This window comes from Suricata suricatta, chromosome 7 (assembly GCF_006229205.1).
Source record: "Suricata suricatta isolate VVHF042 chromosome 7, meerkat_22Aug2017_6uvM2_HiC, whole genome shotgun sequence".
NCBI classification, from domain to species: domain Eukaryota; kingdom Metazoa; phylum Chordata; class Mammalia; order Carnivora; family Herpestidae; genus Suricata; species Suricata suricatta.
Genome location: NC_043706.1, coordinates 131685679 through 131757767, shown reverse-complemented (window position 1 = coordinate 131757767; position 72089 = coordinate 131685679). Strand labels below are relative to the sequence as shown.

At 37.1% G+C, this 72089-nt stretch overlaps 1 protein-coding gene across 1 annotated transcript; it reads right to left on the bottom strand.

Moving 5' to 3' along the window:
• Window positions 1-22757: 22757 nt before the first annotated feature.
• MYCT1 (MYC target 1) lies at window positions 22758-41782 on the bottom strand. Its single transcript, XM_029944651.1, is given in 3 exon segments — window positions 22758-24892; window positions 41586-41673; window positions 41675-41782. Coding segments are annotated over 3 exon segments (711 nt in total). The 3' UTR covers window positions 22758-24377.
• Window positions 41783-72089: the final 30307 nt, after the last annotated feature.

The following is a 72089-nucleotide window of genomic DNA, read 5'->3' as shown; positions in this document are numbered from 1 at the left end:
CGACCAAACAATCAGTGTGAGAAAGACTGGAGTTTAAGTTTTTAAAAAGAGTATTAAAGCAGAAGTCTTTCTCAGAATGAACAGATCTTTCATAGATATTTCTTCATTTCACAGAATATGAGAAAAATGTAAGTAAACTTAATACTGCCTCACAGTACATAGTAGAAATAAAGGTGTAGACATTTTGGTTGCAAAGAGAATTAAGTTCCAAGCTGTGTAGTTTTGGTAGTAAAGTGATAGTAATTGTGCAGTGTTGAGTGGGTGGGCATACTGTTCGTACCCATTGCTCCTCAGAAAACTGGGACTCTTGTCTGGTATACAGGACATTTTTAGGTGCACAACAGAATCTGCATAGGCCTAGTGTGCCTTTTTAAAGGCCCAGCTGGATACAGTTCTTACTCTTTTCTCAGGCAGAAGGACACACAGCAGCTGGGGAGTTAACTGATTTAAAGATGATTGGACATTAAGTGGTTACGCTGGCGAGATACTCAATGTCTAGAGTATCCTGTCCAAGAACAGCCACCACTTCTCTGAAGGCACCTATCTAACATGTCAGTGCATGCTTATAATTCATAGCCACATCACTGCTGCCTAAATATGAATGGTCCTACTTCAGTCAAACTACAGTAGCAGCCTTCATAGCTAATGGTTGTATGCTTTGAATATTCAGTTATCATATAAAACAATGAAAGAACACTTCAAGACAGTGGTTTTGGATGCTAATGAGTATGTGTAGACAAAAGTTGCTTGAAAGGGCATAGGCCCCCAGATGGGTTTTTCCCAGCAACTACTTAAGAGGTGGTACAAGTGAAAATACAGTAGTGGTTTGGCTTAAACTGGTAGCAGTGGATGGGTTGCTTAGTGACTCTGGGAATGGGGAATGTGAGAAGAAAGACTGAGAAGTTTCTTAGATTTCTAGCTTGAACTTTGTAGGTCAACAAGGCTTGATAGAATAAGAAATAGGGGAGAAGACACAACTAGTTACTAGTACACTTAGGTGAAGAGAATGACTATAAAGTAAGGCCCAGATGTTCAATTTAAGGAGCTACACATCCCCTAATGAGGTGACGGAGGGACATATAACTTAGGAGTTCAAAGAAGTGTGGAAGTAAGAAATATATCAGATTCATCAAGTTGACTAAGGTAAAAGAAACCAAAGAGCTAGGTTGGATTGCCTAAGGACAAAGTGTAGAGAGAGACAAGAAAGATCAGAACGTGGTTTTCCAATGGCATAGAAGGACAAGTGACAAGAAGGCTATTGGTGGTGCTGGAAAAGCCAAAGAATAGGTTTGTGAATGGAAGAGATGGCTTCAACGTGATCAGTAGTAGTGAATCTTCTGGAGGGTTCAAATAAGAGGCTAATTGAAGTTTTACATAAAATTGTTTGCCATTGGGTCCTCAACAAAAGTGAACTTGGTGAGATGGGAAGAGACAAATCCCGATTCAAACATGTTGGGATGACAGAAGAGACTAAAGGAAGCCAGAAACTCTATTGAAAAGGGAGCAGCTTCCATATATTTAATGATTATGGAATGGAATCAGTGGAAAGTGAGATATTGACTGACTTTCTGCAGAAGTCATTGAGGCCTGTTTAGCCCATGGAACCTACAGAAAAGGAGAAAAGGTTTGATATAGATGTGAGAAGTTATTGGTAGGAAGTTGAGCAAATTACATTTGGTGGCTTCTATAGAAAATAGAAGGTTAGATCTTAAGCTGATGACTGGCAGAAGTATACTATTTTTATGATGAAAGACTGTTTTGTGAGACAGAAGGGTTGAAAATATTCATTAAAAAATTAAGGCATTTAGAAATACACAGTGGAATATATAGGAGGTGTTTAGAATCTCAATGATTAGGATTTTAATCATTTTTCCTTTGGTGGAAAATGAAAAATCCAGTTAGGGGAACAGATATCAAAGGGATGACGATTCATTCTGTGTTGGAGAGGTTACATTTGAGGCATATATGATCCATTTCAACGCAGATATTTAGAAGCAGTAGCTATGAGGGCCTACAGTCTAGAATAATAATCTGTATTGGAGATATGGATTTGAGAATCACCAGCATCAATATCATAGCTGAAATCAGATGAGTCACTGAACTTTCCCAGGAAGAGAGCGTGCCAAGTCAGAACAGGTCTAGAACAGACTTTTGAAGGGACTAACAATGTTTAAGGCATAGATAGAAGAAAAGTACTTAAATAGGATTGAGAAGGAACAGCAAAAAAGTAGGAGAACAGCATAATGGTCCTAAGGCAGCAAAGGGGAGAGATTAAGGATGGGGAGAATGACCAGATCTCTGGGACATTGGAAAGATAGTGGCTGGAGAGCTCCCTGGACTTGACAACATGAAGTGTTTGCCAAGAGTCATTTCAGTGGAGCCATGGGGGCAGAAGTCTGACTACAATAGCTTCTGATGATGAGGACGTGGAGCAATTGAAAAAAGAAGGTTTTTTGAGAAGTTTGATTTTGTCATGAAGGAGAGATATATGACATTACTTCAAGAGACATGAAAACAAAGACATTTTTTGTGTGTTTCTTTTTGAAATAGGAGAAAACACCTAAGCATTTTTAGCAGCTATTTTAGATGTAAATTCCCAGACTCAGATGGAAAGGAAATGTCATTTTATTTCTATAAAATTTCAGTTACCTCTAGGAGTTCTTACTTCTGCTGATAGCAGAGTCCAAACCATTGCAAGTTCACAGACACTTCTAAGATAGACATTTAAGATCAGTATTCACCCTCAGGGTTCAGACCCTTCCACTGCCTGTTTCTCCCCTTTTTTTCTGGAGGTGGAATAAGCTGCTTGGGGTCACCAGAAAGGTGGGGAGTAGTGTGTCAGCTGACCTCTGTCCACTCAAGGCAGCTAGCACATCCCACGTGGCAAGCCTGGAGGCTTGCTAGGCCAAGGAGGGATATTGACCTAATATGGTTAATGCACAGAGTCAGGTCCAAAGAAGAAATGTTTCTCTAGCGATCTAGTAAGATCTAGTAAGGTCACCATATGAATTCAGGAATAGGGTTCCTAGGAATTAAATTAAAAAACCAACTTGGGAGCACCTGGGTAGCTCAGTGGGCTAAGTATCCAACTCACGATTTCGGCTCAGGTCATTATCTCACAGTTCATGACATTAAGCCCCACAATGGGTTCTGCATGGTGCAGAGCCTGCTTGGGATTTTCTCTCTCCCTCTCTCTTCGCCCTTCCCCCACTCATACTCTCTTCTGTCTCAAATTTAATAAATAAACACTAAAAAAATCCCCCCAAAACTTGAAGAGAACCTATGACAAGTTTGCCATAAAGAATTATAATTAGCTAATGAAAATGAAAGTATAGCTTGTTCTTATATGACAGTAATTCTGCTAAAAATGATAAGGAATAAACTGCTTTCTATCACTTACTCCTACTCAACATGAGTTAGTAAAAAATATCAAACAATAAACAGTCTACATTTACATTAGTCTACATTTTGGATATGATATTAATGGATCACTATTTAACAGTTTTTAATGGTATAAACCACTGAGAAGTACTATTTAAAGAATTTTGATTTGGGGGCACCTGGGTGGTTCAGTTGGTTAAGCATCCAACTTCGCCTCAGATCATGATCTCACGGCTGGTGGATTCGAACCCCACATCAGGCTCTGTGCTGACAGCTCAGAGCCTGGAGGCTCCTTCAAATTCTGTCTCCTTCTACCTCTGCCCCTCCCCTTCTCATTCTCTCTCTCTGTCTCTGCGTCTCTCGCTCTCAAAGATAAACATAGAAAACTAACAAAAATAAATCATGAATTTTGATTTCTAGTGTAGCTGCTCATTAATAAGAAATGTTAATTAATTTGGGGAAGATTGGGGAAGAACAGGAGAAAACTGTACAACAAAGACAGAAAACAGCAACAAAAAAAAGGAAACCAAATTAAAATAAAGCAAAAACAGAAGAAAATTATCAAAAACAGAAAATTGAATGAAACTAATAGTAAATGAGACTCTGGAACGTGTAGAAGTGTATGTGAAGCTAGCACATATTTCAGATATCTCTTTGCCTTTCCTGACAACTGGATCTTAACCAGCTTTACTGTCTGAGGATTTACAGACTCCAGAATCTACCAAAACTGGGATCAAGAGGTTCCCTTACAGCAATGGAGTTGCAACAATGGCATATAATTATGAGACCCACTTCCACAATTACATGTTGCTCCTCCAAGCAGCTGCTGGCCAATAGATATAATACTTGAGCTCAGAAACTCAGGAATACAAGTAAGAATAATCCTCATCACCATCATCCATCATTCTCAGGGACCCACTTAATGAATTCGTGGTTCCCATTTCTGCAAATTTGGGCTTATGAGTTTATACTGGTATACATAGAGAGAACAGGTTTCCACCTAGGAGCACAGCAAGAGTCCCATTCACTTTTAAGTTGTGCGTTTAGTGCTCTTTTTTCATTATGTATATGGACAAATACAGCAGTCACATCCTGAGGAAAGAATGGTGCCCAGAGACTCAGACATCTCACAGGTAAGAATCTGTTTCATCCCACTCCATAAGTGTACTGTTGAGTTAATCGAGTGTGCTAGCTGGAGAGTGAGGGGAATCTAGAATGAGTAGTACATAGTCTTCCATTACACATGGTTTTGCCTTCCATGGTTTCAGTTACCCGCAATCAAGAGCAGTCTGGAAGCAGATGATCCTTTTTCCAGCATAGCGTCAGAAGGTCAATAGTAACCTAACACTATGTCACATTGCCTGTGTCATCCATCTCACTTCATTTCATCATGACAGCATTGTAGCATCTCCCACCATCACAGAAAGAAGGGTGAGTGCAGTACAATAAGATAAATTGAGAGACAGAGACCACATTCACATAACTTTTATTACAGTATGTTATTATAATTGTTCTATTTTATTATTAGTTACTGTTGTTAATTTCTTACTGTGCCTAATTTATAAATTAAACTTTATCATTAGTATGTATGTATAGGAATAAACACAGTACGTATAAGGTTTGGAACTACACACAGTTTCAGACATCCACTGGGGGTCTTGGAATGTATACACATGGATAAGGGGGGACTCCTGTAGTGGTGAATATGAATTTCAGTCTCTATTGTGAGTTACAGGCCAGGTGCAATAGCAGGAGCTATATTTTGTTCCATTATCCTTTTACAATTTTCCTGAGAAGAAAAGATGATCAGTAACATGCTCCCACACACAGATAATTATGATGATGATATTGATATATACCTTTGAAGAGACTCTCCCAGAATGTGTTATATTAAAAGCTCTTACAAAGTATACTTCAATATCACAATGATAATTATCTGTGTGTGGGAGTATGTTACTGATAATCCTTTTTTCTCATCCACTTTTCTAAATTTTAATGTACCTGCATTTAATATGTACTATTTTTAGGGAGTAGGTGAAATTGTAAAGAAGTACCCAAAAATAATTGAGTGGTACAAATACATTTCAGGAATAAATCTTTTGAGTGATATTTCTATTCTTGCTTAAAACCAAAGGAGGAAAGAACAATTCTTGGGATCTAGTAAGGAGAGATGCTCTTTAAATATTTTTAATAGATGAAAAGTTAGAAATTGGAGGGTCTAATCAATTGTAGCTTCTTCCAAGAAAGAACAGATTGCAAATGTATTAGGATTACTTGTGTCTTTACAAAAACCCCCCAAAAGTCGATTTACCCATAAAGTATTATTTAAAATGTAGAGAATCAAGATAATTCCAGAATTTAAAATCTTCCAAACTCGGGTTTATTTAAGCTGAGTTTTCATTAGGATAAGCAAACATATTAGAGGTCAAAGTATTTTTGGTTAATTTACACCATTCTGTGAAGGTTAAAACAATTCTATTCCTTTTTACTTATTTTTCAAGTTTAGGCATCTGTTTATATATTATGTCCACTTTTGAGTATTTTAGACTTTTGTCTGATTGTCTAGATTCTGTCTGACTCAACAGTAAGAAACAAATTTCTAAGTACTTATCAAAAAATATGTACATTCTGAAATTTTCTTCCAGTTATTCAAATGAAGGTTATAATTTTTATAAGGGAAATAATAATTATAGCATTTCAGAATGAGTCTTTATTTCTTAAATTTTCTTTTTCTTTCTCTAAGGAAGCCATGAATTCTAAAAGGAAAAGAACTGGAAAGATGTAACATTTGAAGTGAAATAAAAATTGCGAAGGAAGTCATAGGCTCATTTGAATACATATGCATTTAAAACTTTTATCTGTGGGGGCACCTGGGTGAATCAGTTGGTTTAGCATACTACTCTTGATTTTGCCTCAGGTCATGATCTCACAGTTGTGAGATTGAGCCCTATTTGGGGCTCTGTGTTGAGTGTGGAGTCTGCTTAAGACTCTTTCTCTTCCTCTCTCACTGCCCTTCCCCTGCCCATGTGCTCTCTCTCCACATCTCTCTCCCCTACAAAAAATCAAATTTAAAATGGAAGGACGCTGGAAAAATACTTGAAAATATGGCAAAAAGTTAATAGTTTCCTAAACCAAATCATTCATACAAAATGGTAATGAAATACAAAGTGCTTAAAAGAAAAGTAAGTAAACCCTATAAATAGACAATTCACACATAGAAAAACTAAGATGGTTAATAAATACAGCAAAGTATTCTACCCTATATTTATGAAAGATGAGAGATTTAAATTTAAATAAGAGAAATTCATCTCTCAAAGAGTTTAGGTTTTTTTTGTTTTTGTTTTTGGTCTTATTGTTTATTTCCCATTCATTCTTTGCCAGCAATGTGGTACATTAATCTATGTCAACATTATTAAAAAATATTCGTGACTTACATCAATATTCTACCTCTAGAAAACCATTCTAAAAAAGTAATGAAAGCATCCTAAAAGCAAAAAGGATTATTGCACAATCACTTTTTATTTATGTTTTTATCTATTTATTTTATTTTTTATTTTATGTTTTATTTTTAATAGTGAAAAACAAGTACACCATTATAAACTCTTTCAATAAATTATACAATTCAATTAATGCAATAGTATGTAGCCATTAGTCTTCTGCTTAAGGAAGTTATCTAGCAACAAAGAAAACCATTTCTAATGTTAGGTGGGAATTGCAAAGATAATTTTATTACCTTGGGAGAAATACCTTATGTGTAGGAAACAGCAATGCTGAAAGTGACTTCCTCCCCTTACAAATGTTAAAAGGAGCTGTATTTTTGGAGAAAGCCATTGATAATCCTTTCTCTTTTTCTTGTTTTTCTCAATTTTCCAAATTTTCATTAGTGAATTTAAGTTGCTTTTAATTGAAGTATCTTTTTTCCTAAAACATTAGAAAAAAACCAAAATTGTGTCTGACATTTGATATCCTATGATATTTGTTTTCTATGAAGACAGGTCTAAAAACCAACTAAATTTTGTTCTGACACCTGAATTTCTCCTTTTCTTCTCTCACCATTAAAATGGTAGTATTCCACATATTAGTCTGACATTCTCAATGCTTAAAATAGTAGCTGACTTTGTCTACGAACTTGGGTTTGTTTTTTTTAAGCACGGATTATGCAGTAGGAGACACAGTCTTAAGGATTGATTTGCATAATCTCATTTGGTCCAAACAGTCCTTTATGGTGTCATTTTCTCCATCTTTAGAAGCAGAAAAAAGCAGCATAGAGAAGTTAATTAATTGGCACAATATTATCCCATTAATGAGGGGAGGAGCCAGTAGGAAGCTTATTAATAACTAGTAAAACTTTAAAGACTCTCATGAAAACCTAGAAACCTGTCTAGGAATTTTCAAATGTTAATCAGAAAGAAAAAAAATCACAATATTAAGGAAAGAATAACAAAAAAATGTATGACTCCATATTTTCCCATTTCCTTTTACCCATTTATAATGTTTATTATGGGGCACCTGGGTGGCTCAGTCCATTGGGCATCCAACTTTGGTTCAGGTCATGATCTCCCAGTCCAGGAGTTCAAGCCCCCTGTCGGGCTCTGTGCAGACAGCTCAGAGCATGGAGCCTGCTTTGAATTCTGTTTCCCTCTCTCCCTCTCTCTCTGCCCCTCCCCAATTCATGTTTTGTCTCTCTTTCTCTCAAAAATAAATAAACATTAAAATATGATTTTTACTGTAAAAGTTATAATAGATGCTAAATGTATATTTATAAATTAGCATTTGCTATCTTTCTAGATACTTAGCCAAGCATTCCTCATGATTTTACTGAATCCTTATCCTTCCTTATAATATTTTTAATCGTATTGAGATAGCTTTCTTTATCCCCCTTAGTACGAGACCTCTGGGGTTTCCTGGCACACTGATGTTTTCTTAAATTTGATTATAAATAAAGAGAGACTGAATTTCTCCATGAATATAGCTTTTGGCTTTCCCTAAGTAATTTTATTGGGTTAAATTCTTTGTAGTACAATTGCTGTGTTAACTTGTATAAGCAGTCATGAAGTTGGCTGGAGAAATTTGGCAGGAGGATAAACCGTTTAAGTGACTCTCTTAATATTGTACAAACGAAACCATACTTCCTATGCCTAGACAGTAGCTGACTAAGAGAAGACGTCCAGCGGTTACATTAGCTAGCTGTCAGCACAGAGCCCCATGCGGGGCTCAAACCCACAAATCGCGAGATCATGACCTGAGCCGAAGTCGGACTTTTAACCGACTAAGCCACCAGGCACCCCTATATTTTTCTTAATATATAGTATATAGATAGGAGATCTTAATTCATATGTAAATATAATAACACACAAATACATACACAAGATGAATAATACATTTTTATACTACCTTTTATACTATCTACCTAAGACCTTAAGAAACTTTTGATCTGTCTCCTTATTGCGAGAAAGAAAACTTTCCACTCATTTATAGCCAACAACCATATTCAGCAAGGTATCTTATTCGGTTACGAAGGAATACATTCTGCAAGCAATCTGTATTAGTATGTTGTTCCAGGAAATTGCTTTGCTCAGGGCCAGACAGCCTGTGGGTGATTTATTCAACTTTTCTTTGATAATGTTCGAGATAAGCCTTTGGTTACACCTGCTTTTAAAATACTCATGTTAAACTTATTAGCACACTATATGACGTTATATTTTAAATTGTATTTGAAATACACCCCAAATTATTGTCTGTAAAAATCTTTATCTTACATAAAGAATATACTCTGGGCTTATCTCTAAGCAGATATGAAGTTGATTTCTCTATCAATTAGCCCTAAATCAGTACCTTAACTTTCATGACAGAAAGTCAAGTCTGCCCTGGAGAGCTGACTCAGAGCATACATTTTCTTTTCTTTTTTTTTTTTTTAAATTTTTAAAATGTTTTTATTTATTTTTGAGAAAGAGAGAGAGACAGTGTGAGCAGGGAAGGGTCAGAGAGAGAAGGAGTCACAGGATCTGAAGCAGGCTCCAGGCTCTGAGCTAGCTGTCAGCACAGAACCCGACGCAGGGCTCGAACCCACAAACCGTGAGATCATGACCTGAGCCGAAGTTGGACGCTTAACCGACTGAGCTACCTAGGCGCCCCTACATTTTCTTTATTTACTGGACACACAGAATATTTTTCATTCTGAGATGTGGGTGGAGAGCACAATTTTAAAACTCATTATCATATCTATTTTCAAAAAGCTCATTAAGAAAAAGATACTCATAATGGATGAGCAGTCTCTTTGTTTCTGTGAATCAGTGGATCTCCATGTTTTCTGAAGCAAATATCCTTCTGAAAAAAGATACAAACCCTGGCGCTCCAGGCTGTCTCAGTCAGTTGAACGTCCAACTCTGGCTCGGGTCATGATCTCGCAGTTCTGGGTTCGAGCCTGCATCAGGCTCTGTGTTGACAGCTCAAAGCCTGGAGCCTGCTTCAGATTTTGTGTCTCCCTCTATTTCTGCCCTTCCCCTACTCAAGTTCTGTCTCTCTCAAAAAGAAATAAATATTAAAATCTTTTTCAATAAAAACTTTAAAAAAATACAAACCAGTCAGAAAAGTGCATCCATGTTCATAAATGCCCATTAATATATACAAGTTACAGGATCTCTAGAACTCTTCCTTCAAAGTTTATGTGTCAACTCCCTTCGGGTTTTGGAGACTGGCTAACAAGGTTTGTTGAAGATATTTCAAAATTCTCTTTCCAGTACCACTAAAGCGCTGTTCACCTTGAAGATACTGAGGCATTTACCCCAATACTTCATTTTTCACAGATTTTTTTTGTCAGAGTGACAAATATCTAAATTAAACACATCCCTACAAAACTCCTTACTTTAGCTATCCTAAAACTGTTGTTTAGGGTTTTGCTCATTATCTGATACAGGGTCCTCCGTAGGATAAACTTCAAATGAATGATCATTAGGACTTAAAATTAGAAATTACTTTGCTTCACTTGGATGAATGCTTTGTCTTTACTTTAGAAGCACTCTGAATAAAAGAATGTGTTCTTTTTTTAATGTTTTTATTTATTTTTGAGAGAGAGTACAAGCAGGTAAGGAGCAGAGAGAGAGGGAAACACACAGAATTGGAAGCGGCTCTAGGCTCCAACATGGGGCTAGAACTCACAAACCACGAGATTATGACCTGAGTTGAAGCTGGACACTTAACTGACTGAGCCACCCAGTCTCCCCTATAATTTAATAGGTGCCCCTATAATTTAAAGTTTTATAAGAAACTTTAGAAAATTTAGAAGAGGGGTGCCTTGTTGGCTTAGTGGGTTAGGTGTCTGTCGCCTGCTTGGGTCATTGAGCTCACGGTTTGTGAGTTTGAGCCCCATGTCAGGCTCTGTGCTGACAGCTCAGAGCCTGGAGCCTGCTTCAGATTCTGTGTCTCCTTTGCTCTCTGCCCTTCCCCCACTAGTGCTCTCTCTCTTTCTCTCTCTCTCAAAAATAAACATTAAAAAAAGAAAATTTAGAATAAAATAGAAGCAAGTAATCATTCTTTTGACAATCCATGTGTTCCATGGCTGTTTGCTAAATCTCAATGGCCAAAATTTTATTTTCTTTTTTAAACTCCAAGACATTTTAAACATCTTTATTATTAAAACTTCCAAACATACAAAGAGTTAAGAAAATGGTGTCATGAATATTCACATTCTTATTACCCAGATTTCAAAATTGTTAATATTGTGCTATATTTGCTTCTTTTACTTTCTTTCTGTGAAAGTATTTTAGAGTAAATAACAATTACAATATCTCACCTCTGTAGATTTTAATATGTGTCTCTGAAGAGTGAGGACCTGTTTCTACATAATCACATTGTTTCACACCTAACAAATATCCTCATAATCTCCCAATAGTGCTTGATACCTAGTCTGCATTCAAATTTCACAGTTATCTTCCTCCCAAAAATACCTCTTGCAAATTCCTTAACCTCAGAATGTGTGAAGTAAGCATATTCAACGTTCCTCTTCCTCGTGTTTAGCCATTTCCTTTCCTTCTATACACCAGTGTGCATGGGTCCTGCTAAATGGCTCATGTGATTCCATTCAGCAGCAAGAGTTAACTCTAGACTATTTCTGTCATTAATAAATATTATTCTCTAGGAAAATTTTATCTTTCAATATTATTGTAAATAAGATATCATTTAAAATGAAATATTCAGATTCTATTAATTAAAATCAATATACATTGATTTCTAATGTAGTCAATGTCTCAAAAAGGTTATTTATTTATAATATATATATCTTTGAAATATAAAAGCTTTTCCTCCAGTTCTTTCAATAATACTAAATCACCCTTTTAACATTTGATTATGTTCTCTTTCTCCCTTAAATAAAGAAAACTGGATTCAGGGACGCCTGGGTGGCTCAGTCAGTTGAGCGTCCGACTTTGGCTCAGATCATGATCGCACCGTTTGTGGGTTCAAGCCCCGCATCATGTCTGTGCTGACGGCTCAGAGGTGGGAGCCTGCTTTGGAGTCTGTGTCTCCTCTTTCTGCCCCTGCCCCACTCGTGCTATGTTTCTGTCTCAATAATAAATAAACATTAAAAAAAATTTTTTTAACTGGGTTCACTACTAATAATTTATACCATCCTTTGTATATTCCACCTTGAACATAGTCTAGTTCTTTTATGTGCTTTAGAAATATTAGCATAAATAGGGCGCCTGGGTGGCTCAGTTGGTTAAGCGTCCGACTTCCGCTCAGGTCATGATCTTGCTGTCCGTGGGTTCGAGCCCCGCATCAGGCTCTGTGCTGCCTGCTGACTCAGAGCCTGGAGCCTGCTTCAGATTCTGTGTCTCCCTCTCTCCCTGGCCCCTCTCCCCCGCTCACTCTCTATCTCTTTCTCTCAAAATAAAATAAAGATTAAAAAAAAAAAGAAATATTGGCATAAATTTCCTTTTGAAATTTTTCTTTCGGTGGCATCACCTCACGATAAACATTACCTAATTTTATAAAGCAGCTGTAGATCTGGGATCTGGCATATGTTGTTTTATTTTTAAAAACAAACTTCCAGTAAATGCAGTTTTCAGTTTACACTTATGAAGTCAAAATGTCAAGATGACTCAAAAACAATACATTAAATTACAAGTGAACTTTACAGATTCGATTTGGTAAAGATAGCCCAAGATTCAATGAGACCCTGTGTCTAAGATGTGCCTGAGTGAGCAGTCAGAGATCATTCAGGAAGATAACGTCAAAGGCCAGGCCCACATCACTTATGCAAATACCTTAGGGCGGAATTAATCTAATAGAATGAAACATGCTCCTCAAAAAAAAAATGTCAAAGCGTATGAGAAATGTTACTGAAGTGTCTTCTGTAATGAAAATTTCAGTGAGGAGTAAACTGGGAAAACGCATACGTTTTTGGGAATGGCGGAAGACAAATCAGTCACTATGCAAGGCCCCCTTATTTATTCCTACTCAGAGAAAATATCCCTGATGACTGGATTTCTCTCTGGCCAGGTGAATGGAAGTGTCTAAACACAAAGATTAAAACTACTTCAAGCAATATATTCTATCTTGATGTTTATCACACATGAGCATCTCTTCATTCCAAGACCTTTCAGGAAGAGATATGAACAATAAATTCCACACCGTCAGAAGACGTAGATTTAATAAAGTTGGAGATTTATTCTGGAGCATTGGAGGACTGAAAGCCTTGCCTGATATGGTGCAGACTTTGACATTGGGGTACGATATGGCGGTCTTTCGGTCATCAGTAGACATCCTACATTTTGTTCCTGTCCACATGGTTGAGGAAAGATATGCCATTAAAATCTATCAACTCCTTAGAGAGGGTGATCTTTGCTCCCACTTACTATTTCATATCATAAGAAAAGTGACCCCAGGAGAAATCACTACAGTGTTCTGGTGAAGGAGTGGTGGAATCTAGTTCTCATTTTTAGGACCCATGCACTTTATATCAGTAGACTTTCATGGCAAGATTGTCTAAATACCAAGATGCCACTAAGCAGAAGCATTTCTGGAGGGATAAGTGCCTCTGAAAATTTTCCCCTTTGTAAAAATAATGAGAATTCAGGCAAGAAATAAAACTGTTTCAGTCCTCTGGATGTTAACTAAAGATTTACAGCAACCCAAGGAGCAGTTGTTCAAGGAAACAACGGAATCTCTGTAAAAATGGTGGGCTAGGTGGCATTTTAACTTGATTCTTCTCAGCTTGTTCTTTCCAGCTCCGTGGTAGTCTTGTCGGCAGTCTTGCAAGCACAGTATCTGTGAAAAACAACCTACCAGTCAGTGGAGAAGTCAAACATGTCTTTCAAAGAAGCTGGACAGCAGAGTGGTAAATCCGTGTGCTGGGAAACAGCATGTGAATCTCCAATCCAAATACGAGGCCTGTCCTACACATAATTCAAATACTCTTTTACACCCCCCGCTATGTTTACAGTTTGTTTTTACAAAGACATTTCTGGTCCCTTGTTACTTGCTACCAAAGACTCAAAATGACTTATGTCCTTATTGGTATTACGTTCTTTAATATTGTCAAGTAATAGTCTTTATTCTTGTTTCATCTTGAGTTTGACTTTTTTTCATCTTGATAATAACTCATTTGCCTACCCTTTCACTCTCCACTTTCCTGAATCACTTCATTTTGGGCAAGATTTACAATAATTGATGGTTGGAGTTTTTGATCCAACAAAGGCCTGTTACTTTGTGGGCTTTTATCTCATTTGTATTTATTTTTGTAGAAAATGTAATTGATTTTATATTAAATCTGACATCTTTTCTTAATGCTTTCACTTTTTACTTTTATTTATTATTTCCTGTTTTCTACCATTTTCTACATAATCTATTCTTTGTCTATATGCTTATCTCCCTAAGTATTCCACATTTAATTTTACTAACAGTTGCTGATATAATTTTTCATTTTATGCTTATGCACATATTTCTCAGCTTATGCTTCAAAAATAAAGCAGTATATATTATATACCTATTTAGTCAGAAATATTTTTGGCAAAATATTATAAGCTAAATCAATCTGTTTTATATAAAAATGGGAATTTGCTAAAAAGCTTTTGTGGTATCTGGTGAAATTCTAGAATGATTTAATGACTCATGCCGTAGGAAGGAGAGGGACCTATGCAGCCATCAGGAACTACCAGAACTGAGAATTTCAAAGTGACTACTCACGTTTATTTTATTCTGCTTCTATGAATCAGAATAAAATGAATTTCTTCCTTACCATATGATGGAAGAGAGCTTTTATTTTAAAGTTTTTATTTATATTTATTTATTTTAAAGTTTATGTATTTATTTTGAGAAAACACAAGCATATATGTGCCCGAAGGGGAGGAGAAGGGACAGAGAGAGAATCCCAAGCAGGTTCCTCACTGTCAGCACAGAGCCAGATGCAGGGCTTGATCCCACGAACCATGAGATCATGACCTGAGCCGAAATCAAGAGTCAGATGGTTAATCAACTTAGCCACCCAGGTGCCCCGACAGAAAAGAGCTTTTAAATTTTACTTCTTACAGTTTTAGCCATCTGAGCCATCTGAGAGATATCGGTCCGTCTCTCTCAGGATCCTCCCACAAAATTCTTTGGAAAGGACCACTGGATTTGCTTGATCAAACACGTTCTCCTAGACAACCAGTGAGGTGATATTTGATACAGTGATTTTTTCCCCTCCATAATCATGTGAATAGATTAGCCAGGAAAGAAAATGCGATTTTCATAAATACTCTATAGTCCAGCCATCCAGGCATGGACTATGCCTATTTTTTATTTTATTTTATTTTTTATTTTGAGAGAGACAGAGAAGAGCACACGTGCATGAGCAGGGGAGGAGCAGAGAGGGTGGGGGGGAGAAAGAGAATCCCAAGCAGGTTCAGATCTCTGTCAGCATCGAGCCTGATGTGGGGTTCAATCTCACAAATGAGGAGATCATTACCTGTGCAGAAATCAAGAGTCAGATGCTTAACCAACTGAGCTACCCAGATACCCAGAGAATGTCATTTTCAGAACAGCTAGGGTTTGACAGACAAAATATTGTGTCCTATACCTTCATGTTATGCAAAGTAAGGAAACTATCCCTCTTTTGCTCCCGTCCCCCAGTAGCTAATTAATTTTAGAAATTTCTGGCTTTACTTTTCCCCCTACTGTGTGATTGACATTCTTTTTTACATTACAGAAAGAAAAAGCTGCATAACCTATAGAGAAAAACAAATATAAGAGAAGGAGGAAGAGACATCCTGGAAAACGGTATGGAGTTTCCTCAAAAAATTAAAAATAGAACTACCCTATGACCCAGCAGTTGCACTACTAAGTATTTATTCAAAGGATACAGGAGTACTAATTTGAAGGGGCACATGCACCCCAATGTTTATAGTAGCACTATCGACAATAGCCAAAGTATGGAAAAAGCTCAAATATCCATTGACTGATGAATAGATAAAAAAGATGTGGTATATTTGATGGAGTATTACTCAGCAATCAAAAAGAATGAAATCTTGCCATTTGTAACAATGTAGATGGAACTAGAGTGTATTATGCTAAGTGAAACAAATCAGTCAGAGAAAGGCAAATATCATATGATTTCACTCATATGTGGAATTTAAGATACAAAACAGATGAACACAAGGGAAGGGAAGAATATAAAAACAGAGAGGGTGACATAAGAGACTCTTAAATACAGAAAACAAACTGAGGGTTGCTGATGGGGTGTTGGGTAGGAGGATAGGCTGAATGGGGGACGGGCACTAAAAAGGGCACTTGGGATGATCACTGGGTGTTACAGGTGTGTGATGAATAACTAAATTCTATCCGTGAAACCACTGTATGTTAACTAACTTGGATTTAAATTAAAAAATAATTAATTAAGAGAGAGAGAGAAACTTGGCATTTGAATCCATGATTGCAGTTTGTTTCATTTGCCCCTAAAGCCCAGCTTCTTCCTTATTGGGATTTTGCTGAGATACTACTATAATCAACTCCTACAATCATATTTGAAAGCTGGCTCAAATGAATTACGGTTGAGAGCTAATATAAGGAACACTCTATCCAAATATGCTATGTGCCCAATTATAGTGTTCCTTACTTCCTTACTTGGGGCCCTTTGATCTTTTGCTGAGTACCCAAGATGGAGAACAGGTTTGAATATTCAACATGCCACATGGAAAATGCAGTGGGAAGTCTGCAGTCTGAGGTTTGACTCTGCAATTTCTCTCTTATTTGTGAAACTTCCCTCAGCTGTGGTCACTTCTATCACATTGGGAGGGTCTCCACCATTGTGTGGTAAATATACCTTGGACTAAACTTAATTCACTGCCTAATGTTTAGCCACATACTTTGGTAATAAGACATTCATGTTAGAGGAAGATCCTTTACCGTCTTGAAACTTTCATATGCACATATGTGTGTATGTGTTATATTTTTGCTCTAAGACTATATTATGCATTCCTGAAAAATCCCAGATTCTACAAAATCAAGCACTACAAATAACTTTGCTTATAGATAAGATAAGATTAGGGGCATGCCACTCCAAAACCCAAAAGGCCTGTGGAACTTTGTAACTAGAGTACTAGCAAAAGCGGTAACAATCCTAATAATATTACCATGGCAGTTGAATGTCTAAATAGTATTTGTACCTAGCATCAGAGTAAGTCTACCTATTATAACTTTAAGCCTAAAGTTGATGCCTCTTCATTCAAGATATAGTTTTGGAGAACATTTAATTCTCTATTAAGAGATTATTTTCAAATACATTAAAAATCTGATCCAGGAGATAGCTGTCTTCATAAACCATTGTTTTAGTGTCGGAGAAATATACTTGCCACTTCTTCACCTATAATCACAGCCTTACTGCACAGCTCGACATATGGAAAATCCAGTGCTTTGTGATGTCAATAAGTCTACTTGCACTAAAATTAGGCACTTCTGTAGATTTTCAGTTTTTCTTGTGATTTTTAGATGTTGCCAGAGCTATTTTTTTTTATTTGAAAAGTTTCTTCCTGATTGCTTCAAAACCTGAATATGCTGGGGAAAATCCCAGATGACCTCATAAGACTTTCTACTGATATTCCACTTACCGATCCTGTATGAAGTTAATTACATCAAAGTGGCAGAACAAACTTTACATGTATATCTCTCTGAGGGCACAAGGAGTTTATCCTGAGACTTCAACTCTCTGATGGAAAACCTGCTTAAGGGGGGAAAAACAACAAAATAAAACAAAACAAAACACCCTGTTGGGCAAAGTAATTATCTTGAGATTTGTCAAATCAGTTGATTGGTCACTGTTTGGAGCAAGGAGTGGTTCATTTTTCCAACCACACGTTTATGGTCTCCAGCCTTTATTTCTTCAAATTGCCTGTTAGAGCCTCTCCCATGTAGCTGATTCTCTAAAATATCGTATTGTATCCCTGAGCGGGAAAGTGCATGTCTTCTTGGTGTCCCCGTCGATCTCATCAGAAGTTTATTGTTTGTTGCTATTCCTTGTGGATTGTTTGTTTTTTATTTTATTTTTTTATGTTTATTTGTTTTGAGAGAGAGCATGGGCCTACGAATGGGAAAGGGGCGGAGAGACAGAATCCCAAGCAGGCTTCATGCTGTCAGTGCAGAGCCCAACATGGGGCTCGAACTCATGAAATGTGAGATCATGACCTGAGCTGAAACCAAGAGTCAGTCACTGAACTGATTGAGCCACTCAGGTGCCCCAGTTCTCTGTGGGTTCTTAAAAGAGGTTTTTATTTTTCCTTACTTTCAGTGTAGATGGAGTTTTGTTTTCTATTCAGGATTTTTAATTTTCATTTTCACCTGTGAATTTCCTGATTTCCCATTGATTATATGAGTGTTCCATGTAATCATTAACTCACTGGCATCCATTGTGTCAATACCGTCTCTCAATTTCCTCTTTGTTTTTGAAAAAAAAAACATACCCTGAACACCTTTACTCTGGGATTCCCTTTACTATTGTACTGTTTGGCTTCCGTTACTACTAGCCCTAGTTCCTCCTACCCCAATTGTAGCCACTAACACAATATAAGTTTCAGTATTCCCACTGCCTACCTTTTGCTCAGCTAAAGCTTATCTACAAGCCTGGCTTTTTATCAGTAAAGACTCTCTCTCTTTTTTTTTAAATATAACTCATTGTCAAATTGGCTTCCATACAACACCCAGTGCTCATCCCAAGAGCCCTCCTCAATGCTCATCACCCATTTTTCCTCTCCTGCTCCCCACCATCCACCCTCAGTTTGTTCTCTGTGTTTAAGAGTCTCTTGTGGTTTGCCTCCCTCTCTGTTTTTAACTACTTTTTCCTCTCCCTTCCCCATGGTCTTCTGTTAAGTTTCTCAAGTTCCACATATGTGTGGAAACATATGATATCTGTCCTTCTCTGACTGACTTATTTCTCTCAGCATAACACCTTCCAGTTCCATCCACATTGCTGAAAATGGCATGATTCCATTCTTTCTCATTGCCAAGTAGTATTCCATTATATATACAAACCACATTTTCTTGATCCACTCATCAGTTGATGTACATTTAGGCTCTTTCCATGATCTGACTATTGTTGAAAGTACTGTTATGAACATTGGGGTACATGTGCCCCTATGCATCAGCATTCCTGTATCCCTTGGGTAAATTCCTAGTACTGCTATTGCTGGGTTGTAGGGTAGTTTTATTTTTAACTTTTTTAGGAAAAAATTTTTTTTCCAGAGTGGCTGCAGCAGTTTACATTCCCATCAACAGTGCAAGAGGGTTCCTGTTTCTCCACATCCTCGCCAGCATCTGTATTCCCCTGATTTGTTCATTTTAGCCACTCTGACTGGTGTGTGGTGGTATCTCAGTGTGGTTTTGATTTGTGTTTCCCTGATGATGAGTGATGTTGAACACCTTTTCATGTGTCTGTTGGCCATGTGGTTGTCTTCTGTGGAAAAGGTCTATTCATGTCTTCTGTCCATTTCTTCACTGGATTATTTGTTTTTTGAGGATTGAGTTTGGTCATTTCTTTATAGATTTTGGAGACTAACCCTTTATCTGATATGAGTAAAGAACCTCTTTTATTGTGGAGTGTCTGCCTTTCTGGAAATCCCACAATTCATAAACATACGCATTTCTGCAGCAGGTTTTCAGTAGTCCTACAGTGAAGGGTACGGCAGCGAGGACTTCTGACTGCCGTGGTGCACCCTAGCCCTGGGGTTCTGTCTCCTCCCGGTCAGCTTCTTCGGCACTAGGATCTAGTTTTTCCACAACATACCTTGCAAAAGCCATGTATGATACATGTACTTAAATGGCTGCGCTTGAATTTACCTTGACCATAAGAGATCAATGACCTGTTCTTCCTGCATGGCTTCACCCTTTGGAATTACTCTAAAGCTATAGGACTCAAAGCTCTTCAGTAACTGTAAGGCCTGAACTGCCAGAGTCAGAAATGGTAACTATTTATCACCTCAAAGCTTGAGCTATTTATTTTCCAAATCAGGTTAGGCAAATGTCTTGTGTCTGCTTACATTATATCAGCACACCTAGAGTATATGAGACTCCAGTTAATATATGTTGTAGGGTTCTATTCTATTTTTTAAAAATTGACTTAATATGTTTTATTGGAGCTCTACTGTTCCCCTCTGCTTGCCCCATTCATGAATCACTTAATAAAGCCAATTAGACAAATATGGCAAATAAAATGTTTTACAAAATTCATGGGCACATGCAGGTATAGTGATCTTTCCATTAATATTTAATGTGTTCAGAAATAACACAGTGTTATAAAATTAAATAGTGTATAAAAATTCAGTGGACATAAAAATTCTTCATTCTGAGTGAGTTAATGCAAATTAGCATGTTGGCGCCATTTTGGTTGTGTATTGAACTTATGATTCTACAACAGAAGCAGGCCCCATTCAGCAGACGTGGTGGGTTACTAAATTGACTCATTGAACTGAGACCCAACCACAATGAGGCAGAAAAACCCAAAGTTAAAAGCTGTAGAACTTCTGGGACATCTAGTCAACCCCACACATAGTATAAACAATCAAAGAGCACCTCAAAAAGAAGAAAGAGGGATCAAGACCCACATGGATTTTGATCCAGGCTTAAGACACCTTATTTATGTAGCATTGCCAGTAGTGGCCAGTACTACACACTGACTCAGAAAATTTCAAGAAAGTAATCCAAAGTGTGGAGTCTTGTAAGATATACAGCCCAGAGCAGTGATCTGCCTGGATCAGAGCAGAATTATCCCACTAAAGGCATGCTAAGAGTCTATTTCTCATTGCCTACTCTTTGAACTGGTTTAGGGGTTAATTTCTTTCAAGTGTTGGAATGATAAATACAGATATGTAACCTTAAGTAATGGGCTTTATTAAAAGGATGCTGCTTTTGCCCCAGGCCTTTGCTATTCATGTGTCTCCCTTTCCTCAAAGGTGTTGCTGCAAGGAATTCTCCGTTTCTCCCAACCTTATCAGCCCAAGGCAAGAAAGATCTAATTTTCAGTTACTCACCATCTGCTGTGACATATTCGGGTTCAGTCATGCATGGCCAGTATAACAAGACTGGCCTCCCTAAATGCCCCCTGCCATCATTCTCAAAGGAAACTGTGTACCTAACAGACACTATGACACTTCATGATCTGTCTGGTGCCAGACTCTTGATACATTTTACCAGACTGTCTTTTAAAAGTCCCAATTTACCTTTGCCCCAGAAATGTGTGAGAGCTCTACTCTCATAGCCTATTTGTCAACAGTGAGGAGACTCCATTCTTTCATAAACGATCACCTAAGGTGGTAGACAAAAATGCTAGAATATTGAAAACATACAAATGAAATTTCTTAGGAGTCATATTAGTTATTTCACCACATATTTGTTAATTAACTAAATTTTCTCTGATAAATAATCTCTTTTGGTCCTTTACTCCTTTGTCAACTCAGAATGGAATGTTTTCCATGCCTATTTGTCTGAGCAAAGCATAACCTAAAGATACTGGCCATCTGTTTGCTATGTTTAGGGTGGGTCTCTACTCCTTTCTTTTGCTTTTAAATTTTGGGTAAGTTTATCTTTTGACGAACATAATTTCAGAATTTTTCAAATAATCAAAGCTATGAATATTTTCCTTTGTAATTTATTCCACCCCTTGGGCTCTTAAAAAGTGTTCCTTTTCTGTTCACAGGTTTGCTAAACATTTTAAATACCACTCATTTTAATATTAAGTTTACTTAAAATGTGTATTTAAACTCATGCATACAGAGGATGCATTGGTGGTTGCCAGAAGTGGAGGTGGGGAAATGGGTGGTGGTCAAAAGGTACAAACTTCCAGTCATAAAATAAATAATTTCCAGGGATGTAATGTACAGCATGGTGACTGTAGTCCATAATGTTTTTATATTTAAAAATTACAAGAGAGTAGATGTTAAAAGTTTTCACCGTAAGAAAAAAGAATTTGTAACTATGTGTGGTAATGGATGCTAACTACTCCTGTGGTGATCATTTTGCAATATATACTTATATTGAATCATTGATTGATAATACATTATCAGTGTATTTATGTTGTACACCTAAATGAATATGATGTTGGATATCATATATATCTCAGAAAAAAATCTTATTCTCTAAGAAAGTTAATTAAGTAATTCTGGAACTATTTGTTTAGTTAAGTAAGAATCTAAACTAAAATTTTAACAAAAATGTATTCATTTTCCATCTGCATTATTAATTAAAACACCTTGTTCCATTTTTAAATGATATAACTGTTTTTTGTTACCAATTTGTATATAAAATAAGATTTGTGTCTCAAAAATAAGTGGTCTAGATTGAATTAAGATATCAAAGTAAATATGAGATAGTCACAGATCACTCAATAAATAAACTGTGAATCAAAATTGACATCACTTTAATTTTATTGTGTCATCAACTAAACATTCCAAATTAAACAGATACAACTTAAAAAGTCTCTAGCTTTTGCTTTAATTTCACATTTCATAAATTGCACAATATTTATAAGATACTCATTTTGATTGTTTCATAACTTGAGGAAAGGGGAGGCAACAATTCTGCCAGATGGTTAAATTCACCACAGGATTTCTGCTCCCATTTTCCTAATTTGAGAACAATAAAGCGAATTTTATCCCAGTATAAATTCTAGATAAAAGCCATACACTTGGCTTACTTCTCATATGAAACATTAAGGTTGACATGGAAACAAAGATAGCTTTGTTATCAAGTTAGTGCTCTCCTGAATCTCACGTGGCGACATAACAATTGCTAAGTTTGTTAAAAACCAACTTACAACAAATTGGTGATACCGTGAGATTTTTTTTCTTAATACCTTTCTTCCTCCTCTCTTCCCTTCTTCCTAAGTGCTTTTTTTCCTCCCTCCCTTCCTCACCTTTTTTCTTTCTTCCTTTCTCTCTTTCTTTCTTTCTTTCTTTCTTTCTTTCTTTCTTTCTTTCTTTCTTTCTTGTAAGTATATTACATTAGAGAGCATCTATCGATAGACATCCTGAAGAATAATTGTCCTTGAGGAACAATGGAAAATATTTGCTAAATAAAAATAATAAGGAGAATGCTATGCAGAATCTCTTACTATGTAAAAATTATTACCTTCTTGAACCATATTCAGACACCATTAGCTATGAGCACTGCGCTGCAGAAGCTAAAATGATAGTACATTTTTCTTCACTGAAAATCTCAATGTTCAGAGAAACAAACAAACAGCAACATAAGCTAAATAATCACTATATCAAAAATGAACTATAGTCCTTTGAATAATACTCCAGTGAACTTGTTGTGTCCTTACATGAAAAAAGACATCTGTAGGCATCTGGCCACTAAAGCTCTCTGGTACCCATATTTGGGAATGTACCTTGCTTTAAGAGGGTGGCCCTCTGTGGAAATGGACTCCTTGAATAAGTGTCTGCACCAAAGACCATATGACATGGTTTAATCATTGTAGAAAGACTCTTCATAGAATCTGAGGTTGAAATCAGTAGAAAAGCAAACAAGGGATGATTTTTGATGAGTCGATCCAGGAAGGAACATTCTTCATGGTTGTAACATGAATTTCATGATAGACTTCCTCCTTACCGACCCTTATTGGTCTGTGAAGTCACAAGAGATAGTCCCTAGATAAAATGCTTCCCCCAATGACTATATTTATATCTAAGAAATAAAATTTATCCCTAAGGAAAAATGTAAGCTCGGTGTTACTCAAGTTTGTTTTTAGGTCAAAGAATTGGTTTTGCTGGTATTGCTTTTGTAACAACATAACTTCAACAGTGAAGAAAAGTTAAATGATCTTAGTAAACCCAAGGATTTTGCCTCAATGATGTAGATAACTGTTTTTGGGGAAGGCACGAAAAGAGGCTGGGGTGGGGGGTGGGGGGAATAAGTGTCAAAATTGAAGTGTCCTATAATGCCCCCAGAGTTTCTCTTCCTTTGCTTGGTCCCCACACTTGTCACAGATGAGTGGCATCAAGGAACTTGAAAATCTCTGTTCTGTCATTTTTGTGCTCATATAATCCATTAAAACTCCAAGACTGTAAAATGATTCACGTCACTGAAGAAAGTAAAATTAAAATTCTCTAGGATAGATTTTTTCTTTAAAGTGACCTAATGATTTTTTTCCCTTTATAGTCACATTGGACAGTGAATGAGGATTGTAAACCACAAATATCTAAAGTTTTAATTTTAGTCTAAAATATTTATATACTGGATCACAACTGAGTCTTAGATAAGAATCATTGTCCTAAAAACCTTCAGGTTGAGTACAAAAAACATAAATATATAACTTTTTGGAAAATATTACTATTTTGTGAGACAAAAGGAAAACGTGTATTCAAAGAAAATGTGTTTTACATTTTCTGCATTGAATTATGGCACACGGGGCAGGATTCAGTTCGGGAACTCATTAGCTGTTTGGGCCATGCAGTCAAAATTCCATTTAGCTGGTTCCTAATCTTCTTTCAGGAAAAGCCAAGAAAAAGGAAGAAACAAAAACAAAAGCACCCTCCTCATGAATCTGGGAATGCTTTTATAATTGAGTCATAGGCAGGTGGGGGCGGTGTGGAAAAGCCCACTCGAAGACTGTTGTTGGACCAGTGGAAATCCGGCCGGCTCAGACTGTGCGAAGGGCTGACGGTCTGAACCGTCCGACTGGAGGAAGGGAGCGTCACCAGCTGACTGTCAGTTTCCACCGGAAGTGGCGGACTTTGCAGAAAAGGGTGGAACGTTGAAGCCCTGAAGCTTGATTTTCTTGGAAAGGAATTTGCCTGCTCTAGCGAAGCTTGTCGCTGGAAAGTGAGACTGGCCAGGCTGAGGTTGCTCCGCCGTTCACAGCCACTGTGGCGATAAAACCCAGTCCTGTTGAGGCCATGGTTATAGGAAGACCTTGGCCGCCGGCTTGAACTCCACTGCGAGATGGGAGCACTGGCTCTTCTTCGAGACAAACAGACGCACAGAGCCCAAATAAATCCTCCAATTACGAGCACAATTGCAATGGACACTGTGAAGGACGTTATAACATCCTCTGAAACAAACAAAAACAAACAAAACTGAATAGGTAGGTAATTTAATTTGTGAATAGGTGTTCCACTAAAACCACAGAGCAGAGTACCAATTGAAACTATGGAATACATGATTAATTGAAACAGATGTTGAGTTAGGGAAATAAAAGACCGTGTTGGGTACATATATGAGTATCAGCTGATATGCTTCCATTTATTAAAGCAAAAGGATCCAAAGCAACATTTTTAGCTGTACCATTCCACATTGCTTATGCTATTTTATCACCTTTGAGAAATAAGTAGTAAGCAAACTTGGTTTTTTTTTTAAAGGCAATCCTTTAGTTCATACACTTTTATAAGGTTGCAAAGATAGTCTGAAGATGATTTCCTCTTGAGTTATGGCAGTAATAATGTGCCAGAAATTGATAAAGGATTTTGTAGTCAAACTGACTTTGCCTTTTCCTGTGTCTGGTTTCATCAACCCCAGCGATGTCTCCCACCTGCAGGCTTCATGACTTCTCACTTCCTGTGGTCATTTTGAAACAGGAAGTGCTGAGCTAGAGCCATCTGGTGGGCTGACTGATTTATGTTCTATTTCCTGAACTCCTGGACTGTAACCTGTATCACTGACTCATTGATGACATGACCCGTGCAGAGCACTGTGCTCTTTCTTGGACCATCATTTCCAGTCTATGCTGCTATCATACCCTCATTGTGATCATGAAATTTTTGTCCCCTGAATCCATAGAATTTCTGCTATACACTGGTGTCCTTCAATTCACAGAACTTGCGTTTGTTCCGATTTCCTGTTCAGGGGCCAGAGGAGTTGTTTTCCCAAAAGGGAAATTCTACCTTACTGCTGCTGCTTGTGAACTAAAAACCCATTTTTTGAATAAAACTGGGTGGCAGAGCACACGTTTTGAAGGTAAAGACATTCTGCATATCAGAAGACCCCTCTCATGTCTTATCACCAGCCTTGGAAGATTGCACCACATTTCCCTATGATATAACCCACAAGTCATGCTGATTTTCTCACTGTCCCAAAGCCTGTCTTTTTCTCTCAAGCTCTGTGCTTTCCCACATCTTTTTCCTTATATCTGAACACATCTTTCAAATTTCTGTCTGAGAAACCTAATCTTCAAGAGCCATTTCAAGCATCACTCTTTGGTTTCATCAACAAAAAGTAGTTACAGTTTCATCAACAAAAATTAGTTGCTGTTAAGTGACGAGGTAAGCTATCTTATCTAGGGACTCTGTACTGAGAAGGGCATGGACTGGAAATGAGCTCAGTAGGGTTTTAGGCTGTGGAACAAACAAACAAAAAAACAACAGAAGGGCCGCAAATGCTTTGAAGTTCCTCCCTTTGAGAGGTAGAGTCTATTTCTCCCCCAAGCCCAGCTTCACGACTTGCTTTGACCAGTAAGACGCAATGAAGATTAAACTGCAAAATGAAGCCTAAACTTCAAGAGGCCTTTCAGCTTCTACCCCAGCTGCTCTCAGAAGCCCTATAATTGTCAGCAGCCGACAAACCTGGGCTAGCCTACCAGATGATGAGAGACACATTGGACCAGTTACCCCATTGGTCTGGCCAAGAGACTGCTACTTCCAACCACATGAATGGGGTCTTCCTAGATCATTCAGATGTTAGTTACCCAACAACTGAGTGTGACACATGAGAGAAGACCAGCAGAAAATATATCTGGCCGACTGATCCCAGTCCAAACTAATAACCCACAGAATTATGAGCTGAATTTTTTATTTTTAAGCTACTAGTATAGTGGGATTCTTGAACAGAGCCGTGACATTGAGGCTGTTTAATTTCCAGGAAACAACTTTATTCTTGCTGGTGCTGCTCAGTTGGGTCTGTACCTGAAGAACTGAGCACCGAGTATCACGTGGCAGAGTTCTTTTTTAAATACATTTTCTATTTCTTTGTCTCTCATATATGGGAACACACACAAGCATGTAGTCTGATTGAGTGGTCTCAGTTTACAAGGTCATGAGGGATGTTGTCACATAAGCACATAGCCAGGTTATCTTGAAGTTTTGGGGGGCTTGGGGGGTTTTTCCCTCCTTTTCTCTCTCTCTCTCTCTTTTTCTTCTTAGGGAGGGGATCCTACCATACTGTGTTTAGGGTTAGATTGTTATACAGCAAGAGCTGATTCAGGGTTCCTGACCCAGCTTTATCCCTGACATATTATACATTTTTAGGAAATGTATTTGGATTTATTTTATTATGTTTTAAATGAAAAAGTTAGATTTTATGATTACCAAGGTTCTGTTCGGGTTATTGTTGTAATCTACAATAATATATAAGAAATATATATTGCAGAAATAGCAAAACAAACCATTGCTAATAAATGCATAATACTCATTTTCCCTTAATTTTAAGATATAGGAGCCAATGGTTTTCTCCCATCTTTTATGGTCCCATTTATCTTGTGTCAAGACTATGTATGTTTTGTTTTACTTTCATGATTACCCTCACAAATGCTTGGGTCAAAATCCTCCAAAACAATTGCTTAAATCAAATCTAAACAATGAATTCTTTGTAATAGGAAGAGGACTCTAAATTATAAGATGATTTAGAACAGCTCTGCTACCAAGTATTGTTCTTCCAAAATGTGTCTTATGAAAATAATATTGAGTCATAACCTTAAAATTCTTAACTTGTCACTATCAGTGCCCCCAAATATTGGGAATCTAAAAAAAAGTTATAGGAATTTTGGGCTGCCAAGGCAATGGCAGCCATGTAAATCAGAATTTCCCAGCGTTTCTTCCAAAAGAACAATAGAGATCAATAAAACAATATGAAAACAATAAAACAAGTGAAACTATACAAAACCTAGGCCTTCCGCATAATTAGAAGACAAAGAACATTCAAACTTCAAGTTACCAAGAAAGTAAACTGATAAAACATACCAGAACATTCTCTCCCATCCTTCTACCTTAAGTCTTCATGGAGAGGAAGGACAGTTCCAAGAAAAGTGTGAAAACAATGAAAAGGTATTCTGTTCCCTAAGCATACCTAACTATAGCAAAGGGATTTACAAATGCAGGCAAGAATGTGAAGTGCCTTGGAAAGTAATCCTTTCCCAAGGAAGAAGAGGATAAAGAGTGTAGTCAAAAGATCCTATCTTGTAGGATTCCATTTACAGGAAATGTCCAGAAGAGAGGGAGGGAGGGAAACTATGGAGAGAGCAAGCCGATTAGTGATTCCTTAGGGCTGGTGGGTGGGGTGGGAGGGAACAATGCTAATGGCCATAGGTTTATTTTTGAAGGACAGAGCGTTCTCATATAAGAATGTGGCAATGTCACACAACTCTGTGACTCTAACAAAACATTTATTGTACCCTTTAATGAATGAATCATATGATATGTGAATTATCTCAATAAAGGTGTTAAAAACAGAAATGAAAGAGAAAGAAAGGTGCTTTTTGAAAACCACACGATGAAAAAGAAAAAAAGGAAGAGGGAGAGGAAAATTTAGGGTCCTTCAAGACAAAAAAAAAAAAAAAAGTAAAAACAAAGGACACATACATAATTCCTCCCCTCCCCACCTCTGTCCTCTAAAACTAAAAGTCAACCAGTTAAAATGCCATACGTTGCTACACTGAGGAAAGGAGGAATCTAAAATGACTCCCGGATTCTGGCGTGGGCAGACAAGGATGGACACTGGCATCATTCACCCAAACCAAGAAGAAATGTCAGATTATGGGAGGTGCTGAACTTGAGTGGCCCTGAGATACTCATTTGGAATCAGGGTTAAGTAAATACGGAGCTTAAAGAGGAGCAGAAGTAGGAATCTTCATACTACAAGAGACTGGCAGCCATCATGGAAAGCACTGATGCTAAAAACAAGAGTGTGTTTAGAAGAAGTGAGTTGAGAATAAATTTCCAGGAAAATCACAGTTTAACAGGTGGCAGAAGTAAACAAGGAAACAAAGAAAGACTAATTTGGGAGATCTGAGGAGACAAAAAATATACCAGCACTGAATCTAAGTAACTGTAGAATTTGAGGTGGAAGTGATTAAAAGCTACTCACCCCAGAGACATTTATCTATTCATTTGTTTAATGTATAAAACACCTACTAGATACCAAGTAGTGCTAAATTTAGGGGAATTTAAGACATAGGGGAATTGGGGCTATAAACTGAGGTTTAAAGGTTCCGGCTCCTAAGACCTCAATTATGATGTTATTTTCTAGGAGTGACTTAATAATCAGATCAAATCATAATGTTTTAGAAAAGTTTTGAGTATCTACTCACTTTATGAGATTTATATGCCCTTACTATTTTATGTAAGTTTGTGAGAGAGTAGATTTGCTCAATTTTTATTGTTTCATAATCATTAACACTAAATTTTCTTTATGTTTTGGCTGCATAAATTCTGTGCTTCACTGAAAAATGGGTTTTGTTGTTGTTGTTGTTTTTGGCTTTGTTTGTTTGTTTAATGTGAGAGAGACAGAGAGAGAGAGAGAAAGAGAGCGAGCGTGGGTAGGGGAGAAGTGCAGAGGGAGGGAAATTGTGCTGTGCAGAGCCTGACACAGGGCTCAATGTCATGACCCCAGGATCATGACCTGAGCAGAAATCAGAGTCTCACACTCAGCTGACTGAGCCACCCAGGCTCCCCTCCCTGAAGAATTGCTCTAGAAAGTAAATAAAAATCATGAACGACTCAAATACTTCATAGAACGAATTCTTCTTCTTTCTTCTCAGATAAGTCTATGAGTCCAGGCAGTTTACTAAGCTTGGTACTTTGGTTTAAGAAAACTAATTTTACCTATTTCAGTGAGTTTTTGGCAATCTTTTTTGTGTGAGATATATTATATATAATTTGAAAAATTCATTATTAAATGCTATTAAGTGATCAGTCACCCCTGAAAGAGTTTCTTTATAGAATAGTTTGTGCCCAGAGAATCCATGAGTGAATTACGACGAGAGACACTTTAATCACAGAATCTGGACAAAAGCACTCAGAAATGCTCTCTTCCTATTTAGAACAATGAATGAAAGATACGAAGGTTTGTCTAGATGTTGTACTTTTGAATAGAAAAATAATGCATTAGGTAGAGATCTAGTAGGTAAACTATAAGCTCCTTCTAAATGTGAAGTTCTAGTATTCCACCCCAGAAAGTTTTCATTAAAATGTTAGGTAATTTGGGGGCACCTGGCTGGCTCAGTCAATTGAGCGTCTGACTCCTGATTTCAGTTCAGGTCGTGATCCCACAGTTGTGAGATCGAGGCTGGCATATTAGAACAATATTTCTAGGAGCGCAATTTGACAATAAATCTATTTTAAATGATTCTTCTTCATGGCTTTATATTATTTCTGTATTATAATATTTATGATGTTATACTATTAAATATCATATTTAACATTGTAGATGTACTCTCTGTGCCTGAAATCTGGGGCAATGTCAAGGAGAATAGGCAATAATGACTCAAAATATCATATTATAATTATAAAGAGAAGACTATATAGGGTTATAGAGATACATAAAAATTATTAAATGATAAATTTTAAATATACATGAGAATCATGAGGATAATATATATACATCAATAATAAACCAGTTACATTTTGAATGAATATAAAGTAATATAAAATGGAGCTTGCAGAAGTTACAAAGATGACAGAAAAAATCATCCTGCTTTAATATGAATTTGCTTAATTTTTGTTGTTTAGTTGAGTGCACATACATGAAAATGGCTTCCTATCCCATAAAGCTAGTCAAATATCCATGTTAGAAACTATCTTACTAATTTTATGCTGCTACCATATGTGCAGAATTTTTTTCTAGTTATGAATGATAATAATGACATAAGAATCTCTAAAACCTGCTGAAATATATGATAAAAAGCTTATCTATCTTCTTTAAAACACTTTTTAAATATTTATTTATTTTTGAGAGAGATCAGGGGAGGGGCAGAAGGAGAGAGAGAGAGGGAGATAAAGAATCTGACAAAGCAGGCTTCAGGCTCTGAGCTGTCAGTACAGAGCCTGACTCAGGGCCCAAACCCGTAAACCAGGAGATCATGACCTGAGCCAAAGTTAAACGCTTAATCAACTGAGCCACCCAAGCGCCCCTTGTATGTCTTTGAAAGCTCCTTTAAATTCAAACTTTATTTATTTATTTTTTAATGTTTTATTTATTTTTGATACAGAGAGAGACAGAGCATGAGAGGGGGAGGGGCAGAGAGAGAGGGAGACACAGAACCAGAAGCAGGCTCCAGGCTCTGAGCTAGCTGTCAGCACAGAGTTGATGTGGGGTTCAAACCCACAAACGTGAGATCTGACCTGAGCTGAAGTCGGACGCTTAACCGACTGAGCCACCCAGGCGCCCCTAAATTCAAACTTTAAAAACAGGTGTAAAACTTCAGAAAAGGAATAAGGAATAAAGGTAAAGTCACATTTTAAAAAATTTTTGTTCAAGTTTAATTAACATACAATGTTATATTAGTTTCAGGCATACAAAATAATAATTCAACAATTCTATATTCATCAAGATCAACATCCTCTTCATCCCCTTTATCTATTCAAGCCATAATTTTAGTATAGCCTGTTCTGGAACGGTCTTCCATAGGGATTTTTAAAAATGATTTAACTGTAGTTAATGGTTTTTCTGAGCCAAACTAGAATTCAGAAAATGAAAACAGCATCTATCTATTGCCTGGATAGCTTTAAATTTTCATATATGTAATTCTATTCTGGCAGATTTTTTATAATAAATTTTGAAAGCCTTTTTTTAAAACATACTATTAAAAATATACCCAAAAAAACACATTGGCACAGATACTTCTTTTTCTTTATGTTTTTTATTTATTTTTGAGAGACAGAGAGAGCAGGGGAAAATCAGAGAGAGGGAGGTACAGAACCGGAAGCAGGCTCCAGGCTCTGAGCTAGCTGTCAGCACAGAGCTTGACATGGGGCTCGAACCCACAAACCATGAGATCATGACCTGAGCCGAAGTCGGATGCTCAACCGACTGAGCCACCCAGGCGCCCCCTTTTTTTAAGGGGTAACTTGCCTTCTTATTTATCAATAGTTTTAAAGGAGAAAGAATGAGCCATGATTTACTTCAAGTAATTACAATATAAAGCAACTTGTGAGACCAAATTATTATGTTTAAAAATGCAGATCTCCCTTTGAAAGCAAAAGGTACAAATTCTAACATCAGTAAGGTAAAAAGTGTAAATTGGATATCCTTATCCTGATTTGTAATTCATGTCTATACAATTAGCAAAGGGCTAGTACATAAGTCCTCAGTGAATAATAACTATTTCTACTAATGGTTGTATAATTTATCCAAGTCGTTTGGCCCTTGCTGACCTGTAAGTAATGGCCACAATAGTATCTTCCAATTCTAAGATTCTAATATTAATCTGGTTTTCAGTACATCTAATCAATGCTTCAAATTCTGTCCATTAGTATTAAAATTTAGTAGAGGTCACCATCTAGTGGCTTTGAGTTGAATTGTTCCACTATCTGAAAAGTGATTTTATCACTGCCAACAGAATGGAACATTGATCAGTTCACAGTACCCTTTAAATTTTAAGACTCAGAAGCTCAGCTGATGCCAAAGAAAGCTATTCTGTTCTTGGTATCCTAGGGTATAGAGGAGGATGGCTTATGCAGTAAGAAGAATTTGACAAATATTTTTAGAGAAAATAATATTTAGGGCACAGAAAACTTGATTAATTATAATAGAGTAAACAAAAAATAAGTATTTTCTATGTGTAGCTTATCTACCAGAAAATCCTATTTGGTTTTTCCCCACACGGGATGCAGAATCCAACTTCTATCTACTCGGCTACCTCCCTGGTCCAAGTGACCACCACCTCTGACCTGATCACTCCCCCCATCCCAACAACCCTCTACCATTCTCAATACAGTAGCCACACTGAACTTTGGAAAATAGAAGTCAAGCCATACTAGTCTATTTTAAACCCTCCACTTCCCCCCAGAGCAAAAGCAAACTCTTAAAAATGTTCTGAATGGGGGTACCTGCGTGGCTCTGTCGGTTGAGTGTCCGACTTCAGCTCAGGTCACGATCTCATAGTTCATGGGTTCGAGCCCCGCGTCGGGCTCTGTGCTGACAGCTAGCTCAGAGCCTGGAGCCTGTCTTCAGATTCTGTGTCTTACTCTCTCTCTGACCCTCCCCTGCTTGCACTGTCTCTCTCTGTCTCTCAAAAATAAATAAAAATCATTAAAAAAAATGTTCTTAATGTTCCAGCTTGACCTGTTCCCAATGATCTGTGCTCATTTTTACTCTTCCGCTATCTTAGCTCCATCCACAATACCCTCTTTGCTACTCTTTAAACATGCTGGATATGCTCCTGACTTAGAGCCTTGCACTGGTTGTAACCTATTTCTGAAATTCTTTCCCCGGCTATCTCCATGGCAAACTTCAGGTTTTCACTCATAGGTCACCTTCTTATATAGGTCTACCCTGATTACTTCATTTAAAATTTTATCTGAATAAAATAAAATAGAATAAAATAAAATAAAACAAAAATAGATCTGACCCCAACTAATTCCAGAAGAAATATTAATCCTTTCTAGAAAAAGATAAACTTACTTAGAGTCTAAAATTGTTTCTACAATGCTTCAGCCAATACTAAGCATAAGTAACAAATTACAAAGCATTCCAAAAGACAAGACCAAATGAACAAAGATGAAGAGAATAACTATATCATAAAACAATAACCATGAATTATCAAGAGATTATAGTTATCAATGTAACTATGAAAATAACCATGAGTTAATATGTTAAGCAAAATACACAGGTTGAAAAATTTCAACAAAGAATGGAAACCTATAAAAATATTCAAATAAAAATAGATGATGATAATTAGAAGATATTTTAACTGAGTTATATTAAAAATATGAAATATTAAAACACATGAAATGCACGTAAAGCTGTGTTTAGAGGAGAATGTGTAGCCTTAGAGGCATAAATTTAAAAAGAAGAAAGGCTGGGGTGCTTGTGTGATTCGGTTAGTTAAGTGTCCAAATCTTGATTGCTACTCAGGTCATGAAATCACGGTTTTGTGAGTTTGAGCTCCACATCAGTGCAAAGGCTGCTTGGTATTCTCTCTCTCCTTCTGTCTCTGCCCCTTCCCCACTGGAGCTGTCTCTGTCCCTCTCAAAATAAATAATTAACCTTAAAAAATTAAAAAAATACAAAGAAGGAAGGCTGAAAAATCAATTATATAATCTTCCATCTCAAAAAGCTAGCCAAAAGAAAGTAAATCAAACTCAAGTAAAATGGAATAATACAATAAATAATTAAGAGAAAGCAGAATATAAGGACATAGGGGAAAAAAAAAAGGAAAGAAACAAGCCTAATGTGGTTTCTATGAAAAAAAATCTAATAAAAAAATTGATTGACACTGATAAAAATGACCAAATGGGAAGGAGGGAAGGAAGAAGAAGAATAGAGAGAGAATTACTAATATCAGAAATTAAAAGGATGGCATTAGAAGAGGTTATATAGACGGGGCCCCTAGGTGGTTCATTTGGTTAAACCTCCAACTTCAGCTCAGGTCATGATCTCACAATTCATGAGTTCAAGCCCCACATTGGGCTCTGTGCTGACAGCTCATAGCCTGGAGCCTGCTTGAAATTCTGTGTCTCCCTCCCTTCTTGCCCCTCCCTCACTCACACTCTGTCTCTCTCTCTCTCTCAAAAATAAATAGACATTTAAAATTTTTTAAAAAGAAAAAAAAAATCTTTGCCAAAGGGAATCTTAGATTGTAGGGGTATGATATCAGACAAAAGGCTTAGAGCTTCAGGAAGAAATAAAGAACATCAGAAATAATATCAGTGTAAATATAAAAAATTTCCTTTAATTCCTTTAAGATAAACACACACACAGTAGATAGGTGATATCTAGATAGATTATACTTAAAAAAATTTAAATCTGCCCAGCAAAAGATACTTTAAAAAATAAATAAGTAGGCCACAGACAGGTAGAAAATATTTATAGGGCTGCCTGGGTGGCACAGTTTGTTAAGCTTTGGATTCTTGATATCAGCCTGATCTTTCAACCCCCACACAGGGCTCTGTCTGCTTGGGATTTTCTCTTTCTCTCTTTATCTGTCCCTCCTCCACTCTTCTCTCTCTCTCTCTCTCTCTCTCTCTCTCTCTCTCTCTCTCTCTCTCTCTCTCTCACACACACACACACACACACACACACACACACAAATAAATAAATAAACTTAAAAAAAATTTTAGAAATATATATCTGAAAACTGACTGATAACCAGAATATGTAAAGGACTTTTTCAATAAATAATAAAAAGGTCAAAGAAGAAGAAGAAGAAGAAGAAGAAGAAGAAGAAGAAGAAGAACAAGAACAAGAACAAGAAGAACAAGAAGAAGACCAAGAAGAAGATGAAGAAGAAGAAGAAGAAGAAGAAGAAGAAGAAGAAGAAGAAGAAGAAGAACAAGAAGAACAAGAAGAACAAGAAGAACAAGAAGAACAAGAAGAACAAGAACAAGAAGAAGAACAAGAAGAAGAAGACCAAGAAGAAGACGAAGACGAAGACGAAGAAGAAGAAGAAGAAGAAGAAGAAGAAGAGGAAGAAAGATAAAATAAAAATGGGCCAAAGAAATGAACAGATGCTTCTTCAGAATATATATTCAAAGGCCACTAAACATGAGAGAAGATGTTCAGTGTCAGGAATCAGCAAACTATTTTTCTTTAAAGGCCCAGGGAACAAATATTTTAGGCTTTTCAGGTCACATGTTATTGAAACTACTCAACTTTATTATTGTAGCACAAAACAACGTAAACACACAAATATCTCAATAAAACTTTATCTATAAAAACAAGCCATACATGATATTTAGCCTGTAAGCCATCCTTTGCCAACCTCTGCCCATCATCATCAGGCATCAGGAAGATACAAACTAAAACCACAATAAGATAAAAGTAAATAGTGACAGGAAAGGCTAAAACATAAAGGATTGAGACTAACAAAGAGCTATTGGAAAATATTTGAAGCAACTGGACCCCTCATACACTGTTGGAAAGAGCACATTACATAACCACTTTGGAAAAAGGCTGGACAAATTTTTATAAAATCAAGCCTCCACCAAAGCTATGACCAGCTCTTTCACTTCTAGGAAGTCACCAAGAATAATGAAAACATATATCACCAACAGACTCTTACAAGAATATATGTTACAGCTCTATACTTAATAGCCAAAAGAATAAATATGTATGATTTCATTTACGTGAAGTTCAAGGCAAACTAATCTGTTCTAAGAAAAAAATATCAGAATAATGTTTTTTTCTGGGGATGGTGTAGAGAGGAGATGACTGGGAGGTGGAATTCAGGAACTTTCCAAGTTGGATAATATTTAATATCCAAGATTGGGGATAGAGTAATTCAGGGTGTACATTCCAGTGTGTAAAAATTCAGCAAATGTTCAGTTACTATGTGCACTTCATTATTACTTATTTTATACATTTCATTGTAGGTAAATTTGACTTTAAAAGGAAAAAATATTGAATTCTGATTAGTGATATACATGCTGAAATAATGGATGAAGTATACTGACATCTTCAATCTACTTTGAAATGTAAGCAAATAGATTGGTGAATAAAATAAGTATTGTAAAAATGTAAATGTTAGAACCTAAGGGGTATGTATATGCATATTCACCGTAAAAATCCTTTGATGTTTCTCTATAGCTGAATTTTTTACAATAAAATGTTGGAAACACATATGAGAGAATACCCTGAACAACTTTAAGGCAATATATTTGGAAATTTAAGTGGGAAAAATTTTAGGAAACACAAACTTCCATAACTCATAGAAGATTCAGTAGCAGAAAACACTTCCTAATTTGTTTTAATGAGACCAACCTAACACTAGTAAAAAAATCTGAAAAGGCTATCTCAAGAAAAGACTACTGTAGGTGAATTTCCTTCTTGAATGTAGATGCAGGAGTTTTAAGGTCAGGTAAAACGGTGTAGCCTTCTAGACTCATATTTATTGAATCATAATCTCTGATCATTGAGCCCAGTGAGAGATACATTTTCAAATTTCTTTACATAATTCAGACGCAGCAGTTTGAAAGACAACAATTTGTAAACCTTTGTTATTCAAGCTCTCTGGGTAACTGAGATAAGGGAAAAAATCGGCAGGCTGTTCACGTGCAATGATGTACACGTGTCCGAAAGTTCTAAAAATACAAATTAAAGACGCATTTGAAATATAATAGCATTTGTTTGCTATTTAGGAGGAGGGAATGTAGAGGACATCATTGGGGTTTGTGTTTATTCAATAAACTCACTCTGTCCTCAGTTTCTCTGGGAACATCCTGCTCCTATGTGCAGCGAGTAGACCCTTTAGAGCCACATTTTTCTACAGGCTGAAGAATAGAATTTTCAGCTATTAACCAAGGTTTTCTCCCCTTGACATCTGACTACCCAATAAATCAGTTCACAACCCTTCATCTCTTTGACTACCTTGGAGAGGATTAGTACAGTTAGCAAGCATGCATAGAAAAAGTTGATCCTTGAAATTTCTCACTGGATTATTAAGTAGGTAGATTAGATGAAAACAAAATGGGTAAAAACCTTGAAAAACAGTAGTTTTAGTGTAATTACTAGATATTTCGAAAGAGATAAGAGTGTTTTGTTTGTTGGAATTTCAAAATGCTGAGTCTAAAGCGTTCAAAAATGTATCTTTTTAGTCTACGAACAGTATTGGGAAAAATGAACCATAGTCTGTGAGGCATGTCCTTGTCGATGTGGGTTGCCACACAAAATACTACAACCTGTATGGCTGAAACAACAGGCATTTGTTTCTTATCGTTCTTATGGCTGGGAAGTCCAAGATCAAGGTGCCAGCATGATCAGAGTCAGGCGAAAGCTACGTAGCTTGCAGGTGACCTACTTCTCTCTGTGACCTCACTTGGCCTTTCCTTGGTGCACGCTCACAGAGTGGGAGAGAGCGCAATCTCTCTTCCTTTTCTTACCAGGCCATTAAACCTACCATGTAGCCCCCACCCTCATGACCTTGTATGTGACTAGTAAGGGTTTTGGAGAAAGGATTATCACTCCATCTCTGCCCATGGTGAGTTGTAGATTGATTTCGGGAATCCCAGAGAAACTGGTATCCATTCTCAGCTTCCTGGGGTCCAAATGGGGAAGATGAATGAGACAGATGGAAAAGTACCTGAATAAAAGGTAGTAGTGGCCAAGGGGACCTAAAGAAAGGAGAAACCATGCCATTAACCAAAGTTGCATAGACCACATGAGCCTGAGCAACTCTGGTGCCTGACAGGCAGAGTAGAAGTGGGGATGGTAGACATTGGTACATCTGGGTCTAGGACACCTGATAAACAGCCTAACCTCGAGAGACTTTCACAACCCTAGGATTATAGGAGAGCATTCAATATTGTTCCACACCACTGAGACAGATGGAAAAGTACCTGAATAAAAGGTAGTAGTGGCCAAGGGGACCTAAAGAAAGGAGAAACCATGCCATTAACCAAAGTTGCATAGACCACATGAGCCTGATTGTATGGTAAGAGCCTTCAGCCGTAGAAGCAAGGGAAGAAAGGGCAACTCTAAAAACAGATGAGAAATATGCATCCATAGATATCAGCAAAGACCAGAGCCTGAGATCAAGAATCAAAGGCCTTCTCCTTCCAATACCCTTAAAAGTATATAAGCCCCATCCCCCAATCCACGACCCTTTTCAACCTTAGAGAAAAGTCCTAAGGAAGAGGAAAACAGGGAGATCTAAAGTCACAAAACAGAGCATTAGTATGTTAAATCAGGTCAAACTTTTGCACTGAAAGTATACAAAACCTTAAACAAATCTGCCTCAAGCCATTCACTCCACAGATGTGTTTTCTGTGCGTTTGCCTCTGCGTACATGCTGGTCACATTTCTCCGGAACTCCCTGAAATTGTCTAACTACGTATATCATAGTAACACCTAACACATGGACTACTGTATCATGGGCGGCCAATCGATGCTTCTGAGCAAACTAATAAACTGGATAGACAGGTGAATGAATGAGTTAATAAGTTAATGTAGGGAGAATGATGACTAATGTGTCCTTCCTGGGATTATCTCCTCTGTGAACCTTCTCTGATTCATAAGAACAGACAAAACATCACTTTTTTTTCTCTAACAAAGTTTTGGGGACCACTTTTACCGTTAAAAAATTGTTTAAGTTTACTTATTTTGAGATAGAGAGAGCAGGGGGGGAGGGGCAGAGAGAGAGGGAGAGAGAGAGAATCCCAAGTTTAAGGATAGGTGTCCACTGTTTCACAAAGGCAGGACACTGCAAATTTTACAGTTTCTGATTCCTGCTGCGTTGGTGGGGAATGTTCCCAGAGAAGAGAAATGCATTAAAGAAAGCAAAAGCGAGAAATACAAGGTGGCCTTCAGCTGTGTGCTCAGTCTCAAACCAGTTTCTTTGCTTCCTCTTGCAGCAATGACTGTAATGCTTGTGCAACATTAAATAAGTCCTAGTGCATGACTACTATGAAAATGTAAGCGATTTTTATTGGTAATAACCTGATATCATTATCTTATTTTTCAGCATTCATTAAAGTAAACCCCCCTAAAAAATGATATTTGGAAAACAACTTTTCATGCATTTAAGTGTGTTAAATTCAAGAAATTTATATGGTTCAATGCACAAGTCTTTCATTCTCAACAATTACATCTTTATTCTCTAAATTCGAAATCCAACAACTGATATATTTGTGGAGTCAGTGATAGAAATAGATATCAATTTAGATATAAAAAAGAAATAAAACTTAAAAGGTCTACATTTATATTTTAGGAAATTTTTATGTTTAATTTATTTATATTTAGATTTTACATTTTACACTAAATATTTTTTAACCCAGAAGAAATAACGTGATCTTTCATGTATTTTCCCCAAATCATCAAACAGTATACCTGCTCAACATATTTGCATTGGTTTTGTTAATGCTTATCAATGTAACACTCCCCTTCCTGGTTTTCATAATTTCCATCTATTTTCCATTGTATTCACATCCTAAGGCAAAGAAACACTAGGAACTGTCTTTGAAACAATAAGTTTGAATTTCTTCTCAAGCACAAATATCTGTATTATAAAAAAAAAGTCAATGTTTTTAGGATTGGTAAATAGACTTCACTTAAGCATTATCTTATTAATTCAGGCTTATTTTATGATTATAACTCATGTTTTAGTCAGGGGCTGATGACTTCTTTCACTTAAGTAAACCTGAAATTTAACTTCAAATGGTCTGGGAAAAAAAACCATCTGGCTTTCACATTAATTTTTGCAGTAAGAGCTAATTTACTTTTGAATAATTTGTACAGTTATTTTTGTAATGATGAACTTCGTGTAAACAAATTCTAGCTATTTTTCAGTGTATGTTTAACGCATCCACTTTTCCTATCAATGAAGACAGCAAGCAGTATTGTAACAAATATATATAATTAAGACTCCCACAATCCTAAGGTTTATTGGCTGTTGATGTTTCCCTAGAATTACTTATTACCAAAGCTGTTCTTAACTACGCAAACATAATTTACTTTCTTCTTATTTTTTAATAATAATGTTAGGGAATTCACTAACGTCCCTCTTTTCCAGGCCAGAAGCAAACATGAAGGGTTGACGGTAAAAAAAAAATTTTTTTTTAATTAAAAAAATTCAGAATTCTTTCCCTTCATGCCCATTTGTAGGATGGCAGACAGCTAGGTGGTCAGGGACAGTCAACATTGCTGCCTCCTGTCATGGATAGTTCCCGAAGCATCCCCACAAATCACAAAAAAAGTATGAAATAGTTCTCTGAGAGAATTAAAAACTGTTCAGGAAAAAAATAAGGCTCTCTCCATAGACTCCATTGTTTCCTTTAGTTTTTCTTCTGAAATTTAACTGAAATTGCCCCCCTTTATTTTTTAAAATACCCCTGAATCCAAGAATACTTGTCGATTTACATCTTAGCCCCTGTATCTTAGCATTTCCCTTTTTTTAGCCTTGAAGAACTGGTGATTTTGACCTCAGCTCTACTCTGTTACTGACATTTAACTAGTAGCTGTGTGTGAACTCAGACAAAAAGTACTTTTGTATTATTTCTCTTTCCCTCTGGGATAGGCTTCCTTTTAATGTTACATGTAATGTTATTTCAAGTGAACTTTTTCTATTAGAGTTTTTTCCTCCTCTAATTTCATAATAAGGTTCCTTATTTTAATTACATCATCACACTCCTTAAGTATAGATTTTGTTATTTTGATTTTGTTTGGAAAATAAAGAGGATGACATCGACCATGTAAATTAAAAGAGCCTTTTCAGCAATTCTTGATTTCATTAAATAAAATATATACATTATAACCTTAAGACAAATAAAACTTAATTTTCCAACAAAATGCACATTATCATATTTTAAACAATAATTACTTCCATCTCTTTATTTTTGTATTTTTATTCTCATTATTTTGTAATTATATTTTGTAACACCAACCAAAATCTAAACTTGTTGCCCAGATTCTTCTTGAGTGTTTCAAAAACCCACTTTAAAGACATTATGTGAATATATTTATTATAATAAACTTATGAACACTTAAACAATCAGTTTATGGTAAACAAACTATCTCAGAGATTTTCACTATTTCAATGAATTATGCAGTACATTTTCTGCATCTTAATTTTAAATTAGAAAAAGATATTAAAGAAAATATCTTACCCCAAAAGTTTTCAGGCCATGGACTCCCTAAACTTGTTGAGTTATTAGCCATAATATCCACAAGAAATAGAAGAGACAGAAGAAAAAAAAGAAAGAAAAGCCAGTATGTTCAAGAGAAGCTCTTTGATTCTATGTCTTTGTGGTTCAGCAAGAGAAAAATAATTTACACACAACCCCTCACATACTTGTGTTTGCATAAAAGGAAACAAGTGTATCATGTTTCCTGCTTTTATACTCAAATTAGCAACTATTTTTCTTATCTTGGAATTCCACATGGTTCCTGAGACACCAAACAATTTCCTTCTCGTCATTTCCTCAGCTAAATTACCAAGTTTCTTCCTCTTGGTCACCTCCAAACTGTTTTTGGGCTAAGAGGCTCCTTTTCTCATTCTTTCTCCAATTCCTATGGACATATATAGGAAGATTCCAAAATCTAGCTCACCAATCATGAGATCATGACATGAGCTGAAGTCCTATGATTAACAACTGAGCTACCCAGGCTCTCTTAGCTTTATTAGGTTAGACCAGATCCTCCAGCATTGGGAAACCTTTGGAAGTCAAAGTCAAAGTGCCAGAATGCACTGAACTGCACTAAACTGCGTTCAGACCTGGTTTCTTCAATCTTTGATTAGATCAGGCCTTAACTCTTGAGTTCACCCTAATTGTCACTACACTGTAATTCTTAAGGAGCAGTAGTCATCTTTCCAAAGTCTGTCATAGATTTCTGAGTAGTTCTAGGAACATCTGGGGGAAAAAATAACATTAAGTTTACCCCATATCAGTTTTTGTTGCTTCGGCTCACTTTCTTAATTTTTATAGATTTACATTAACTGGAAGTTTACTGGAAGTTAAAATGTAGACACCCTAGAGGAGACTAAGAGAATGTTATAGAAAATTTAAAGATTTCACTGAGCAAATGTGAAGACTCATCCCTAGAATATACTTGCTAAGGTTTATTGCCATATAACTGAGTAAATAAAATATCCATTTTTGCTTAAGAAAAAAGAAAGGGCTCACATTTTCATATTACCTTTACTTTTTGATATTTTTTGACCAAATTTATAAAAATAGAAAATTAAAAGACCATCTGACATTAGAAAATATATAATCCAGATGAAAGTATACTGAAATACTGCTAAATTCTTATAAAAACACAGTGGGATTCTTCCATTATTATACGTATTTTAAGTACACTTTTTGTGTTAATATAGGCTGTCTGACTCAATAAATATTAATTTCAAGAATGGGTACATTTTTATAACGAGTTACATGGAGCACATTGGCCCTAAAACAACAAACCCAGTGAGTGGAACAGATGAGTCGGGTTTGTGAACTGCATTCCAGTGCACGGAGGGGAGCTCACCCCCTTCCAGGCCCGGGATGCAGGCAGAGACTTCCTTTCATTGTTTCACATTTCATCACCTAGATTTATTCCTCCTAAGTTTTCACTTTTGCAGATGGTCAGAACCCAGTCAAAACCCTGAAGAAAATTTGATTTCTAGCAGTTTATGACCTAAGTGTATATCTATATATATATAGAGAGAGAGATTTTTTGTTGTTGTTGTTAACAGTTTGTTGGTGGCATGACTTCTTATCTGTGCATGTAACTTGCTTGGTACAGATTTGTACTTTTCCTTGGCAGAGATCCATATAATTGAGTGTTTATGTCTATGGGATTCTTGAGTCCTGTGACTTATGAGGCCAAAACAGGCAGTTGATTTTTGTCTTTCCAAAAATGTTAGGTCTGTTTTTCTACGGTACGTTATTTCACAAGTTGGATCTTTGGATCTGCATCTCCAGGAGTCATAAAATACATGGGAAGTGTGTTCTTAGGTAAGATAGGCATGGGACTTGCTTCCTCCCTTCAGGTATCTGCCCAGGTCACCTTGTGACCGGGCATTCATTGGCCACCTTGCTTCAAACATCCCCACTCTAACCATGTCCCCTGCACCCCTGCATTATCACTTCCTTTGGAACACTTATCCCTTCCTGATACTATGCTATCCATTCTTTTGCCTTTTTTTTTTTTTGTCTCTTCCAGCAGAAGTTGAGTCCCATGGGAACAGGAACTTTATTGCTTTGCTCATATCTGTTTCTTCTGTGGCTAATAGAGTGTTTTTAATAACAGTTATTAATGTTACTAAATAACCCAACAGGCTCTTAATAATAGCCTTTTAATAAATATTTATTCAACAAAGGAAAGACTTTCACGGAATCTGATGATGAAAGTATTTTAGACATTCCAAGTCAGAGTAATAAAGAAACTGACTTTTTTTTATTACTCTGACTTGGAATATCTAAAACCTAAATAGAGCTAAATATATTTCTAAACATATTTAAAAGCAAAAGTTAAATTCTCTATTAATAGGCACTTCAATATTTTAAAAATTTGGCATACAACTTGATAGTCAAATGACATAAAAAGACATTGTCACTGTTATAGGTTAACTTATGGAATATAACTCAATAACGAACATTGTGACCTAAAGTTTAAGTAGTTTTTCAAGATTCTGTTAAGCAACACCACCTCTTTACTAAGACCTGGCTGAGGCAAAGTCCAAGGTGAGGCTAACGTTACCTTGTCACTGCCCCGTAGTATCTTAGGTGTCTAACAATGATTGGTCATCTTAAAATGACAAAGAACTTTAAAATGATAGGTTCCCACCAAAACTAGCATCTGTGTATTACAATGTAATTGGCTATCAAGGAATGCTGTGGATTGTAATTGGTTAACTAAATAATGACATATTCTGTCCATATAATCCCACTGCTGCCTTTGTTCGGGGCCATTCTCTGCACTTTTCTCTTTAAGATCAGAGGATCAGGTTTGGCCCGTCGTAAATAAAATCATGCCTCGCTTCTATTCGGCATTTGGCGGTCTTTTCGACTTCACTCTGCAACAGTCACACTTAAGAGAAGATACATATTTGACATTAAACTTTCATTTTTAGCTTCATCTTTTACAATTTTCCTATTTTGTCTTCTCTGTATTAAAGTGATCCAAACAGCTTTGTTAAATGGAGAGAAGTATCAGAACATATAAGAACTACTCACAAAAAATGAAAATTGAAATCTAGTTGAAAAAAATATCAAGTTTTTAAAAAGTCAGTTGGAGGATAAGTTAAAATGTAAACATACTATTTTAACATAACTGTGCCTTTTCCACTTCTTGTTTACGTGGAATGAAAGTTGGTCTTCTTTTTCCTTTCTCCTTAAACCCATTCCCTTTGGGAGGGCGGTGACAAAAACAGAAAGACAAAAACAGGTGAGGTTAGGTTTGTAAAGATCTCCATGCTGGGGCTCAGGGATTTACAAACTGCAGGGTAAATAAAGATGACTTTCTGGGACTTGGGTAAGAGGGTATTTTTTTTCTAAGTAAATATGTCTTCCTGAATGTCTGAGTGAGGCTATGGCTGGTGACAATCAGAGAGTGGTGGGACCTGACCCACATGAACAGCGAGAAGCTGGAGCCACAGGGTGGAGCCTGGAGCTGATGTCCAGGCTAGGATGTGGTCAGCCTTTGCTGATCAATGCAATGCAAACCAGAGAAGAAAAAGGAGATGCCCTGTAAAAGATTTGCTCACTTTGCCACAACTCACGGAAATGGGAGGAGAAAACAAGGCTCCTCTGAGAATTCCTTATGAAAATCCTGTGCTTAGTATCAGAAAACATCACCTTGGAAATTTACATTATTTAGCTGTATTAGCAGTAACCTACATGCTTAGAGAAGCAAACTTGCTAAAGGCTTTAAACCAAGAATGTCCAGAGATAAAGTTGTAAGAAACAAGGGCTTACAAAACAAAATGAAACAAACATCAATAAGCCCATCTCTGGGGCGCCTGGATGGCTTAGTCGGTTAAGCATCTGACTTCCCTCAGGTCATGATCTTGCAGGTCATGAGTTCAAGCCCCACATCAGGCTCTGTGCTGACAGCTCAGAGCCTGCTTCAGATTCTGTGTCTCCCTGTGTCTCTCTACCCCTCCCCAACTCAAGCTCTTCCTCTTTCTCTCAAAAAAAATAAATATTTTTTAAAAAATTAAAAAAATAAACACATCTTAATAAAGATGCCCACACCCTGATCCCTAATGGAATCTCACATCACATGGCAATGTAAGTAAGGGAGATTATTTTGGATTAACTGAGTGAGCCCCATGTAATCACATAAGATCTTATAAACAAATTCCTCTGTCTGGAGTCAGACAGATGTGGTGGAAGAGACACATGGGAGATGCAACCAAGTCGAAGTTAGAGAGACCCCAGTTTGAGCGGGATTAACATGTGGTCGTTGGCTCTGAGATGTGGGGACCATGTCCAAGAACCAGTAGGCGGCTTCTAGGAGCCAAGGGCAGCCCTTGGCCCGCCGAAAGCCAGCAAGGAAATGGGGACTATGCAACTTCAAGGAACTAAATTTAGAAGCCGATGACCTGAACCAGCTCAGAGTGGGTTCTCCCGCAGAGCCTCAGGCAAGGGAAGCAGCCGTGCTAAGGCTTTGGTTTTAGTTGGATGAGTTCTGGGACAGAGAATTCAGCGAAACCACACAGTGGCCCATGGAAGTAGATTGTTTCCAAAGGAATAAATTCCTCTGAAAGGTGACCTGTAATGATAACAATGGAAAAGAGGAGAAAATGAAATAATACCTTCAAAGTGCTGAGATAAAAAAATCACCTGTACACCTAGGCAACTGAGTATTAATGAACCTATCTTTCATTTATTTATGGTTTTTAAGTTTACGTATTTATTTTGAGAGAGAGAGAGAGAGAGAGAGCACATTTATGAGAGAGCGAGTTCATGGGGGAAGGGCAGAGAGAGAATCCCAAGCAGTTTCCATGCTCTCAGTAGGAACTCATGAACTGTGAGATCATGATCTGAGTTGAGATCAAGAGTCAGACACTTAACCAACTGAGCCACCCAGGTGCTCCATTTAATGGATCTATCTTTTAAAGATAGAAGTGAAATATACTTTAAAGAAAACAAAAATTGAGTGATTTAGTGTTATCCTAAGTTAATTACTAAAGAATTTGGATCAGGAAGAAGGAAAATTATTCTCGAGAGAAAATTTGATGAAACTCCAAACCCTGATAAATATGCAAATAAATCCAAATGTTTATTTGAATGATAATAAATTCTAAATTGTTAGAGTAAAAAAAATCAAAGCAAAACTAAAAGCCTATAGAAGAACACATATTATAGGGACAGGTTCAAAAGAGCAAAAGTATTCAGGTGTCTGAATTCTTCACTGATGGGATAAAGATACTGAGGATGTATTACAGTCTGAAGAAACAATGGAACTTCCTTAACCTGAAACATATTATGCATTAAAAACATTCAACAGATGCCATAATCATCAAAGGAATATTAAAATATTGCCTTTGTAATTCTTTATAAATATCTCCTTTAGAAACAAGACAAATTTGATCACCATCACTATTTCTACTCACCATTGGACTGAACAATCTTGGTAGTACAATAAGAAAAATAAAGAAATATACAATATAAAAGGATTGGAAAGATAGAAATAAAGTGATAATTTGTTGTAGATTATATGATTGTCTACTAACCACAAATAAAATGTGAAAAAGAAAGAAGTCATTAATAGCAACAACAACAAAAACCAAGAAAAATACAACAAAAATGTGCAAGATTTATATGGAAAATGATTATATTTTATTGAAGGACATGAAAGAAAACTCATTTTTTAATGTTTATTTATCTTGAGAGAGAGAGAGAGAGTGAACAAGCATGAGCAGGGGAGGGGGAGAGAGAAGGAGAGAGAATCCTAAGCAGGCTCTAGCTCCATGCTATGAGTCCAGAGCCAGATACAGGACTTGATCCCACGAACCATGAGATCATGACCCAGACCAAAATCAAGAGTCAGTTGCTCAACTGACTGAGCCACCAGGCACCCCCATGAAAGAAAACTTTTAAAATGTAATGGTATAATATGTTCATAGATGGGGACACTCAGTACTGAAAAGACATCAGTTTCAGTACTGAGAAGATGCCAGTTCTCCTCAACCTACAATTTTTTTTAATTCTTAAGAAAAAGTACTACCATCTTTCTTCAAGAAATTTGGCAAGCTGATTCTAAAATATACACAGAGGATCAAAGGGCCAAAAATGGTCATGGCAGTTAAGAAAGAAAACTAGGTGAGAGGACTTATAGATGTGACTTCTCAAACTGCTGTTCAGTACTGAGTAGTTTTGATGCAGGGGTAGAACAGATCAGAGGTGCAGAACAGAGAATCCAGAAATGGATCCAGTATAAATGGAACCTTGATGTACACCAGAGCAACAACTGGTAGAACCTAAATTTGTGTAGAAAGATGGTGTGTTCAGAAAACCACATGGCTGTACAACTGAGCATCCAAATGGGGGGGAAATAAATGGCTCCCTAATTTGTACCACACAAAAACAGGAGTTCCAGAGAGATACCTTTAGAAATCAAAATAGGGAAGGATCTGATAAATAAAACACATAGACCTAAAAGAAAAGGTTGATTAAGCTGACTATATTAAGCTGACTATATTAGAATGATGAACTCATGTCCCTCAAGAAACTTCAGAAAGAAAATTACAATTCAAGCCACAGACTGGTATAGAAATTTAATTGACTTTGTATATTGATTTTACATCCAGCAAACTTTTGTAAGGATCTTATTACCTCCAATAATTAGTCAACAGAGTCTTTGAAATTCTGCAGATATACAATTACTCCATCTGCAAATAACTATAGTTTTATTTAGATATTTCCAGGGTGCCTGGGTGGCTCAGTAGGTTAAGCGTCTGGCTTCTGCTCAGGTCATGATCTCACAGTTCATGGGTTCGAGCCCCGCATCAGGCTTTGTGCTGACGGCTAGCTCAGAGCCTGGAGCCTGTCTTCAGATTCTGTGTCTCCCTCTCTCTCCGACTCTCCCCTGCTCACGCTGTCTCTCTCTCTCTCTCTCTCAAAAATAAATAAAAACATTTAAAAAATTTATTTAGATGTTTCCAAAGACATTGTAGTATATAATGAAATGTCATATGTCAGGTGCAAGATGTGATAACTCATCCTTTATCTTGGAAGCCATAGGTCACTGTGTGGGAGAATAGAGGAAATTCCTACCTTAATAATTCCTACCCACTACGGTGTTACAAGTTGCATCCTCAGAGGTCCTCAGCTCTGCTTTATTTGATAGACTTGGGATCTAAGACTAAGTCAAATGTGAAAACTAGAGGAGGGATCATGATTTTTCAGTGGCAGATTTCACCCAAGAGTTTTGAGTATTAAACTATAAGAAACAATGAGAGTGTTTGGGAATTTTACTGAATAAAACACCAAAATACTAAAAATCAGCAGTTTCCTTATATGTCATAAGTAACAAATGAAAATGTAGTAGATTACAGTCATCTTAATGGAAAAAAACTATAAAAGATAAATTAGGATATAATAAGAAGTGTTGTACAACAGCTATCTCAAGGAAATTATAAAATTGAATTTGTTCATTAAAGAAAAAACAAGTATTGGAAAGAAACATTATGCTCTTGGAATAGGAAGAGCATATAATATAAAGATAGCAGTTCTTCCTAATATATTCTATACAATACCAAAGATCGATGCACTATATCTATTTTTAAATGCCTTATTAATAAGAGTTATTTTATTGGCTTTGATTAGCTGGTCCTACAATTTTCACAGAAGTGTAAACGTGCAAGAGGTATATATGAATATATATTTAGACAAATAAGCTTCTTTCTTAGGACTCATTTTATAGAAATATATCCACAGTTCACCACAGTGTAGGTCATGATCATGATGTGCAATATTTTTGTGGAAAAACTGTTGGATTAGCAAAAAAGTTGGGAACAGCCTAAAAATCCTTAATAAGATCAATTAAAAATTTATACTATGGAATACTATGCATTTACTTACCAAATTTAGATAACTGTATGCGAAACGAAATACAAAATCTCAAACAGATATAATTAGATGAGAAAAAAATCAAGCTACACAAAAAGGGTAGTAATATCTCAATTTGGTTAACAAAAGAGGCCAGATATAAATATGTATAATATATATGCAATTTACCTGAAAATGCATAGAAGAATCACATGTTGGCAATAGTTAAGCTTTGGAGAAAAATGGATATAGAGCAGAGCCTAAAGAGGATTTTTACTTTGCTCTATAGTTAACATTTTTACAAACAGATTTTAATGTGCGGCTTGTGTAATTACCTTCAAAGAGAAACTGTGATGTACTTGTTAATAAAGTTGAATTGCTTGTTGTCTCTCCAATAAATATTCTGTTTTTTCCACAGAAAAAGAATTTGTAACTCTCACATAGTGGGCCCGTTAAATCCTACTAAGCAGGTGTGTGCAGGCAATTAAATGCTGACCAATTAGATGTGACGGAAGTGAGAAGGGCCACTTCCGGCCCCTGCCTTAGAGTTAGGTGTAGGTGTTGTCTCTCTCTCCATTTTCCTTTCTTCTTACTGGAAAGCCTATGATGTGCAAGTTGCTGGAGCAGCCAGGATCAGGAGATGAAAGTCACAATCAAGAATGGTAGAACCGGGGACCGAGCCTCCGACTTCCTACTTCCGGTCAGTTCATAATCTTGCGGTTTGTGAGTTGGAGCCCCACATGGGGCTCATTGCTGTCAGCACAGAGCCCACTTCGGACCCTCTGCCTCCCTCTTTCTCTGCCCCTCACCTGCTTATGCTCTCTATCAAAAAAAAGAAATAAGCATTAAAAAAATCTTTTTTTAAAGCATGCCACTTGTGACATGGGTGCATCTGGAGAGCATTATGCTAACTGAAGTAAATCAGACAGAGGAAGACAAATTCTGCATGATTCGCTTATATGCGGAAATAAAGAGAAAAAAGAAACCAAGCTCATAAATACCCCGAACAGATTGGTGGTTAAATGGGGAGCTGGTGAAATGAGTGGCATAAACTTCCAGTTATAAAATCAGTCACGGGGATGTAATGGACAACATGGTGACTATAGCTAGTAATACTGTATTGCCTATTTGAAAGTTGCTAAGAAAGATTTTTAAAGTTCTCATCACACACACACAGATGTTAGCTAGACTTATTACGGTGATCATTTTGGCAATGTACAAATATTGAGTCATTACGTTGTACCTTGACACTAATATAAAGTTATGTGTCAAGTATACCTCCATTAAAAAAATGGTAGGGCTCCAAAAAAGGACCCAAGTCCCTGATAATTGTAGCTACCATAAATTACCTGCTATCATTTTTACATGAGCAACATATTCAAATTTACTGATGCTTGTCACATTCAGGACCAACTCAAAGGTGTCTGAATGATTCCGTACTTCAGAGAAGTCAGAGATTTTGACCGATTTTATGTCACCCATGAGAATTAATTCCCTTTGGTTAATACAACTATAGTTTATCATAAGGGTCCTAAAGCCTCAACATTTTAATAAGAAAATTAAATTAGGGTTTCCAGGGTGGCTCAGTCGGTTAAGCATCGGACTTCAGCCTAGGTCATGATCTCACCATTTCTGAGTTCGAGGCCTACATCAGGCTCTGTGCTGACAGCTCAGAGCCTGGAGCTTGTTTCAGATTCTGTGTCTCTCTCTTTCCCTCTCTGTCCCTTCCCCACTCCCACTCTGGCTGTCTCTCTCAAAAATAAACATTAATAATAGCATGACTTGCTATTGTAATAATCCAAGATCTTAAAATGATCGGTGTTCGTTCTTGAGTACTTATCACCCTGTCCCCCAAGCCCCCACCCACCAAATCATTCACTCAAAAACCTGCTCTAAAATCTATTAGGATTTTTGGCAAATATTTATCATAAATTTTAGGAACCAATTTTGTTCCTTTTAAAATTAAAAGACTTTCCTATTCTCCATGATTCTCTGAGCCTACATTTGATAAATTAATAGTCAAACTCCCGTAACACTAGAATCCAAATTGCCTAGACCAGGAGAGTTTACTCATTTAGAACTGTAGAACTATATATATTAATTTACAATCTCTTTAGTGACCAATGACTTCAATTTCTTCTTTGCAATCCTTGGTTTCAATCTAAAGGTCTTCATCCCTAACTAGAAAGAAAGAAGTAAAAGAAGACTTGATAGTTCTATTTGTTCACCATGTCATTGATCATTATTTCATTTGATCTTCTGGCTCTAATCATAATTTTAAAAGCCATGTATGTTGCTGATGGTAATAAATTTGCAAATCTCATTTTGTGCTTGTTTACATTCCTACCAATGTATATTATGTTCCCATATAGTCTTTTTTGTTTTGCACATTTCTCTTAAAATATATATTTCAGATCCATTCGTAATGCAAATGATTTTTCCTACCACTTTTCCACATACTGCCTTTTTCTTGATTCAGCTGCAGCTCTGTAAAACCATTTCTCATCTATTTCTGAATTCCACTGCAATTTTAGTCAAGTATAATACTCTGTAATTTATTATTCTCTAAATGCCTCCTGATATTGAGTTTTTTTCCTTAGATCATGATGCATAGTATTTACCTCCTTTATATTTTTAAAATCTTATACCTTCTTGGTGGGCAAAACATAGTTACTTAATAACCATTACATTTACCTAGAGTATTCAATGATCAATATGATATAGGACTGATTAATTCACTATTTTAATCATTAGATATCAGTTAACCTAATAAAATAAAGTTTTTATTTTCAAATAATACTAGTTTTTTTTACTATAATGCATAATCATAGATGTAATGAAATGCATGGCATATTTAATAATGCATGATAAATGTTGATTTTTTAGTATATTGGTTATATCCTTATTGATCAGTGGAAGGCTTTTGAGTGAGATATTAAAGCAATCTTTGAATATGTCTTGAAATGAACAATACATTCATCAAACCTCATTTTATTTCATAATTTACTATATATACTCATACCTCCAGAAATGGAATCTATCAGCTAAATATTGCTCTTTTATTTTTTATTGAAAAATTTTGTTAATGTTTATTGATTTTTGAGAGAGGGAGAGAGACAGAGCATGAGTAGAGGAGGAGCAGAGAGAGAGAAGGAGACACAGAATCTGAAGCAGGTTCCAGGCTTCAAGCTGTCAGCACAGAGCCTGACATGAGACTTGAAATCATGGACCATGAGTTTATGACCTGAGTTGAAGTCAGATGCTTAACTGACTGAGCCACCCAGGTGCCCCCATGAACTGCTTATATGACGTGTTTATATGATCTGTTTCTCCAGGTAATTGCACACCTGTGACAGAGTGGGAACCAATAAAATAATGGGTTGGCCTGATCATTCTAGGGATTTCCTTGTATTTTATTGCTTTTGGGGGGAGGGGCGGGGGTGGAGTCCTTAGCCACAGAGGAATGTGTTGGCCATACTCTTCCATTCATGACACTCTTTCATCACTGTCTGTGCTTCCTAACTTTTGTGTTTGTTTGCACCCGTTTTTCACTATTAGTCTTATTTTATTTATTTACTCCTGTCACACTCCTTAACCATTCATATTTCCTCCCTCTAATGACAACTGCTCCAGTGTGTTACCCAGCCATCATTTATTTGGATGGATCCTGGCAAGACATACAGTGTTTAAATACATACATTTTTAATAAGAAGAGTTGTGCTCTTGGGGAGCCTGTGTGGCTCAGTCAGTTAGGGGTCCAACTTCAGCTCAGGTCATCAGCTCGCAGTTTGTGAGTTTGAGCCTCTGGTCAGGCTCTGTGCTGACAGGTCAGAGCTCTGGAGCCTGCTTCGGATTCTGTGTCTTTTGCTCTCTTTGCTCCTCCCCTGCTCATGCTCTGTCTCTCTCTCAAAAATAAATAAACACTAAAAATTTTTTTAAAAAAAGAAGATTTGTGTTCTAGACCTCATTCTATTTCTTATGTTTTCACAACTAACACTTTTTTTTTTAAGTCCTATCGATTTTGCGGTGTGAACATCTGGTCTGTTGTCAGCAGTCTATGCACTATAGTGCTCTGCAGGGTGCGCCCCTTTTCACTTACTCGTAAGAAACGCATTTTAAAGGTGTCTCTCATAGACACTAGGTCACATTTACAGTCATTTGTTCTTTGATTACTTATTTTTAAAATTTATTTATTTTTAATTTTTAAATGTTTTTTTATTTATATTTAGAGACAGAGAGGGAAAGAGAGAGGGAGAGAAAGAGATAGAGAGAGGGAGATAGAGAGAGAGGGAGGGAGAGAGAGAGAGAGAGAGAGAGAGAGAGAGAGAGAGAGATGGAGATGGAGTGCAAGTTGGGGAGGGGCACAGAGAAGGAGACACAGAATTTGAAGCAGGCTCCAGGCTCTGAACTGTCAGCACCAAGCCTGATGCGAGACTCGAACTCATGGACCGCCAGATCATGACCTGAGCTGAAGTTGGATGCTTAACCGACTGAGCCACCCAGACGCCTCTAATTACATATTATTATCTTGGATTGAATTTTATGAAGTCCAAGTTCTTAGAAACTAAATGTGTATCTGCTATTATCTTAATTGGGTTGCACTCATACTTGTTTATTTCCTCATGAATATGTTAATTTTGTGTGTGTGAGTTTATATTTGGCAGACGATGATCTATGGAAATCTTGAGAGGTGGGACTAAGGCTGCTTTTTTCTAGAACATATTGGTTTTTTTGTTTTGTTTTGTTTGGGGGTCTTGTGTGCTTATTTGTTTGTTTTGCTGGTCAGTGGGGACACTATCAGCCTGGGACCACTATAATTGTCATAGGGTGAGGTTTCCCTTCAGGTACTATAACTGTCAATCCCATACATACATGAGGGCAGTCAACGATTACAAATGCTCCGAAGAAATGCTTATGTCTCTTGAAATGTGGGAGCTTTGGCAAGGCAGACATTTTTTCTTCTCAACGCTCTTTGCCCAAGGGCAGATTTCTTTTATAACTAATGCTTTCACTAAAATGTAATCCTTTTAAGAGTTGTTGTTTTATGCAAAGCTTTCAGGCTTATCTCCTCCTGTTAAGGGGGCCCTTGGCCTCGTCTTCTTTTCTCTCCTCAGATTCCAAACCCCAAATTGGGAATTCCTGGTTCCAGCGTCCGTTCCCAGGACAACCCTAACTTTAGAGTTTTGCCTCCTTCTCCAGTCGCGATTCCATGATGTTTGTCATGTTTGTGGTTGCTACTTGTTTTCGTTTTTGCCTTTGGATATGGCTCTTACTTTCCAGAGAGCTCAGAAACTCATTAAAAAATAATTGATTTTATTTTTATCCTAAGAGAAATGTCTATCGATTTGGAGAAGTAAGGGAGTGCAAGCAGCATGTGTGAGGAGAGATGAACACAATTTTGCTTCAAAAGATTTCTTTGTAGGATGGAAAACAGATTGAGGGGAGAAGCTGAGGAAAATAGGTAAATCAAGAGGCTCTCTCACTGATCCAGGAAAAGTATTTCAGTAGCTTGTTCTAAAGTGCTGGAAGTAGAGCTGTAGAAGAGACGTTTGGAAGATGAAAATGGAAAGTCAGATGGGGTTCAACAGGTTTGCTGGCACATCCAAGTGACAGGGAAATGTGAATGAAGGTTCATTAGTGAGAAGGATCAGGGTTTAATTCTGGGTAAAAAGACTTTGAAATATCTCTGAGATATTCAAGTGGAGATTTCAATTAGGCAACTGGGTACAAGGCCTAGATTTCTTTTTTTATATTTAATTTCTTTAATGTTTTTATTTATTATTGAGGCAGAGAGAAACAGAGCATGAGTGAGGGAGAAGCAGAGAGAGAGGGAGACATAGAATCCAAAGCAGGCTTCAGGCTCTGAACTGTCGGCACAGAACCCAACGTGAGGCTCAAACCCACAAACCATGAGAGATCATAACCTGAGCCGAAGTCGAACACTTAAGCGACTGAGCCCCCCAGGCGCCCCAAGAGCCTAGACTTCTGAAGAGAAGTAGGTGGTGGACATAATCATGCATGAGTCCCTTTTGTTGTGTTTTTGATTGGTCATTGGAGTGATGGATGTTGGTGAGTTCATCTTTTGAAGAATACAGAGGAAAAAAAGATGAGATTAGGATCAAAAATTAAGAAGCCTTCGTGTTTAGCATGTAGGTAAATGAAGATGAGGCTAAAAGAGAGGATAAAATTGGTGGCAAAAGAGAGAAAACCAGAAGGTATACTGTTATGAAAGCTAAGGAAAAAGTGTGTTTTCAAAAGAAATATAGTAAGGGTGTCTTTTCTCTCTAAATTGACCTATAAGTTTGCCAAAGGTTTTGGTAAACAATTTTTGGTTTGTTTGACAGAGAGAGAGAGAGTGAGCGCACATACATGCAATCACAGAAGAGGGGCAGAGGGAGGAAAGAAAGAGAGAAAGAATCTCAAGTAGCCTTCACACTTGGTATAGAGCCTAACACGGGGCTCATCCCCAACCCTGGGATCATGACCTGAGCCCGAACCAAGAGTCAGACACCCAACTTGAGATTCTTGAGCAAATGGCTAAGAAAGGAATCTTGAGACATCGTTGGTACAAAAAGGTGATTTTATTAAAGCACAGGGCCAGGACCCGTGGACAGAGAGAGCTGCACTGAGGCCGTGAGGTGAGGAGTGACTGATTGCATATTTTTAAGTTTGTGGAGGGACGGGGATAGAGATAAAGAATTTTCTAAGGAATTTGGAAGCAAGGCTTTCAGGACCTCAAAGGACTAGCTGCCGCTAAGATAAGGTTACTTTAATCTTTAATAAAACAAAAACAATTAGGCAGCAAGGCAGCCGTGAGTTCCTTGAGGAAGATCACGCTCTGCATATTTCAAATGTCTATCAGAGGGCCTCAAGCTGCAAGGGGATTTAATTTAAACTACATTTTTCTTGCCTTTGTTTCCTTCATCAAACTGTGCCACCCAGTGCCCATGAATTTACATTTGTGACAAAATTGCAAAGAAATAAGCACGTGCACACACACACACACACACACACACACACACCTAAATGCATATAAAACTGGAGGAATCTAAATAAAATCAATGGGTGTATCAACGTCAGTCTCCTGGTTGTGATGTTGTATTATAGTTCTGCAAGATGGTCCGCAGTGAAACACCAGATAGAGTGTACAGGGCAGTCCTCGAAGGGAGTCAATAGGAAAGAAGACACAGAAGGAGGTCTCTAGGAGTGGAGTCCTCTGTCTTGACAAACTTCAGGGAATATTGGAACATGAAAATGCCCCGTTTGTGTAAAAATACAAGAGATGTGGGAATGAAAATAAGGAGATCAATGATACATATGTACATGTGCAGCGCACTTCCCACTTTGCCCCCAAGTCTCCAGTCTAAGAATCCGTGCCAGATCCCCAGCATTCCTCACACCACCTCCCTCCACCATACTTCCTCCCCCGCTCCTGCAAATGGCCCTTTTCTTTCTGCAGAGGTGCCGTGAGCTGTCTGAGGAAATGTAGGGCACCTCCTCTGGGAGTTCAGGTTCCAGAACAAAGCTTGTGGGCTCCTGCATTTACAGGATTTCACAGAGCAACATCCATCTCCCCATTTACTTCTGGTCAAGCAAAAGCCTTATCTGAAAACTGGGGACTCTAATATCTGGAAAGTATGGTTATAAGCATAACTTTACAATATGTGATAGGCTCTGCAAGATTTGGTTACTAAAAATACACCAATAATCACCGTATGAAATCTGTTCCATTAATTAAACAAAGAGGCCATTAGACTGAATCGGCTTTAATGCCATGGTAACCAAAGCAAGCCAACCAAAACTGAAGCTCAAAGTGCCTCAGGTTAGGAAATCAAAACTCAGGGACAGCCAGTCACAAAAATAAGGCAAATGCTTCAGGTGTAGCCAATCCAATAATTTTCTTGCTTTGCTTCTACTCTTCTAGGTAGAAGTCGTTTCCTAAGCTCTTATAGGTGGGGCAGAGCCCCCTCCAACCACTTCCGGTTTGGTGCTTCCCCATTCGAATTGGTTTTTGCTCAAATAAACTCTTACAGTTTTTAATCTTTTTGCTTTTATTTGAGAGAGAGAGAGAGAGAGAGAATAAGCATAAGTGGAGGAAAGAGGCAGGGGGGGGAGAGAGAGAACTCCAAGCAGGCTCCACGCTGTCAGCACATAGCCTATGTGGGGCTCTGAAATCCTGAGATCATGTCCTGAGCTCATGTCCTGGGCTGAAATCGAGAGTTGGCCATTTAACTGACTGAGCTAACCAGGTGCCCCTAAACTCTTATACTTTTTAATAGGGCTCTGTGTGTGTGTGTGTGTGTGTGTGTGTGTGTGAGGGTTTTTTGTTCTTATTGTTATTTTTAGAAAATTTAAGGTGGAAAGAGCAAATGACAAGAAGGGCTAAAGACTGTGGGTGGGGATGAGGTGTGGGGCACTAGTGATAAAGGCACTACACACTAGAGACTTTTCTTCTCAACAAATCGCCTCCTGCTCTGTCTGCCCCTTCTGCCCTCATGCAGGTTTTCCCTTGGCACCAAGCACTCTATAGTCTCAGTTTCCACTGGGACTCCAGTCAGAACATTCCCTGTTCTCATCTGCCCTGGTATCAAGGCAACTGTTAAAATTAGAGCCAGGAAGCTCATTCCTGCTCTCAAATAATTAATGAACATTGAAAATGACTACAAAAGTCGGGAGGGAAGTATTCTCTTTGCTCTTCCCCTTCCAAAATCTCCTCCTCTCAGGCCCCAGGCCCTGGGCCAGACTTTCTTGTCGACATTCAGATACTAAAAATGTCATTTTGTGACCTTGGCCAACTCTTTTAACTACAATGATCTTTTTTTCCCTTACCTTTATAATGCAGTTCAAGGACTTGACCTAAAGCCAGTGTACCTAAACTCTGTTTGCCTTCCACGCTTAGGTTACGTGATAGCCAGTTGTCCAATGCCAAGAAGATTGTACAATATTACACTCCTGTCGGAAACGGGAGAGCTTCATTTATATCTTTCAAATCATTTCTAATTTGATAGATAAGAAATTGCATTCCCTCCAAATATAACAGTTTGGTTGTTGTTAGAGTTTGCATTCTTTCTTCCATATGTTTTCTAATAACCCATACTTTTTTTAAACTTCCTGTTTATATTCCTGTGTTCCTTCATGTTCCTCCATGTGCCTTGCCCATCTTGTGTTGCAGACGTTCTGTTCTACCTCCTTGGTTGTTTGCCTGTTGATGTCCTTCTTCCATCCTCTCATACCTTCCTGTCTTTCTTTCTCTGAACTTATTGTTATTTTTTACGTAGTGAGGTGATAATATGCCACATGGTTTTTTTAAGTTTATTTATCTTGCGGGGGACACACACAGAGAGAATCCCAAGAAGGCTCCACACTGTCAGTGCGGAGCCCAGTGTGAAGATTAAAGTAATGAACAGAAATGTGAAATCAGGACCTAAGCCAAAAACAAGAGTTAGACACTTAACTGACTGAGCCACCCAGGTGCCCCAGTTGAGAAGTGATTTAATGAAAGGACTTCTGTGAAGTATTTAGATCCCGAGATCAATATATGGTAACTATCATTATGCCTGACCTATTATGAATGTCTTATAAATAACAACTTGGATTAGAAAATCTCTAAGAGCTGTTCTAGCTATTATTTTAAGCTAATTTTACAGTGATTATTTCATAATTTTAATGAGTTCTTAGATTATAATGAGCTCTTGTTATTTTTAAATGTCAGGTTATTAACCTGAGAAGATAATGTAATAATGTTAAAATGATGCGGGGGTGGGGGGGGGGTGCCTGGGTGGCTCAGTCAGTTAAGCACCCAGCGTGGGCTTAGGTCATGATCTTGCAGCTTGTGGGTTCAAGTCCTGCATTGGACTCAAGCCCCGCATTGGACTCTGCTGATGGCTCAGAGCCTGCTTTGAACTCTGTGTCTTCTTTCTCTGCCCTTCCCCCACTCATGCTCTGTCTCAAAAAATAAATAAATATTTTTAAAAATTTATTTAAAAAATAATGCAGTGGTGGTAGGTTTCAACAAGGATGAAACTGGTTTTATTAAGTGCCCAAATACACACTTTAGTAGAAATTATATTTATATAAAATAACTTCAACATTAAATGATTAAGAGAAACAGAAAAGACAAATAGTGAAACAAAGGTGAAAATATTTTTCAGTGAATATGAAATCTTGGACATACTGATTGTCATTGTGCTTTTGTAATTCTGAATACTTTAAAATAAATTTTACCTTGAAGAAATATACCCAAGCAATAAAAGGGGAGAGATAGTCTGTACTTTCCTAAAGGTGGAAAAAAAATCTCTATCACACCTACCGGTCTTGGTAGCATTTATGCATTTAGGACTCATGGGCAGTTGTGGCTAAGCAGTTCAAATAAATTGTCCAGATAGAAAATATTCTCAGTAATATTCTATACCCAATGTACTTGTTGGTTACAAATAAAATACTGTTTCAAAACAAAGCAAAGCAAAACATGACAAAACAAAACAATAAATAAAATGCTGTCTAAGATTTAGAATGGTGTTATTAGAGTAAGAGAAATATAATGCTCTAAGTAACTATTTTTTTTTCTCGAACTTTTTCTTCCATTATTAGCCTCTTTCCCTATCTCTTAAAGGTCATTAAATTTTTGAAAACAAAAAGCAAGCTAGTACTGGAGTAGTTGTTTTTAAGTCTTATTAAAGACTCATTTCCTCTTACTTGGTTCACACCCTAAGAGAAGAATTCTTGGGAGGAGACAGTTGAGCAGTGTCCTTGAAAATCTTTGTATAATCAGTAGAATTGTATCCCCCTGGGAGTGATTATTTTCTTTTTTTTAATCATGCACAGCTTACTTTAGTGGATAACAAATGCCCGTGCAAAGTTCTCAATGTCCAAATACTTTTATCTTGTAGTTGAAATTGTTTTATATACTCTAAAGTACACGTTTGCTTGAAACAACTCGGTTTTATTATCATAACCTGAATTTGCCCTTATCAAAATAATTTTATATTTATCAGACACAGGCAATAGATATACTCCCCAGAAGATAATTATAATATCTTTTTATTTATTTATTTATTTATTTTTAATTATATATCTTTTTAATACAACATGTAAGTTCATTACTTAAAGAAACCTCTAGAGGAGTATTTTGGTAAAGTTCTGATTCATTTATACAATAAAAAAATAAAGTAGTAACTTATAATTTAGAAACAAGGTAGATATCTACTCTATGGGTTCATATTATATATTTACAAAATTTTAAGTTTTATTTATTTTAAATAGATTTACTTAATTGTATGTTTTAGCTTGTTAAACAAATATACTTTGTGAATGATCTTTTTAAAAACATACATGAGGGGCACCTAGGTGGTTCAGTCAATTGAGCATCCAACTTTGACTCAGGCCATGATCTCAGAGCTCAGCGGTTTGAGCCTTGCATCAGGCTCTGTGCTGACAGCTCAGAGTCTGGAGCCTGCTTCAGATTCTGTCTCTCTCTCTCTCTCTCTCTCTCTCTCTCTTTCTCTCTCTCTCTGCCTCTTCCCCACTCATGCTCTATATCTCTCTCTCTCCCCCTCTCACACACTCTCTCTCAAAAATAAACACTAAAATTTTTTCTAAAAGCATACATGAGAAGTAGCTTATCCCAAATTCATTTTGAAGTTTTTTTTGTTTTAATACATGAATTACATGACACAGAGATGATACACTATGAGATAGAAGATATAACCTCAGCTTTTTTGCACCATAAACACTGAATGCATGAGAACAGAGCATACAGAGTACAAGAAATAAAGCTACGGCACATTGAAAAGAAGCTGTGATTAGTGGTGTTAAAGGAAAACCTTTACATTGCACATTAAAGTTAATTAAGTCCCAATTAAGGACAAAGTGTTAAGGTTTTAACATTCCTTGAAAAGAAACTAAGCAAGAGCACAGACATAATGTGATGCCATAATAATTTTATTAGAAATTAACATTGAAGAATAAGTTCCAGTAACACCTGTTACCAAAATTATACTCAAGGACGCGAATTACTTATTTTGCAATTCTCACAGTGATTTCGAAGTGGCAAAATAGAACAGAGGATATAAAAGTGGGCAAAGGACGGTAAAACACTGGTACAATTGCAGGAAAGCTTGTATATTCTATAGTCACTCTATTCATTTAAAACAATTTTTAAATGTTTATTCATTTTTGAGAGATGGAGAGAAACAGAGCATTAGTGGGGGTGGGGGAGCAGAGAAAGAGGGAGACACAGAATCTGAAGCAGGCTCCAGGCTCTGAGCTGCCAGCACAGAGCCAGATGTGGGGCTTGAACTCAGGAACCATGAGATCATGACCTGAGCTGAAGTTGGACACTCAACCAACCGAGCTACCCAGGTGCCCCTATAGTCACTCTATTGAAAATGGTAGCCACTTTTGGCTCTTTCAAATTAATTAACATAGTATTAGATCAGAAGCTGAATTTAATAGTCACACCAGCCACATTTCATGTGCTCAATAGCTACATGGTGGCAAGTGGCTGCCATATTGGGCACCAAAGGTATAATTTCCATCACTGTAGAAAGCCTTATTGGACAGGTGTGTCCCATAATTGCCAGATTTGGAAAAGGCATCTATGAAAATGTGGATTGTTTTCTTTTTTTTATTTATAGTTTATTATCAGTTTGGTTTCCATATAACACCCAATGCTCTTCCCAACAAGTGCCCTCCTCCATGACCATCACCCAATGTGGATTATTTTCAAATGTCTTTGGGGGCTATTCAACTTTTAGAAAGTAGTAATTAATAGAAATAAGTACCTATTGTATTAAAAAGTTGTATAGTATTATTTAGAAAAACACAATATTTGGCCTCAGATAATTCTGGATTCAAATCTTACCTCTGGTCAGTGACCTTGGTCTATAACTTTTAGTTTCTAGGTCTTTGTCTTTTTTTGCAAAATAGGCTAACATGATGCTTACATCATAAGAAGTTTATAAGTATTAGAAAACTACATATGGAAAGTGCTCCCTATAGTGGCTGGCACATACTAGGTATTCAACTATGGTAGTTATTGTTTTTATTAACAAATGGAAAAAGAGCAGTTGATCATACACAAAAATGATCCTTTCTAGTAAAACGTGTGAGTTTATTCAGTAGGAAACATTCTTTTTTTTATAAAGCCTCAGTTAATTTCAGAAGTTTTACACCAAAAATATTTGTGATCATAGTAATCACAAGACAGGGAGGAGATGGCCAGGCCAGGACAGAAAGATATATAACCTCAAAGAAATCAGTGAATCTGGAAGAGGATAATGAAAGAATCAACTAGTATGAAAAGGAAAAGTAAGAGATGATAAAAGAAGGGTGAATATATCCGAGGGTTGAAAGGGGAAAAGCTAATCTCAGATGAAGGGTCTCCCAGAAATATATCAAGAGGAAGTACGAAGCATAATGACATAATCAAATAGAGAAGGAAACATCATTTCTTACTGCACGACTGTGAGGAAACCGTTTTTCTATGAAACTTTTTGTCCTGTGCTAGAGAAGCACAGATTTCTCAATGACTCAAGAGACGAAAGATAGCTAAAGAATATCTACCCTGGAGTGCTTTAATTTTTTTTAATGTTTTTTATTATTTTTGAGAGAGACAGAGAGAGACAGTGTGAGCAGGGGAGGGTCAGAGAGAGAGGGAGACACAGAATCTGAAGCAGGCTCCAGGTTCTCAGCTGTCAGCACAGAGCCTGACACGGGGTTTGAACCCACCGACCATGAGATCATGACCTGAGCCGAAGCTGGACGCTTAACCGACTGAGCAACCCAGGTGCCCCTACCCTGGAGTGCTTTAGAACCTTAAGCCAGTCACTCACAATTGAGGTGCAACTGTTTGTGATACACAAAATGCATAGGTTGGACCACATGATGGCTTAATCCCTCCAGATTCAGTAAGTAAAATTTACAGTATGTCATTTAGTTCTAAAACCAAAATTTGCATTCTCTGAGACCATTCATTGGAAAGAGGCATTCCATGTAAAGGCATATGGCCCAATTTCTGGTTGAACATAAGTTACAGATAACCCAGATGTCACTATGGCCAAACCTTCCATAGTAGAGAATAAAGGAATCAAAAAGATAAAATTTCAGAGTTAGGGAGGGATCTTAGGTGTTGTCTGTATATTCCATGGAGAAATCATTCAGTGTCTGAAATTAACCTGCTTAGAGGAGGAAGAAACACCTCTTTCACAGAAGGCTGGGGCTTTTTAATGCCCACAAGGAGTAGGAATATATCGAATGAAAAAAGAAACAAGGTGAAAAACTTAGAAAACTTTGAGGTGGCCCTGAGGCCTCAGACTTGGGAATCAATTTCCAATTGATTCTGAGAAATAAAGTCAAGACTATATAAAGACAGTAACAAAAAAGTCTATTATTAGTATTCAACATCTATACACTGGCTACCTACATGTGCCATACATAAGTAGTGGAGGTACTAGGAATGCAATGATGGACAAAACAATTACAATCCCTCCCATTTGAAACTTAAAAACCATCTATGTCTAAATTTGGGTGATTTCATGTGTTACAATTTATATTGTCAGTTTAATAAACACGTATCTTTGTGCTGATAAAAGCATTAGTTTAGAAAAGTCAGCCGCAGTTAAGGGTCTGTTGTTAAACCTCATCTGTCATCTGATGAAGCACTGGGACGAGTTGATGAGACTGACCAGAAGTTGATGAAACTGACCAGAAGATGGCAATACAGAGCTCCACTCTCTCTGCTGTCTGAATTGCAGTAGCCAACAACAACCAAAAAAATTACGTCGTTTGTATCTAGCCTACAACACCTGCATTACAAGTGCAAATCATACTTTTCATTTTAGTCATTTGCATTAGGCATGCTATGTATATTTGGACCACCAGGCAGTATAGGCATTGTCAGATTTACAGCTTTTTATTGATGATCAGCTAGCTTAAGAGTGTAATGTTATAGGGATACCTGGGTGACTTAGTCATCTGAACATCCAACTTTGGCTCAGGTCGCGATCTCACGTTTTGGGAATTCAAGCCCCACATTGAGCTCACTACTGTCAGCACAGAGCCCACTTCCAATCCTCTGTACCCCTCTCTCTCTGCCCCTCCCCCATTCATACTGTCTCCCTCAAAAATAAATAAAACACGGGGTGCCTGGCTGGCTCAGTCGGTTAAGCATCCGACTTTGGCTCAGGTCATGATTTCACGGCTCACAGGTTCAAGCCCTATGTCGGGCTCTGTGCCGACAGCTCAGAGCCTGGAGCCTGCTTCAGATTCTGTGTCTCCCTCTCTCTCTGATCCTCCCCTGCTCATGCTCTGTCTCTCTCTCAAAAAGAAATAAACATTAAATAAATAAATAAAACACTTTCAATTATCATCTAAAGTCATAAATCATGGTGCCTTTGATGAGCAGTCTCTACCAACCTTTAAATTAGAGCTTATAATTCAATACATTTATTAAGCATATAAGCATAAACACTAAGAAAAAGAATACAATTAACTAATGTTGATTTGAGTAGTAAAAGTAAGGGAAAAAAAGAGGAAGAACAGTAAATATACATTGCTCACATTTAAGAGGCAATAAATACTATCTAAATATATAGAACATGCAGAGACACTACATTGACTTAGAAGTAAGAATTGGCATGAAGGCAACCACTAAAGTATCAAATTAGCAATTAATTACCCATACATGAAAAATAAAAGAAAACCGAACTGTATAATGGAATATGTTAACACATAATCAGAAAACGGGAAGCATAACAAACTATGATGACAGATGATGCCCCTCCCCCCACCTGCTGACATATCAAGAAGGTATGAAAGTTTTATTACTTAAATAGTGAGGTTTTCTAGGTAGAGCAAAATTTTCCAGATGTGTCTGAAAAGCTCTGGGAAGAACAGATGGGACACAGGCTTGGGGGCTTCAGTGTGGCCAGAGATGGAGTGCAGCCAAGGTGAGGGTTCACTAGAGGCAGGAGCCTGTGTGGTTTAAACTTCCCAACAGAACCAAAAAAGGGGACGCTGGGCTTTCTAATCAGCTTGTCCAGATTGAGCAGAAGGAGAAGTAACAAACATCAAAATGTATGGAGTCAGCCTCTTTATTGTAGTACTGAAAAACTGAAGAGCCAAACTGAGCATCAAGGATTTATTAAAATGGTGACTTCAGGAAGCAGCTGCCACTTCTAAAGTTGGAGAAATGAAAGGAAGAGGTTAGAATTATTAAACTTAGATGCTTCCAAAGAAGGATTTGTGGAGGGGCGCCTGGGTGGCTCAGTGAATGGACATCTGACTTCAGCTCAGGTCACAATCTTGCGGCTTGTGGATTTGAGCCCTGCATCAGGTTCTGTGCTGAAGGCTCAGAGCCTGGAGCCTGTTTCAGATTCTGTGTCTCCCTCTCTCCCTGCCCCTCCCCTGCTCATGCTATCTCTATCTCAAAAATAAATAAACATTAAAAAAGAAAGAAAGAAGGGCTCTGTGGAGCTAAAACTCTGGGTGAAGGCGTCTGCCTGACTGGAGCTGGCATCTCACAGCTTGGAGCTGCACCACGGGGATAGTACCAAGGCCTCCAAAAAAGTCGGTAGGTATTGTTAGGTTTCAGCAACTTTGAATCTCTCTATTCTGATCACACAATCCAGAGGCTTACAGGGCGTACTCTCGGGACAGCAAGATGAAGTAGCTGTGGCTTCCTCTTGATTCCTTCTGCCATTACGTCCCTTCCTCCATAGACCAGAGAGCCAAGGTGGGGTTCTGACAGCTGTGCCATGTGTGTTTTCCAATTACACATTCCAGAAATGGGGAACTAACCACAAGCAGCCAGTGTGATTCAAACTTGGGGCAAAGCTCCATCTCTCCTCTGACCATGACCCTTACTCTGAAAGGTGGAACAAAATAGCATCTCAGATTCTTAGATAGTAACATCAAGTTAGAGCTAGTGCCTGATAATTCTTGAAAAGCCAGAATATTTCCTTCTTTTCAGGTACATGGCCACTCTGGCAAATGAGGGGGAATTTTATAATATAATCTTATATCAGTTGTGCAGAATCTTTACTTAGAAGAAGAGTCTGATCTCCTTTTCCTAAGAGACTCTCAGTATTGTAATTGGCTTCTGAGAAACCAGACTTAGAAATATTTCTTTTCTGCTATTTGTATCTAAAACATTTAAGTAGGCTGCCAGTCTATTTCAGTCCTAAGGACGCTGTGATCAAATAGCTTCCACCAAAGATCCCTTCAGGATAAAATGTGCTGCAATTTTGAAACCTGGTATCTATCAAGGTAAATGTGTCCACCTTGTCTTTGGTGATTAAGAGCTGCCCCAGCCTCCGCCAGACTCCACTGTCTCCAGAGAAAAGAATAAGCCCACCTCTCACCATCATACTCAGTTGACAGAGAACAGAGCTTTTCAAGGCTGTCAGCCTTTTCAAGGCTGGTTCTGCTCCTCTCATCAAGGTGTTTCATGATGCCTTAGTGAAGATCCTCTTATATAACTGGCATATTCAGGCAGCTCAACCTCATTAAATGTAAGCTACCATCGAATCTAAATTTTCGTCCACCGACCAACTAAATCTTTAGAGAAAACTGGGTTACAGGGTTAATATATTAAGTACTTCAGGTAATGCTTAAAATTCTTTCCAAAAACAGTAACATACCTTCTTTAAAATATCACCAGATATTTTAAATCATCTAGATTATTACCTGCAGCAAAATATTTTATAGATCTTATTTTTCCTCTTCTTCTTTTAATATGTTGAAATCAAAGGCTAAATATTATAATTTCCTCACCCATAATTACCTTCAATAAACAACAACAACAAAATTATGGGCACTCACAAAGATACAATGCTCTTATGTTGCCTAAGAGGTCCCAGATCACAAATCTGAGAAGGGAATAGTACACCTGAAACTTAAATAGCTTATTAACTCGCGAGTCTAGCTCAGTCCACGACAGATCCAGTGGAAAGAAGTAGTAAGGTATATTGGTCTCCTAGGGCTAATGTATGGCTTGAAACACAATCATTTCATTCTCTCAAATTTCTGAAGGCCAAAAGTCCAAAATCAAGCTCTGAGCAGTGTTATTTTCTTCTGAGATCTCTGGGTGAGAATCTAGTTCATGCTTTTCTCCCAGCTTCTGGTAGCTGCCAGTAACCTGGCATTTTGGGCTTGTAGACACATTGCTTCAATCTCTGCCTCCATCTTCAGTTCCCTTCTCTATATCTCTATGTCTTTACCGCTTCTTATAAGGATACCTCTCAGTGGAGTGAGGGCCCACGGATAATCCGGAATGATCTCATTTCCACCTCCTAAACTCTTACATCTGCAAAACCTTTTTTTTTTCAAAGAAAGGTCACATTCATAGGTATAAGTAACATATTTTGGAGAGGGTTGAGGATCACCATTCAACCACTACATGAGGGAAGTAGAATTCTACATTAGGTGGGGTAAGTAACCCAATCAGTTAAAATAAGTAGAAGCACAACTAGCAATATTCCCTTTTTAAATGTAACCATGCTAGCTCCAGTTGTGTTTTCAGGGTATAAACTCACTGCAGCCCATTTCTTCTGCTAATTATAACTAAAACTTTTGGTAAAATACCTGCCCACCCCCAGCCAAAGCAATTACCTAATGACTATGAAAAATACTGAACAGAAAAGTAAGAAACAGAGAGAAACAAATAGAAAATAACAAAATGGCAGACTTAAATGCAATTATACAATTACACTAAATGTTAATGTTCTAAACGAACATTCCCAATAGAAATATACTGTAGGCCACTTGTGTTGTTTAGAATTTTCTAGCAGTCCCATTAGATGAATAAAAAGAAACCCTTATAATGAAATATTATCATTTCAACATGCAATCAATATAATTTATAATATATAATTATATATAATACATATACTAATTATGTATAACATAATTTGTATTTCTAATATAAAAATTATAAATGACATATATCACATTCCCTTTTTGTTCCATCTTTGAAATCCAGTATGTATTTTGCACTTAAAGCACATATCAGTTCAGATAAGGCTTAAAAGCTCAATAGCTACATGTAGCTAGTGGCTACTGCATTGGACAGTAGAGCTCTGAACATACCAACTAAAACTGACATCCAGACTTTATCGATCTTTAAAACGTTAAAAAATATACCTACAATATGACCAAAAAAAAATACCACTCATAGGTATTTACCCAAGAGTAAAGGAAACATGAATTCACCCAAATACTTGCACCAGAATAATCATAGCAGCTTTATTTGTAATTGCTTGAACTGGAAGCAACCCAAATATCTATCAACTGGCAAATGGATAAATAAGTTCTCGTGCATTAATGCAGCTCAACAATAAAAAGGAACAAACTATTGATATAAACAACAGTGTGAATGAAACTCAAAATCACTATGCTGTGTAAAAGAAGCCAGCAATAAACGGCGTGTACCATCTGATTCCATTTCTATCAAGTTCTAGAAAATGCAAACTAATTCCTAATGATTAAAAGTAGAACAGCATTTGCCTAGGGAGGGAAGAGGAGGTTACAAAGGGGCACAGGAAGAATTTTTTGGAAGTGATGGAACTATTTGTTGACCTTGATTGTTGTGAAGGTTTGACTATGGGTGTGGCAAAGTAAACACTAAAAATACATGAAATCTATCACACTGCATTTATACTCTAATGAAGTTTTTAAAAAATTAATAAGAAATAAAACTAGAAATAAACAACACACTGGACATCAAAATACCCTACCACCTGGCAATTTTTATACTCTTTTAAACAATGATTCTGCCCCCCCAAAAAAATATATATATATATGGCAATTGGAGAAAACTAAAGAACAGTTAGATAATAATAATAACAATTATTATTATTATAGAAACAATGAATACCACTGGACACTGCTTACTCTGAACATTAAAAACTAAGAGGAAGGAAAAATATTTATTTTGTTTTCATAAACAAACTATCTCTGGGTAACCCCAGGTGAGGAAGCAAAATTTTTCTCACGGAATATTCCCAAGGACTAAATGTACAAGAAATGAAACATGGAAACACAGGTTAAAAGAGAACACTACAATAAAGGTATCAGGCTGTTATCACCAGAGCCCACCAAGCAATTTTAGCATCACAATAAAAACACAACCAATCAAACACATGCCTCCTAGTATGAGGTAATGTCAAGCTCTCTATAGCACTAAGAATTCTTAACAGGAAAGTGCGTCTGGGCATCTGGGTGGCTCAGTTCAGTTAAGGATCTGACTCTGCCCAGGTATTGATCTTTTCTGAGACCCAATCCGGCATCAGGCTCTGTGCAGACAGCACAAAGCCTGCTTGGGATTCTCTCTCCCTCTCTCTCTGCCTCTCCTCTGTTCTTGTCTCAAACATTAAAAAAAAGAAGAAGGTGTGCCTGGATGTAATCAAAACATTAGAATGAACTTGCAATTATATGAACTATGACACCATAAAAAAGCAGAGATAAATCTAGAATGTCAAATGTCATGTAAGACAACTGGCTCCATTTTGGTAAGAAATCAATGGCAGGAGAAATAAGGGGGGGAGGGAGGACAACTGCTTTAGATATAAATATGCTGAAGGGATTTAGCAATTAAATTCCAAGTGTGGACCATGTTTGAATCCTGAGTGTGAAAGAAAGAAAGGAAGGAAGGAAGGAAGGAAGGAAGGAAGGAAGGAAGGAAGGAAGGAAGGAAGGAAAGGAAGGAAGGAAGGAAGGAAGGAAGGAAGGAAGGAAGGAAGGAAGGAAGGAAGAAAGAGAAAGAAAGAAAGAAAGAAAGAAAGAAAGAAAGAAAGAAAGAAAGAAAGAAAGAAAGAAAGAAAGAAAAAGAAAGCAAGCACCATAAGAAATCATTTTGGGGAAATGTGAGCATTTAAGTACAGATTGGTAGACTGAATATTAGATACATCAAAGAACTATTATTGATTTTGTCACTGATAATGCACTGCAGTTATGTAAGAAAATGCCATTTTTTAAAAGAAATGTATACTGAAGTAACGATTGAAAAATAACTTGACATCTAAGATTTGTCATAAAATACTTTATCAAAAGAAAAATATTTAAAATATTGGATAAAACAAATATAGCAAATTCTTAAAAATTGATAAGATTGATGCATATAAAATGAGGTGAAACATTCTGTCTTCTTCTGTATTTGTTTAAAGTTTTTTCCATGTGAAATATAGAAAGCCACACATAATATCTTGTTAATATAACAGAAAAAAAAAATCTAGTTCAAGACAGCAAACAGCTCACTCATTTGTCTCCCATCCATGCTGACCCTGAATGAAATAAAAGAATATAAAGAAGAAAATAGCACAAAGAAAGAATGACTGCAAAATGAGACAGTTAATAGGGGAGACTATCTTTAGTATAGGATACACTGCAGCTGATTTCTGGAAGAATGAAGGTTGTGTGTTAATGGATGAAACCAGCAGGGAAAACCACATGTAGTTTCTATAGAGCAAATGAGGTACCTATAGGGATAGGAGAGAGAAACTGCTGGAAAGAGGAGGTTAATTGATGATCTATATGTACAACAAAGATGCTCCTTTGGCTCTTTGCCACCTCCCTGAGCTCATGTAGGTAGCTCAACAAGGGTCACTATCTGTCCCAGTTTGCCTAGGACTGAAGTGAGGAGTGGGGAAAGGGAGGTGAAACACATCCATGATCCTTCCTAAAGAATTGTAATGAACTTTCTGGAGGAAGCTCTGATTTCTAGCGCCAATGTTGGTGCCCAAAGGCTAAGTTCTCCTCGAGCTGGGAACTGACTAACTTGGAACTGGACAATCACCCAAAGTAATGCTTGTTCAGTGACACACAGCCCTGCCTCCTCACACAGAGCGCTCAGTAAAAATTACTATTCAAGAAAAAGAGCAGCAGGAATAAAGGACATTTATATTCAACAGAAAGAAAACCCCACCAGCTCTTCGGTCTTTTTTCTTCAATGTAAAGAATTTCCAGCTGCATGAGAATGAATTCCCAGCTGTATGAGGATTGGCCGAATTAAGTAGAAGAAGCAACACAAGTCCATAAATAAGTGAAAACTGTGCTCAGAGGTAACCAAGATAATTCAGAAGGCTAGGTTAATATTCTGAGAGAGATTTAAGAAGTAAGTACATCTATAAATAAAACCAGAAGAGCATGAAAAGCAAAATGTAGGAAAGAACGTCTAAAGATTAAAATTATGGTTGCTGAAATAAAAATTAAAGGCCAAAAATAGTGTCAGATAATTTTGCAGAAGGTCTGTTAAAGAGATTTTGAGAGAAAAAAAAAAGAGCAGAAAAGACAAGAAAGCCAAGCAGAAGATCTAACATTTAATATTCTCCCAGAAAAAGGGAACAAAGATAATGTAGATGTGAAAATGTTAAGTAAAAGGTAGAGGAGAATGTCTCAGTAATAAGAAAGACACAATTAATTTTTTTAAAAAACTAGACATAACTAAATATGCCATCCTATTGAAATGTCAAAATACTGAATAAAAATGGAAAGATTTTAACTGTTATTTGAAAGAGGAAATAACACAAAAAACAGAGACTCAAACTAAGACTAGAGCTTTATCAGATTCCTCCTTTATGCTACCAAAATTTTTAAGACAATTTATTTCAAAATTTCATGAAAAAATTCCATGAG